This window comes from Coccinella septempunctata, chromosome 4, assembly GCF_907165205.1.
Source record: "Coccinella septempunctata chromosome 4, icCocSept1.1, whole genome shotgun sequence".
Classification (NCBI taxonomy): domain Eukaryota; kingdom Metazoa; phylum Arthropoda; class Insecta; order Coleoptera; family Coccinellidae; genus Coccinella; species Coccinella septempunctata.
The window spans coordinates 22,318,654-22,390,742 of NC_058192.1; the positions used below are offsets into that span (position 1 = coordinate 22,318,654).

Below are 72,089 nucleotides of genomic sequence, written 5' to 3' on the forward strand. Positions count from 1 at the left end.
ATAGCGGAACTCCAAAAACCTATATTTTTGCGATTTTGCTGTAGATATTTGGCATAGACCAATTAAATTCGCTATTAATAAAACTTAAACTACACAGAAGGGCTTATGTACTTTACAAGGGTTGTGATCACTACTAGGCTTCGCTCGTATTTTTGTTGGATGGGATTTTTTAGCAATCATTTTGAATGGAAAAAAGTGCATACAAATAAAAATTTGGACTGAAATTAGACATCACTCATGTATTTTGGTGATAGATTTCATATGAAAACAATAGAACGATAATGAATAGGTAGTAATGATATTCTTTGTCATAGAAAACTGGCCATCAATTAATGGACATAACAAGTGTTCGAAAATATTTATCGTCAAGTAGGTATTCATCTGAAAATTGAATATCTCAGTAAAGATGAGCCTAAACTACATTTCTACTCCTTTGTAGTTTGAATCATCAATAAATCAGTCCTCCTATCCATTCCATTAATAAGAAAGCAATAAGAAAATTGGTGATTTAGATTTTATCAAGGAAATTTCAATACTTTAGCCGACTTAGAGGAAACTTCATATTATTAGCTAATAACTGAACTCGAAATTAGAAGATCTTTCAAAGACACTCAAGCTTTCAAAAGAAATTCACCAGGAAACATTTACGAATAGTAAGCTATGAATCGGCATGACTCTATTTTCTTTTGTGAACTGGAATTATCATCTATTATCGGTTGTTCAGGAGAAAAGTGAAACTATCCATGTTCATTTTCGAACGAAATCACGAGAGCAGATTCATATTGATCACTCAGAAACGAATTCTGCACGAAATTCATTTCCTTCACAATCAAAGCGAGCCACAAAGAACTTTACCGACTTATTTCTATACCGGCGTTAACCCATAATGAATAATTACGACTCTTCAGCAAGAATGATAGGACGTCTTCAAACTCCTTACACCTCTAATACTTCGAATAAACTAAAATAAAAGTCAATAGGTCGCCAAATAACATTGCCCATTTCACAATTTGTTCTAAAGTTCATATACTCATATGCTGTATGTAATCAAGACTTGAAACCTCTCAACAATGGTAGGTACACAGATGATGGCAACAATAAAGAAGGCAGAGGGGAGAATCTTTTGGTATAAATGATGTTTGGTGATTTCTTAGGGTTAGTAAAGAGTTTGATTGTGATTAAACATGAAATCGGTAGGTAGCCAACAGTGCTTCATTACATGAATCGGTTTTTCTAGTGGAGGTGCGAAGTTTAATTGTGTGAATCTTCCGAAGTGAAATGTGATGTAACCCAATGACGAAATTTCTGCGTAAACAAAAAAAAAAGTCGTAATTTTCTTTGCGGTATGCGTTCTCGGTATTTAGCATGCGAATAAGCGTCCATGATTCGGGGAAAATATGCATTTCGAAGAGTTATTCCGGTGTTACGATGAGGAAAATTTCTCAGAAGAGTTTTCACTTTTCCCTTTTTGATTCTGGATTGATATTCCATTAACCTTCACTCAAATTGGTCGATTATAGAACATACAGCAAATATTTTATTCTTCAAAAGTGCAGTTTCACTTTCATACTCACGTACTTACAGTGTTATATCCAGCTGGGGTATCTCATTTGTACTTCGACGGATTGCCATTTAAGTGGGCATAGTTTGACTGTGGACTTCTAGATTGATCTCTTTTAAAAATGAATATATCATCTCGAAACTTATTATCTATAATTTCATCGGTGTAAAATTATGTTCGGAAGTAGCCTATTAGATTGTGGTATTTTCGATGATGAACATTTCTGATTTTCGTACGCGTCCAACGATTGGAGTTAATTTGAAGAGTTTGGTCCAGAAAATTCATTTCTCCTGTTATTAACTATTTCTTTTACAGATTTTCGTTATTGTTGCTGCACTTTGTGCCTCTTGTTATGCTCAGCAAGCTGCAACCAAAGAGCCTATCCCAATCGTCAGATACGATAATGAAGGTGTTGGTCCAGATGGATCCTACCAATGGAGGTGAGATTTCCGATGCACTTTTTATTTGGTTGTTTCGTATTTGTTACAGAAAGATTGACATATATCTAGTTTCATCCAAATTCATTATAGATTGTCCTCTATTTCTTTTTTATTAGCTACTGAGTTTCAAAAGGCACAAACTTCACAAAGTAGCAATAAACTGTATCTACTGATGTACTGATTTCATCTTAATTAAAACTATAAGAGCTCATTCGTGTGTCACGATAAACAGCTTAAATGTATCGAAATGATTTTGAAGATGAGATTCATTTGAGTTTTGCATTTTCTAAAGACATATGTGTAACTACTGTTTGACTAAATTGAATTGGCATGTTCAAGCCACTGTAATAAAATGGGAAATATTAGGTACATATACAGAGCTCCTTTTTGATAGTCAACCTGTTAGGAATAAATCAGATTTTAGTTCAAAAGATTATTGAATTTCACAGCGAGAAGTCTCTATCAATATCGATAATTTCCCTATCTGAAATAAGCTCTTCTGCGGTTTCCCCTGGAATCCTTTACATGTTTTCTGAATATTTCAGCTTCGAAACCGGAAACGGAATAGTGGCCGAAGAGCAAGGACAACTGAAAAACGCTGGTTCCGAAAACGAGGCCATCCAGGTCCAAGGTTCCGCAAAATGGACCTCAGATGATGGAACTCCAATCCAACTGACCTATATTGCTGACGAAAATGGATTCCAACCTCAAGGTGACCATCTCCCAACTCCCCCACCAATCCCACCAGCGATCCAGAAGGCTTTGGAATGGATTGCAGCCAACCCTGAGCCTGAAGAGAAACAGAGAGGTGCTGCCAGTAATCAAGAGCCTGTCTTCAAACAGAGCCCTCTTGGTAATTTCAGGCCTCTTCAGAGGAAATACTAAAGATAATCATGTCCTCTAGTGTTCTGATACTATTTCTTGTATATAATGTTATTTTGTATTTTAATAATAAATGTTTCCGCTGAAACTTTCAGTTTGTGTTTTATGAATAAAAATCAGAATAGGTACAGAGTCTTCATGAATGGTTGAAAATTTTCTATTAGCTTTGAATTACTCGGTGCTGTTGCCAATTGAAGCGTTTCGAACTGAAATTTATCCCTCTGCGATGATATAATAATATAATAAAGATCTGTAGAATTATGATCAAACGTTGCCAGAACAACTCAATGCATAAAAAAAGATTTTTTAAAGCGTTTTCAGGGGTCAATTCTTTCAAATCAGAGAGATGATGTCCAATCGATTTAATATTATATTATATCATGTAATATTAGATGTTGATGGTAAATTTCTATTGAGAATAATTTCGAAAATTTCAATATATTATTCATCTCTGGGAGTCTGTACGGAACGTAACTTTCTAAGGTGTGAATAAAGTATACGAAGACGAGACAGGAATGCTTAAATTTTTCTTCCTACGACGCCTCCATGCAAGTATAAATGATAGATTCATTCTTCTTTATGATATGAGCTGAATAGATTTGCAAGTAAGGAAATTCGATTTGTGCTTTTTTTCAATGCATAGCAATTCCTTACAAGGCCGCCGCCAGACGTTTTGCCGCCTTGGCAAAATAAAATTTCGTCGCCCCCGCGAAATGATATTTTGCCACCTATGACTATATTGAGTTTAAATACATCATTCTTCATGGAATAACTCACAACCTGTTTAGATATTTAGAGATACGTCTTCTTTATAAATTGAGTACCTAAATGTTGAATCTGAAAAAACGATAAAAAAAGGAATACAAAAGATTGGGTTATATATCTACTAACTACACCGGTGCCGATATCATACAGTAAAATACATACAGATATAGAACTGACATTCAATATGATTCCATTTGAAATTCTTAACTCTACAGATAAAGAGATATATGAAAATCTACAACAGTCTAAATTCGTATAAACACGATATACCTACTATTGTAAAGGGTTGATAGGTACTCTTGCTTCTCAATTATTTTAAATTCCTCCCAGAAATGAACATTTCGCATTCAGATTGGCGCACAGAATATAAAAATTATTTCTGAATTATCTTGGAAGCCGTCCCAAAAACTATACAGTCCGTGACGTTTATCAAAGAGACCGACTGGCTAGAGAGCATTAACTCAAAAAAAGGGACAGTGAGTGGCCGCTGCGGTGAAGATATTTACAGGCTGACTTTGATAGTTGATATGCGGCATCTTCGATCGTTTTCTATCTGGCGGTATTCTCCTCGTTTCTGGTTGAAATGCAGTTTTATTCGGTACTTTTGAGAACATATGTGAATTGTTTGGCGACCAAGCGCAAAAAGCCGCCTTTTCGATTTCACTCTAATAATTAATAATGTTCGTCCTTTCGATCTGCCCTGATTCCTTATGATGGAAGTGATATTTCAAAGGAGTTATATATTTTTTCTATTTTCTATAATAATGAATGTACAGGGTGGGCAAAATTCGATGGGATTGAATGACAGCTCTGTAACCGTAAGAGCTAGTGAAAAATGAATGGCACGCTTAGAACCTCGATTTTTAAAAAATTGTTAATGGCAAAAACATATTCTTTTGTACCAAAGTTATAAGTGAAAACTAATTTTTCTGCTCTTTGTACTGGTGCCTTTATTTCGTAAAGTATCAGTGATATCTAAAAACAAATGTAACATTCTACAGACACTTTTTCATGTAGAATGCAGTGGCGTAGTCAGAGATTTCTTTCAGTCCGCCCCTTCAGTGATATAGTGGACACTTTCATTTTCTTTCAAATATGAACCCTGTGTTATTCTTACATGTTCCATTCCTATTTTTTTCTGATTCCGAATATAATATACGTCGTGTCTCTAATTCTTCTTATCATAATATGATGATGAACTTTATGCTCCTAAATTGTGTCAGATTATTAAATGTTACAGGCTTTGCCTTTAGTGGCTTTCCTTGATTTATTATTCAGATATTAAAATTGTACCACAGCCTCTTCAAACACCTTCACAAATATAAAGTAGTCATGGAAATTCTCGTAATTTCCTCATTTCTCGATCATCTTCTCGAATATCCGGAATGGAAGTGATCTCCAAAATCTCTCATAACCTGACACAACATAAAATAATAAAGTTCATTATCATAGATATTATCAATGAAAATGACCTGCCAACTTGACAGGAATGGTTTTTGAGTTTTTCATTGGAAGAACAATTAGAGATATGACTTATATTATATATTCTGAATAATAAATAAATATGGGACTGGAATATGTAAAAATAACCTAAAATAAAAGTTACCACTATACCACTGGAGTGGCGGACTGAAAATAATCTCTGACATTCTGCGTTCAACATGAAAAAGTGTCTGTAGAATGAAATATTTGTTTTTCCATATCACTGATACTTTACCAAATAGAGGCACCAGTACGAAGAGCAGAAAAATGAGTTTTCACTTATTACTTGAAAACAAAAAGAGAGAGAAGGATGTGGCTTTGGCCATTAACAATCTTTTGGAAATCGAGATCGGAAACGTGGCATCCATGTTACAGGCTTTGCCTTTAGTGGCTTTCCTTGATTTATTATTCAGATATTAAAATTGTACCACAGCCTCTTCAAACACCTTCACAAATATAAAGTAGTCATGGAAATTCTCGTAATTTCCTCATTTCTCGATCATCTTCTCGAATATCCGGAATGGAAGTGATCTCCAAAATCTCTCATAACTTGACACAACATAAAATCATAAAGTTCATTATCATAGATATTATCAATGAAAATGACCTGCCAACTTGACAGGAATGGTTTTTGAGTTTTTTATTGGAAGAACAATTAGAGATTTGACTTATATTATATATTCTGAATAATAAATAAATATGGGACTGGAATATGTAAAAATGACCTAAAATAAAAGTTACCACTATACCACTGGAGTGGCGGACTGAAAATAATCTCTGACATTCTGCGTTCAACATGAAAAAGTGTCTGTAGAATGAAATATTTGTTTTTCCATATCACTGATACTTTACCAAATAGAGGCACCAGTACGAAGAGCAGAAAAATGAGTTTTCACTTATTACTTGAAAACAAAAAGAGAGAGAAGGATGTGGCTTTGGCCATTAACAATCTTTTGAAAATCGAGATCGGAAACGTGGCATCCATTTTTCCCTAGCTCTTACGGTTACAGAGCTGCCACTCAATCCCATCGAATTTTGCCCACCCTATTCTAAAATCCTATCCAAATTGTTCAGATTTCGGAATTTCATGTACTTTCTCATAAAGAACATTAATTTAATGCACATGTGCATAAGAACTTATACACCATGATTAGTTGTGAGTAGCATTTGAAAGTTCTAGATCATTGTTGATGAATATCGAACACTTGAATATAAAGAAAACATAGGCACCGTTGACGAGGGGAATGTCATCCGAAACATAGATCTAATAATGAATTTGAGTTGAAAACAATTTCATTGGAAATATAATATGATAAGCATAAAAATCGAGATAAAAATGAAATAAAGACAATAACAGATACGTGTATAAAACAAAGATTTGGGTTTCCCCTTATTCAATTCAGTATTCACAAACCACATGCTATTGTTTCACTTCATATCCCACCATTCTGTTTCCGTAGTGTACAAAACAAGTCCTCAATCTTTGTTGGATTTTAATCATATCAGGACATGGAGGTTTTAAGTTATCATAAAGAATTTTGAGTGCTTGTAAAAATAAACTGATCGCTTCCCTAAACTGACCGTTCAGATAAAATTCTTCAGCATTTGGTAGAATCTCTTCTAGGACCTATAAATAAAAAATCATCAATAAAAACAGTTGTATATTCATTGGGTGCTTAGTAATATTTCTGGACTCACCATCAAATTTTTGAGAATGGGAAAAAGGTTTTCTCTTTTTCCACACCAATCGCAGACTAAAAACGGTTCTATGGTCACTTTATTCATGACTATGACATTAAAACAGCTTTTGCATTCAATTCTCATGTCTTGTTCGTTCATTTCATCTAAACGAGGCCAGTATTCTACACAAGGCAAACATACACAATCAAACCAATATCGTTTCCTGAGAAACTGCTGACGAAATTCTCTTTTCATTGTCGTGTAAATGGGTCCATAATTTTCATAAATGATATCTCCCTTTTTTATAGGCTTTATAGTTCTCACAATCAGTTTGTTTTTCGAATTATACCTGAAATAACCAATGGAAGTTTACAGTACTTGAAGAAACGTGCACAGTGAAATTATAGTTTCCAATACACTATAATGGGGGATTTTCAGTTTCTTAGAACTGAGCATACCCAAGATATGCTGGTATATGCTTCTCAGTTTCATCAAGTGGAATATTTAAAATAATTTTATATAAAGATGTTCGGGAAAGTACACTGAGAAAAATCTTGAGGTTACAATGTGAAATTACCCACATATTAGCTGGACAGGTTACAGTTACACAGTTGGATTATTTTTTTCACAACTAATATCTGGATGTTTCTGCAAGGGTGTTGCGAAATTTCATGAAAATTGTAAAATTATCATGTATATTTACAGTGAATATGAAATTTACAGAAAATATGTGTTAATTCTCTGTGATATCACAAGGGTTGTAATATTCACCTGAAAAATTACAACTGCAATGCAATATCACAATAAATTTGCGAATTTCAACATGAAACGGTAATTTCACAACATTATTGTGATCAAAATTTTTTTTGAATCACAATAATTTTGTGAATTATCACATGAAAATGTGATTTCACAACGTTATTTCACAAAGTTATTGTGATTTGAGAATTTTTCTTGTGAATTTGCGAAGAAAAAAATGTTGTGTTGTAGAATTACAATGCAGAACCCTTTTAATTTCAAAATTCCTTCACAAATGTGCTTATACAATGTGTTATTAAGGCGGTTGTGAAGTTACCACGAAAAAATATAATTGTACAACATGATATCGCGGCACAATTTCCTTCAAGGATAGAACACTTTTTATTTACATGTCTACAGCAAGAGAAAAATATTACGCGAAATTGTTGAAATTTATTATGGCCAAAATATTTCTCCCGAATATGGAAACAGAATAAAAAAATAGATCAATCGGTTTCCATTAGAGCGTTCCAAAGATGCCGCTTGAAATTTAATAAACAACTGATGATCTTACGCAGGCCAAAATTGTGCTGTTTTTTTTTCGATCCACGTCTCATCTGAAGCTGACTTTTGAGAAGCTCATCCAGTGGCAACTCCAGGAGCTTTCGGGTGTAGATCGGTGAAGGAAAGACGAATTTTTTTGTTGTTATAACTATTCTGTGCATGTCTAGGAGTGTGTGTACAGGATTTTTTTTAATGGTTCCTCCCCTCCTCATTTTGGACTGCTGCCTTATATTGATCTGTGTCCACACAACCCAATGCCTGTACCTCTTTCTAATTTTTATCCACCAGTACAACATAGAGTCCATACAGATGACTTTTTGTCTAATTTATTCATCGTATTGAGACAGTCCACAATGACGTTTTTTGTAGAAATTTTTTTCTCGACTTGTTCTTTATATAAATACATTTCTGAAGATATAAATAAAATATATTTTATTCTATTCTTTGTATAATTCATATAGGAGATTATAGGTTCCTGCATTCTTCCTCAACCATAATCGAAAAACCAATTCTGTCACTTGGTCAGAAAATATTTTGAGTAGGTACCTACTGCTGAAAAAACTCGTAAGTCTGGGTATTTTTGTACAATATCTATTTCAAAAATGTGTTAAAAACATTCATAGCTTGAACGTAATATTACAATGTGATTGCAAATATCAAGTCATTTTCCACCTATGCGGTACGTGACGTCGCTCGGCTGGATCCGAATTCACAGCTTCAATGGAATTTCATAATGCAATTGTAAAATCACAACTTTTATCTGCTTCTAGATTCATTCTGTGGCCAATCAAAACCTTTCCTGCAACTGGCACCTGCTCGTTGCCCAATCCCATATCCTATCGTATGTACTCACTAACTTACCCCATAACCCAATTCATTCTGGAATGATCCACTGTGTCTTCAAGAACTCTGAAGTGCGAAGAGTTATACATGGTTCAGTTTTTTGTTTAATATGATTTAGTTCTTTCAAGTTCCAACTATTTCTGCCTTTCAAGTTCCTTGAAGGTTTCAAAGAAAGAAAAGAAATATATACTGGTAAGTAGATAGTTTACTTTTTTTGAAAGCGATGTATTTTTTTTCGATTTGTGGTTTTCCTTTGGCAGATACTAATGAAAAAAATTGAACACCGCATGCATACAACTTACTATTCAATTATGCTGTATCGAAATATTGCCTATTGGATTCCTACTTATTTCATTTTTTTTTCAGGAATAAACCACCGATACGAATTCTTTATGAAAAAACGATATGTGTTTACAACCTATGTATTCAGGGAGGCCCTCAATTTAATCTATGGAGATGTTCCGTAGAATGCATTTCAACATTCATCCGGATTCTGGAAGTAAGTCAAGCACGACAAAAGCAAGTTTTATAGAAAACAAATTCATAAATTTATCTATTCCAGAAGATTGTGTCTTTTTTGTTGGAAAAAGACTAGGTATACTTTGTTTTTGAATTTTAATTTTATACTATTATGATATGAACCGCTAAATAAGCGCATACTTATATCAATATTTTCAGAAGCTGATATTTCACAGTTGAATGCTTCACAATTAAGTTGTTTTTTTTTATATTTTGAAAAAAATGTTTGATCATTTCAGATGATATTTGTGGTTGTTGTTTTTGTTTGATGTAATGTTTCATATTGTTGTTTATATTGAAGATTATATTAATTTCATGTTGTGGTTGTTTTTTAACTGATGACTATATTTTATGTTGTAGTTGTTATTTTTGATTAATTTAATGTTTTCTTTCCATATTAATGTATATTTTAGGCAGTGATTGTGCCAAATTTAGTTCTGTATAACTACTTTGATCAATAACAAAATAAAGACAATTATCCAGTAATTTTCATGGTTATTTCACGAAGTAATTTTAAAAGGGTGTGGGGTATTTCTACAATGAATTCCGGAATTTTAACAAATACTTGAAATTCACAATTAAATTCTGTGAATCTGCTCTGTTTATTCACAACATTTAGTATTTTACGGTCTAATTGATGCTAAATTTCACGACGTATTTTCGCGAGAACAAGAGGTGATTCCACAATGAATCCTGTAATTTTCCAAAATTTTTTAATTTTACAATTCATTTCTGTAAAAATCCTTTGCGAATTCACAGAATAAATGTAATTTTACAGTTGATACCATCAAATTCCATTGTGATTTCACAATGAGTATTCACAGGTTTAGTTTCTAGAAAAATCATTAGAAAAAATTTCATGTGAAATCACAACCAACTTGTGATTTATATTTTCTGTGATTTTACAAGGTTTTCGTTTCAGAATATTCCTTGTGAAATTCCAGTGATTATCGTTGGTCACAAATAACCCAAGATTTTCACTGTAATTTCACTATTTCGTTCTCTCAGTGTATGCATTGAGGAGTTTGTGGACCTTGAGTAATGCCTACTATATTTTATTTTGGAAAACCCTTTGAACCGGTCATTGTAATGACCACCTTACGGACAGATTGATTATCAAACCTAAACTTTGGTACTTCTTAAAAGGACACTAAAGGAGTCATTCAAATTTGTTTCTAGTTTCTCGAGAATGGGGAATTCTCCTCAATTTGGGTTATCACTGCATATGCAAGTTTAAACTGAATAATTATGAGTTTCGTTCATGATTTTTTCAAATTCACAGCGGAAACTATTCAAAATCATCCTTCAAATATGGGTTTTTGAAATTTAAATCGCTTTGTGCGGAGATTGCGATTTGGCAACAGCGCATACAAGACAATGAAAAGAACAATGTCCGATCAGCTTGTTTATAAAATAACAGCTGTTGATCTACAGGCGACCTTCCTCGTTCGTCGCAGACTTCATAGACAGCCATCTTTGTCTATCTCATCAAGATAATGCATTTGTTGTCCTTTATTATCAAGGCATATTTCAGTCGATGTTGCTAGCTTGTACAATTCTCACAAAACGCTTTAAACTTTAAATACCCATTTTTATTTTTCATTTTTAAGTGTTTAAAAAATTTTTTTTGGGAAACGGTTGAAATGGTCATTTCAAAATGTGACGTTTCAAAGATATTTCATGAAAAATACATCATTATCGTCAGAAGGAGTATTCCCTATTGAAGATACGAATTTCATCGAAAATTTATCTTCAGTGATGAAGCTCATTTTTAGTGGCAATTGTCAATAAGTAAAATCTGCGCTACTGGTCTGCTGAATATCCAAATGTGATTCATGAGAAGTCATTAAATTCACTAAACCTGATTTTTTGATGTGGTTTTCATGCTGAAGGCGTCAAAGGCCATATTTCTTTGTTAATGATGGCAGCCATGTTACAGTCAATGGAGATTGCTGTAGACACATGTTGGAAGAGTTTTTGTTCACCCAGATGGATGCCCTCAGTACTGAGGAGATTTGATTCCAGCAGGATGGTGCCACCTTCTACAAAACGGTAATAGAATCGAATTATTAGAGAGAGTATTTGGTGACCAAATCATTTCAAGAAATGGTCCGCTGCTTCCCTCGTTCGTGTGATTCGATGACACTCCATTTTTTCATTTGGGGTTATTTCAGGTCATTGGTGTACCTACGCAATCAAGCCCGTGATATTGACAGAGCTCAGAGCAAACACTGAACGCGCTGGAATACCTATCGGTTGATTTGTGAAAAAACGTTATGGAGAATTTGATCTAACGAATGGACTCCTGTAAACGAGTACGTATGTAGTGGTAGTAGGCATGGAAAGCTGACGATGTTGAATTTCATTCATAATGGCAGATGCATTTTATTTTGAAACTCCTAACAACATAATTTTTATTGCATTTTTAAAATTGGCCGTTTTATCGAGAAACCCTCCATGAATACTCATGGACTTTTGCATTCATCTAACGATTTGAAATTTTATTTTGAAACTCCTAACAACATAATTTTTATTGCAATTTTAAAATAGTCCGTTTTATCGAAAAACCCTCCATGAATACTCATGGACTTTTGCATTCATCTAACGATTTGAAATTTTCAAAGTTGAATCAAAAATGGTGGATGAGAATACTCCCTATTTTCATAGCCTCACATATGGTTATGGAAAATCGAATATGGATAATATAATCGAAATATATTCAAAACTAAACTCAACAATTTCCAGACTTTCAAAGGCATAACAAAAAGAAAAAATATAAGTAGTGAAATTACGAGAGTAACCTGCATTTTAAAAATGTCATTGCAGTTTTAACTATGCCTAGCTGTGTTTATTGCTCACCTGATGATGCTGGGGTCACAAGAATGGTTGAAAAGGGCTGCAGTAGGGTAAAGACCCGCCCCAATACACTGCAATTCGTATGAATTTCCTACACCGTCCTCACCACCAATTGTATTTCTGAGCTCAGCAATTTCATGGCAATTGAATTGTAGCAATTCCAAGTGCCTAATCATAAGTGATACTATAAAAGTGTCATCTTCTGATAATGCGTCAGTATTTTCAATTATCTCACCAAAGAAGTCACTGCTGTGTAGTAATTTCAATAAATAAATTGACATTATTGTATAATGCAATAATTCCTTTTTAGTTCTTGAAGATTCGTTTCTACATAGAAAGAATGCTGTTTCGTAGTTTTCTGATTTGTAAGGGTCCACAAGGAATGTTTCAACACAATTATCTGTGAGGAATTTTTTCAATTTCAGTCTTGTTTCGGTGAAGAATTTCAAACTCTTTTGTGTTATGATTCTTACCGCCAATAAACAATTTATGGATGCCCCGGATTGAATTAGGGTATTTTGAAAGGCACATTCATATTTGTGATAAGTTTCGTTGGCTAAACGCTCACAATTACTACTGCAGAAAATCACAGACGGGCAATTTGGACATGCGTAAATTTGATCAGTAGAAATTAAGCAATGTTGACAGTTAGTTAGATAATTTTCTGGCGATAAAACGCTACCATGAGGATTTTCTTCAATTATAATCTGACCTGATGGTATATCTTTCGCTGCTCTTGCAAATTTCCCTTGTATATCATCCTGATCGAAACAGATTCCATTGTAAGCTGCAACATACGTTTCATTAGGAAAAAAAGGTTCGTCGCAAACAGCCACAATCTCTTTGGGGATTAATTTATATTCTGATTCTGTTCTACTCTTTTGTATTTCCTTGATCTTTAATGAAATTTTTTCCGAATCCAATTTACTGTATTTCAAACAATCCAACGCTTGCTGATAAACCTCGTTTGCTGATTTTTTATTCTGAAGGGCATCGTAACACTTAGCTTTTCTCAACCAGATTTTGTATAGAAGATGTTTGGGATATCTGTCAATTTCCAATATGTAGTCTATATCATTCAACACTTTCCTATACTCCTGCATCTCGAAGAAGGTAGCACTTCTGTTGGCCACGAGGATTGCTAGAAGTTCCTTCGATGAATCTACAAGTTTGATAGAAAAATGATATGATGATGTACCCACTTAGTATATCATATATAGGATATCCCAGACAAATGTTGGTAATTCCACATTTCAATTAAGTATAGCGATTATATTTATCAACCCAACAAACACAATATAGGTACAGCAACTGTACGGTGCATCCTATTTTGGGTGAGACAGATAGGTTTCTCGCTTGTTATTCAAGATAGAGCCTTGCGGTTTTCACGTTCCTATCCTACTTCTTTGTGAGACCCAAGTTGGCCTAATCAGATTTTGCATAACTGTTTCCGTTTATGAGATACAGGGCGATTTTGGAAATTGATACTTTTCGGACCCTTCCTTTATCTCCGAAGTTATTAGAAATAATGCTGAGCTAAAACTGCATCTGATACAGAATTCTTCGTAGAATCCAGGGGCGTACTCAATATTTCTTTTCGGAGTATGATTTTGAAGATACGACACAAACCTATATTTTTTTCAGCTAAAAAACACTAAAACATCTTATAATGATGATTTTTTGTTAGTGGGCCATGAATGTCCCAAGTTTCAAGAAGAGAATTATTACTTTTGATTATTGAAATTAATAGGTCATGTTGATGAAAACATCCTTGTTGTTATTATGGCTATTATGCATTTGGAAGCATTGTTTTATCAAGTAGGCATTTTGTAAAGAAAAAAACAAATCTGATATAGCTGTCATCGCTATGAATTATTATTGTCTTCCAGACACAACAGTCCCACAACAGAGGCAGCTTTCCAGAATTTACAAAACCGCCCTTTTTTAATATTAAATGCACTCAGCCGTAGATTGAAAAGGTTTGTCAATTATGTATTAGGGAAAATGGACAGCAATTTGAACAGTTTTATTAGTAAGATATTATGTAATGGTGGAAATTTGTATCAATGATAGAGTCATTCGGGGCAACTGTGCGCACTTTTGCCTTTCAAGCCATACCCTGTTTCAAATGTTGAAGCTAGGAAAATTAAAACATATTCATGAGATAGAGAATTTTCTAATCTATAAAAAAACATCAAAAAACAAACAAACAAAAACGTTTTCTTTCCGCAAAAAAGAATTTAGTAGAGAAAGTCGGAGTGCGTTCACTTGCCCCGTATTGCGGGTAAGTGTGCGCACCCTCACGGGGTAAGTGAACGCAGTGCTTTGTGAACCACACAATCAAAACAAATTACAAAATAATGTCATCAAAATGTTACAATATTAGAGAAATGCTGTTTATTGTCAATACAGGAGCGCCTTTTTACAAGCACTGCATTATTGTTCGTGCCACAATTCTTGGTGAACACAACACTTGATACATTCCCCTGTTGGTGGTTCTTCATATTTTTCTGAACAAATAGGACAATATTGATCGAGTCCTACCAAGAAAATCAACAATGTCATAATTAATTCCTCACTGAACTTATGCCCTTATAATGAATCTATGCGCACACTTACCCGCGTACACTTTCCCCAGTAAGCCAAAATTTGAATTGACGTTCTTTTAGAGTTAAGCAGCTAAGATAACCCAAATTTTTTTATTATATATTTAGATTAATATGAGCACGATAGAATAAAAAATTGTTTAACACTGAGGGACTCGGAACTTGGACCTGGCAGAATTTGTAGAGATGCTAAAAATTAACAAGAAAACTAGTGAATTTGATTGATTGCAAATAAAAAGTTAAAGAAACGTGGCACAGCGCACTCCTATGAAAAACTAATATGGCGATTCTGCGCCCTTGCTTCACCCAAATGAACCCCTCTTTCATACATTGCATAGTCGAGATATACGCACTGCGCACACTTACCCACTGCGCTCAGTTACCCCGAATGACTCTAAATATTTTATCGGGTATTTCTTCTGTATCTAATTTGTATTATGATTTCATCTAGATCGGTACCTACGTTTTGTTTTTCGTGTTAATGATGAGAGTATAGGTATTATTTTTGTTCGTTTACTATCCTATAAGTAAAAATCACAAATGAAAATTATCCAAATGATTCATCTTTTATATGGGAAATCCATGGCCCACCAACAAAAATCATCATTATGTGATGTTTTAGCGTTTTTTAGCATTTCTGAACATCCTACCTATATAATATTATGCGTCATTTTGAAGGAAAAAAAATAACAAATTCAACGAAGTAATAAAATACAGGCTGTTCCTTTGAAAAAAATATAGGTTTGTGTCGTATCTTCAAAATCATACCTCAAAAAAAATATTGAGTACTCCCCTGGATTCTACGCAGAATTCTGTATCAGACGTAGTTTTTAGCTCAGCATTATTTCTAATAACTTCGGAGATAAAGGAAGGGTCCCAAAATCGCCCTGTATCTCATGAACGGAAACAGTTATGCAAAATCTGATTAGGACAACTTAAGTTTCACAAAAAAGTAACGAACGTAAAAACCGCAAGGCTGTATCTTAAATAGCAAGCCAGAAACCTGGCTGTCTCACCCAAAATGGGATTCACTGTACGGATACTGCATTGCAAGTGCCAGAAGTGCATACAAGGTGCAGCTTGCTTCACAGTTTTTGCACAGTGACTACTGGATTCAGAGTACAGGGTGCTGTACAGGTCTGCACAGTGACTGCTGCATTCAAAGTGTAGCTTGCTGTACAATTTTTGCTTAGGGACTGCTGCATTCAAACTGCAGCTTGCTCTATAGATTTTGCACAGTGACTACTGCATTTAAAATACAGCTTGCTAAACAGTTTCTACATATTACCACTGCATTTGAAGTGCAGCTACGCTGTACTTGCATTTGACTGTATGTCAAATGCAGTTTGTACTCTACAGTAACTATACAGTTCAGCGGGACATATACGGTCCGTTTTGGTACAGTTTCTGCATTTTACCATCGCTGCAGTCAAGTGCAGCAAACGATGTACAGTTTTTGTACAGTGGCTGTGTTTCAGTGTTTGCTGGGAACAAATACTGGAATATCCACAATAGGTTCTACAATAACATTTTATCAAGTAAAAAGTTCATAGCTTACTTGAGCCTTTTTTTGATTTACATATTAGATTAGCAATGAAATGAATTGACGTCGATACTTGATGAAAATACCTAATTAAACTAAAATAGTGTTTCTTGTTTCGCTTTTTCTGTAGCATCTTCAGGAGGGTGAAGGTAAACTACCCTCTTTACGCCCACCTGAAGATGCTACTGTTAAAGCGAAACGCGTGTAGTGGTTGAATAACTCATATTAGTTAAAATCATGCAATTCGGTTAGAAATAAAACCTTTTGGTCACCTCAAAGTATTCTCAGGGATTTTTCGCCAATTCCGATATTTTTTGATATGTATGTTATATTATGTCTCAACAAATCGAAGTTTTTTTTTGTATTTCTTTAAAAAAATTGTCAAAAAAGGAGACTTTAGATATCAGAATATGGGCCAGAAGAATAATAAGTGATACTTGGGGTTAGTTCAGATTTGGGAAATGCCAAAATATCATTAGGTGGGATATAAAGAACACATTTAGCATTACAAAATGTCTCTTTCGGCAGAAACGCTTGAAATTAAAATTATTTTGTTCACTGTTCTTGATTGAAAATCATATACCTTTTGCAACAGGTTTGTGTATTGGTAACATCATAATATGGAAAAAAATTAACTCACCATCATTTTGCGGGCAACTGACGATACCTGCATTATATGACTTAATCGCACTTTTATAATCTTTCTTAGCAAAAAAACAATTTCCCTTAACTTTTTCTTTTTCTGCAACTTCTATATCTTTTCTTGGTTCCACTAATTTTACAGATAATGAATTGGCATATTTATTTATGACTTTAATTCGACATTCGTGATTGATAGCTGTGTTGAACTTTGAAACGTCTTCTTTCGATATTGAAGCGATAGCTTTTTCACATTCCCTTTGGAATTTATTCATTCTTCATGTGTAAAATACAATGGCCACCTTCGACGAAGTGAGAATAACAACTGGATCATGGATATGCGTACATCTACTCTCTAAAATTAGTTGAACTATTTTCGTACTTCGACAAGGAACGAAAGGAAATATATACCTTCATTTGACAATACCTACTCTCTCTTGTTTATAGAAATCGCAGAATTTTCATAAGCGGATAATGAAAATAAGTACTCCTCTCTAAGGATAACTTAACTTATTATAGAGTACCTCTAAATATTTATTTATATGTAATTGTACATTTATTTGTATAATCATTTTTATAATTATGATGATAACAGAAAAACATATCTTTCTTGATCAACTTCTTGTTGTTAAAAATGTCCGGTTATGCACATTTATACCCCGCTCAACTCGAAAAAAAAAACGGAAGGAAAATTCATTATCATCACTTGGTTTTTTTTTGCATGAATATTTGGAAACATACAATAACTGCATTGTAATCAGTCGTGTTCGACTTAGAGATTCTGAAATTGGGAAAGCATTGACGTGGACGTTCAACGAGATTATTGAAATTCATAACATGAGCGGTCACCCATCCAGGTATTGAACTGCTCACTGCTTGTGTCAAAATCATTGCAGAGTTCGATGTTTCCGATAACATTGAGAATTGAGGGAAAATTCTTGATTTTCAAATAAACCTGAATGGAATCATCCATTTGATATGATCTAGAGAGCTACACAGAAAACTTAAAAGCCAATACTGAACGTTTTGAAATCATTCAGTTGTCGTGTAAATAAAAGTTGGAAAATATTTATACCAAGCATTGATTATATTCAGCGTGAACTCTGTGGAGATTATACTTTGTTCTAGAAATCTCGAAATTTAATGTGTCATTTAAAAAAATCAATTTGAGAAAAAAATTGATTTTCCTCCTGAACAATTGCGAGGATATATTGAAAAATTCTTAGCCGACTATAAAACCAAACAAAATTTCAATGTCGAAATATTTTATTACTCAACATATTCTCCTCTTAATTCGATACATTTATTACAGCGAACTTGCAACGCCTCTAGACCTTTCAAAAAAAAAAATATTTCTTCTTGCTCTGCAAACCAGACCTCCACAGCTTTTATTATCTCTTCGTTGGAAGAAGCCAAATCTGGTGAAAAAGGGGTGTTCTAGTAATTCAAACCCTAAATCACGAATTGTTTGCATGGCAATATAAGATTTGTGTGCAGGGGCGTTGTCCTGCAAAAACAAAACACCTTTGGATAGCTTTCCGCGACTTTTCTCTTTAATTTTTTTCCGTAGAGTAGTCGGAAATGTCGAATAGTAATGTCCGGTTATTGTTCTAGCCTAATCCAAAAAATCAATCATAATTACACCATGGCAATCCCAAAAAACTACTTTTCCAGTAGATTTTTGGAAACGAAACTTCTTAGGTCTTGGAGAACCAGAGTGTCGCTATTCCATCGATTGTTGCTTTGTTTCTGGATCATAGAAATGTACCCTAGTCTCATTCATAGTAACAATTCGGTTTAAGAAGTCTACATCGTTTCGTTTTCAAATCGAGCACAGATCAAACGCGATGCTTCCACACTTGCACGCTTTTGGTCAACATTCAAACATTTGGGGATCCATTTTACAGCAATTTTTCTCATGTCCAAATTGACGTGAACTATATGATGAACGCGTTCGTATGAAATATTCAGTGCTTCAAATATCCATTTGAGTTTGAGCCCAATTCGACGGTCTGATAAAATCATGTCATGAACTGCATCGATATTTTCGGGGACTGACACAGAAACTGGCCTTCTCGATCGGTCATCATCTTCAATGGAAAATTTACCTCTTTTCAAGTTTGCGGTCCAATTATTCACGGTCGCATACGAAGGACATTGATCACCAAGTGTATTGAGCATATCTTCGTAAATCTGCTTATCTCTTAACCCTTTTAAATACCTGATGATGGCTCGGTACTCTATTTTCACAATTTCGGTGGACATCTTCTTTCTTTTAATTTATTGCGTAACTCTGGTTCATTTTTTTGACTTCAAACTTCACACTGACACTTCTAATGACTTATTGTTCGTTGCTATGGTAACGCAATATTTTTTGATGCATGGAACTGATCTAGGCTAACTAGATATCAATACATCCTCGTATTATGTTTTTCATGATTTTAGATATATACAACTTCCCATTCCATTTGTGACTTTCTAAGAGGATTTTTCATTTCGCCTCATGAAAGACACCTATTCACAAATAATATCGTGAATATTCATTCAAATAATGATAATTATTATAGAATAAAACATGTCAGCAATTATACGAAGTATTACACGAGTATAATTCTTGTTTTTGTCATAACGCGTAAGAATTGGGAATACAAATGAACAGAATTACATGAAAAAAAAAATATGTTTCTATAGAAACGTAAAACCCGTAGCTAGCAATAGAAGTGAGAAGACCATAGTAGGGTGTAGATTTTATCGTTTTTTTTTCGATTGTTCATAATTAAAATACATTACTCATTTTGTTTTAACATTTTTTCTTATAACCGATATGACTTGGCCTATCGGCCGGTTTAGGCTTGACGTCAACATCTGGGACAGCCTGTATGGCCACCCTCATGTACATGTATTCATTGTGATAGAGTTCAATTTAGTCCTCAGCGGTTTGACTTTTAATTAGTAGGGGTTGAGTATTCGTGAAAATACAGTCGAAGTACCTACTTGTTTACTGTTATAGCTAGGAAGCTCTGCTTAGAACAGAGTTGAATAAAAATACTACATTGTCTAGACGCGAGACACCCAAGGCGCTGTTATGTGATTTATCGAATAGGTAATGATGGATGAAGAATAAGATGGGTTTTATTTGGTGGCACGAAAGATGAATTAATGATGACGCTACGAATTCGGCAGTAGAATGGAATCATCGATTTAGGCGGGGGACATTCTTTCTAGTATAAATATTGTATACTGTATGGATAGGGTTAGTAAGAAGTTTGATAACTGATCAAGAATGAAATCGGTAGGTTGAAAACAGTGCTTTGATTTTCATTTCATCAGTGCAATTCCCACATTTTATTTTTCATGCATCATTTCAGGATTAGTGAATAGTTAATTTTCAATTATAGTAATAGCTTTGTAACGAAACATTGAGTAGGTATGGTTTCATGCATACTATAACTTTGGAATTTCGAATATTTCAGCAATAAATTGAAAGAACCGTTCGTCACTTTTCATAGGCATGATAATTTCTAAAATTGAACGTTCACACATCTATTCTCTATCAAGCGATTAGGGATGTTTTCGACGCAAAACTGGATCCATTCAAAAGTTTCTTTTCACAATGAAAATTTCATTATTATCATAAATTTTTTAGGATGTATACAAGTAATTATCTTCCAAATGAAAATACGATATTGATTAAATTTTACGAAAAAACGAAATGACTCAAAAAAAGCACCTGATGCCATATGTTTTGTCGCACCTGCACTTGTTCTTCTGGTTACCCTGAAAGTTTCTTATTTCCAATGGGACACACTATATTTTCTGATTTTAAAAGGACTCGTTATGTGAACCTATTGGAAGTGAATTGAGAGGACAAGAAACAATTGCTTCATATTTCTCCAGAAAACGTCTACTTATACGTTGTTTAGAAGTTTGACATGATTCCTCTAACATCCCATTTGAAAAGTTAAATAAACCCCCATTTCTCTTTTGTGGGACACCCGATATATTCGAAAATATTTTAAGGTTGTGTTATTCATGGAGTAGGTAATTCAAGTTTGCATCAAAAAATTCTGCTCAACTTTGACGGTTACACTTATATCTTCAGCTGCGGCACTAGTGTGACAACCTGTATATATGCAGTGATTTGTTATCTGCTAACTTTTTCAAAAGACGAGATATTTTTTGAAGGTGGAATTCGAAAATTGCCTTAGTGGTAGAAAAACGCCGAAGCCAGTTATGGAGAAAACTTCTTATAATCGGTTTGTCCATTTTGTCCTGAAATAAATTCATTTTCAACAATGAAAAAACTGATCGAACTAATTTGTACTAACAATAAATAGTTTCATATATATAATTAATATCACATTTTATACCTTGGGTTCATAAAACGAAATTCTTGGCACTTAATGAACTTCCTTCACTACATCCTATCAGATATTTTTAATATCCTTCATTCCAATATTATAGTCCTTGTTGAAAACTGTTAATGTCAATGGTGCATGAATATGTGTACATTTTTTCCAGATTTTCCTTATTGTAGCTGCACTTTGTGCCACTTGCTATGCACAACAGCTCTCCACGAAGGAACCTATTCCAATTGTCAAATATATCAATGAAGGTGTAGGACCTGAGGGGGCTTATCAATGGGGGTAAGTGAATGTTTTTACACGAGAAAAACAAATCGATTAAAAATCTTCAAAATCGCAGGTTTGAAGCGGCCAATGGTATTGCAGCTGAAGAACAAGGCTCTCTCAAGAATGCCGGCACAGAAAATGAATCTATTCAAGTCCAAGGATCTGCAAGATGGACTTCTGAAGATGGAACTCCAATCGAACTCACTTACGTTGCCGACGAAAATGGATTCCAACCAAGAGGGGCCCATCTTCCTACTCCTCCACCAATCCCAGTAGCAATTCAGAGGTCACTAGACTGGATCGCAGCACATCCTCAGCAAGAAGAGAATCAGAGGTTTGCCGCCAGTAATCAACAATCTGTCTTCAAACAGAGAAAATACTGAAAACTGTTAAATTTACGAGGATAATTATCTGTATATAATGTTGTTATGTTTTCTGAATAAATACTAGAGCTGTGGAGAATTCAATAGAAATACTTTTGGATGAATCATAGTCGCAAGTTGTATGAAGATTCAATGATTTAAATTTATAACATTTTTCGTTAAAAATGGCAGAATCTTTATCTGTTTTGTTTTCGCTTCATTCAGCAATATGTATGTATCAAGGGAAATTATTGATGAGTTGAGGTAAAACTCAGCAATTAGGTAAAAACAAATTTTCTATTGGCATATTAAACCAAAATTTCAAGGCTATTACTTTTGATTGGGTTTAATCGTTTTATATCATTTTCAACAGTTGTGCATGGCATGTATCGGAACATTTTATGGTTATTCTTCAGTTTATAGATAACTACCTAATTTACAATACGGATTTCATGAAAAACTAACTAGAAAATAATTGAAATGATTTGCTCTGTAAGAGTGTTGTCAAAACAGGGGACTCACAGTGAAAATTTGTAGCAGCTATCGTTCACAGAAATATAGTAAGAGGAGGAGGACATAATATGATTATTACCAGAGGTGGTTGGTCAGCAATGCTAAGGATGTCATAAAAATATAATCCACAGAACTTTGTCGGAAATTTATCTCAACTCAACAATCTCTGCTGGATCCGTAGCTTGTTGCAATATTACGAAAGAATTCATCGATTTTTATCGTTTAATTTACTATCAAGTTCTAGACGTTGGTTGACCACTTGTTGTACTAAACAGTGATTCAAAGGACGAAAATAATAACATTGGGTTTTGACTTTTTCTAATTTTGACATATTAAAAGACACTTTTTAAAACTCATTGACGTTTTGAAACGTTTTACTTTTCGGAACCATTTACGCAAAGAAAATATTTCGCAACTGATGATGAAACGATACTTGCTTCCATAGTAATGGAGTAAAAAATTGAATAATTTCCGTCACTAGACGATTTTAATGGAATCTCCGAGAACACCATGCGTGTTCCGCCATCACAATAGCATATTTTACCTTCACTCAACTGAAGATGCTATTGTGATAGCGAAACATGTGAGGTGGTTTGAAAACTCATTTTTGTGATAATGATATACCTTACGCTTACGCCTCTCTGAAAAAAAAATATTTCTTGTCAAGAATATACTATAATATCCAATCTTACATAAATTGATTATAAACATTACCCCACAAAGAAAAAATCAACACGTAGACTTATTAATTAATTCAAAAACATGACCTTGACATTTTTCATCAAATTTAAAAATCACCATTAATTGGTAAGTATGGAAAGAACTGAACCATAAGAATATCGACCTTCATAATTCCAGAGACTACCTGAACCATTTTTTTAAAGCATATTATCTTGAAATATCAGGAAATAAAGACATTTTCTCATATTCTTGATATATGATGGCATATATTATATCAAATGGAAATATATCAAATATTCAGAGCCTAGATAGACAAATCAGGTCAACAAAGAGCCGTGCTTCCTAAATATTGCTAACAGGCTTGAAAAGGTTTCACAAGACACTGAAATATGGGAAAAGTGAAGTTTGCGATAATTTTCTGCCAGGGCTTAGCTTTAGGGGACCAAGAATTATCTGAATTTTCGCACATTTTTTGTTTTCCGCAATTATTACTGGAAGGACTGCAAGACAAAAAATTTGTTCCTACTTCTTTTTCAAATCACATTAAATTCGTTTGAATGGTAAAAGTGGATCAGCCACAATTGATCGCCAGAATCTGGTCATTTTTTTCTACTCAGTTTGATAGATCCAGAAATCTAGGGCTGTTATAAAATCGAATCTGGTCACAATTCTGTTTCCAGTGAATCATCGAAGATCCACTGAGCAACATCATCTGCACCTGCATGAAGGGTTGCTAAGCAGCATGCTTCTGCAAAAAATCTGTTATTAATTACTCAGCGATTTGTTCATATTGTCTAAAACCAAAAGGTTTCAGGAAACGAGGAATATTCTGGAAGAGAATTTGTTATACAAATCTGACGAGCTCAACGACACAAAAATTGAGATGACGTAAAATCTTCTTGTCTCTGCACATCTGAGAGCTCTCTGCTCAGAAACGTTCAAGAATGCACCTATGAATAATATTTGTATTATTGTAAGTAGGTTTATTATATTTAAATGAGATTACGATTTCTTCATTTTCAATATTCCCCTGAAGGCCTAACCTTCAATGTGAAATCCATTAGAGAGAATGATTAATTTTGAACTGAGGCATCTGAATAGCCGACATACTCCTAAAATCGCTTAATGAGTAGAAAAAAACGAATACGCAAGTCGCAAGTAAATGTTTCCTTCTTTTAAGCTGAATTCGGAAAAATAACCTAATTTTGGCGAAAAGAAGTCAGAAACAAATTTTTGTCAGATGCTCTCTTCTGGGTGAAAATTGCAAAAAACAAAAAAAAGGCCAACAATTTCGAAGTTTCTTGGTCCTCAAAAGATAAGCCTTGTCACAAAATTGTCGCAATCTCCACTTTACAGATATTTAAGCTGCCCTCCGCCGTTTGAAACCATTTACAGCTTGTTATCCATTTTTAGGAAGCAAAACCTAAATTCTTCATAGGGAATAGAGGATGAGTTAAACCTCAATTGAAAGACAATATATCCCTCTACATAATTCTATTGTCTTCCAATTGAGATATAGCTTACCCCCTATTCCCTAGTAAGAATTTAGGGGTGATAACCCCTACACCTAGATTTGAGTAGATTTCGGCTTACAATTTTGCTCAAAATATGCCCCCCTCCGAATAAAAATTGACCTATTCCGAGATTTTCTCTGAAAACATTCTTGTCAAGACATAATTGGCCTGGCAAGTTTTCAAATTGTCAGCGCCTATAACTACTTCAAGGATTTGCAAACCATATTATTCATGTAGAGGGTCAAGTAACTTTCAATTGGTATAGCTCACCCCCTATTGCCTATTGAGAATTTAGGGGTGATAGCTCCTACACCTAGGGTTGAGGAAATTTCGGCTTACAATTCTTCTCAAAATATGTCCCCCTACGAATAGAAATTTACCTGTTCCGGCATTTTCTCTGAAATTATCCTTGTCTTGACATAATTGGACTGGCAAGTATTCAAGTTGTCACCCTATATAGTTATAGTTATATAGCTACACTAGTGTGTAGCTGAAATATTTGAGTTTGAGATTGAATTATATAGAAAGGTTTGAAATAGGCAAAACCATTTAGTATATTTTCAAAATTTCGGAAATGTGCAACGTAATGTGCATAGTAATTGTTAATAAATAAAACTTTACCATCATCCTCGTGAATGTGAGACGTTCTCGATTCTCGGCATTTTCGATTTCAAGTAATAGCTCTCAGTCTTTGATTATTACGTACATAAGTATGATGAAAGTGAAATCACAGTACATACCTCAACCTTGTTCGGCATCAAAGATATTGAATAATTCGATATTTTTTCTACAAAAAACATACACGGAAAACTTCTATTACCTTTTACGAAACGCTAAAGGGCAAGCACCCCCTAATTTATGGAGATAAAGTATTGAAAACTCATGGAATTTGCGAATTCTTCAAGTCGGTGTACCATGCATGAATCTCCGTTGAATAAAACCAAAACCAATAACTTAATTCTAACCAAAACTTACTCATGGAAGTGTGAGAAGTGAATGATCGAAAAATTAGGTGGGATGTATGTGCGAATGCAGACAAGCAAATTATTATGTCATGTAAGATGAATGAACGATGACGATAATAATTATTGTGTCTGGTTATACTACCATCGATTGATGATGGCAACAACAAAAATTTCGTCGGAGGGGATCTTATTTTCGGTATAAATTCTCTTTGACGAATCCATAGGGTTATTAGTAAAAAGTTTGATTACTGATTAAACATGAAATCGGTAGGTAGCACACAACTTTTATAATAGTTCAAACAAATCATTTTGTGTATAAGCGAATAGTACATATAGAAACATGAAAATTATGTTAGGGGTCATGAAGGGACTGCCATTAAATTCAATAAAAAAAATTCAATATAGTACAAACAAATCCGGTTTTTTTTTACTTTCAAAAGAGCGTTAAGACTCATAATGCGTATGAACGTACAGATTGGACACATGTTGAGCTTTCATCAATTTAACATTTATAGCCGAGACTTTAAATTGAAGTGGTTTTTATTTAATCAACCAATAATATGTCTTCCTTCTTGAGTATGATAATTTAAATTTATTTTGGTATGAGGTAACTATGCATGAGATTTTGATTGAAATATTCGAAATGAGTTTAAAGTTTTATATGCTTTGTTTATTTTTTTTTCTTCTCCATAGAACATTCAAATGTCGAGTTGTTACATTTAAGAATCATATCACAACGTTTCCGAATCACCACTTATGCCTGTTTACTCATGGTTCTTGGAGTAGAACGAATGTATTTACTATTATTTCCCTAAAAATGGACTCGTGTTGTGCAATATATGTATATAATTGAATTAAATTACACTGACTTTTGTCCCCATTAGTGGATAGTTTTTAGTGAAACTCCGATTATTTTTGAGAGTTCTATGATATTAGTTTCCTGGCGAATGTTGTTTTTGAGTATCCTTCATTCGTTTTCAGGCCTTCTTAATTGTTGCTGCACTTTGTGCCACCTGCTATGCCCAGCAACTCGCTTCAAAGGAACCTATTCAGATTGTTAAATATGTCAACGAAGGGGTAGGACCTGAAGGAGCTTACCAGTGGGGGTAAGTGAATTTTTTGACACAAGAAAAACAAGTTTCTTATCAACACATTCGAAAGGAATCGATTGAAAACTTTGAAATTTCAGATTCGAAACTGCCAATGGTATAGCTGCCGAAGAACAAGGTTCTCTTAAGAATGCCGGTACAGAAAATGAATCTATTCAGGTGCAAGGATCTGCAAGATGGACTTCTGAAGATGGAACTCCAATCGAACTCACTTATGTTGCTGACGAAAATGGATTCCAACCAAGAGGGGCTCATCTTCCAACTCCTCCACCAATCCCGGAAGCCATCCAAAGGTCTTTGGAGTATATCGCAGCCCATCCTCAACAGGAAGAAAATGCCTTAAAGCAAAAGAAATACTGATGATGTCTTTCGGCTTTGTATATTGATGAATCTTTTGTAAATAATTGTTGTTGTGTTTTATTAATTAAATGCTGCAGCTACAAATCAACTTCTCTTGCTTCATTTTTAATACCAGTTATATGCAATTCCTTTCATTTTCATCTCCATTACATTCCAATCTTCAATTCAATCAAAAATCTTGATGCCTCGTACTCTACATCGTTTCCTCAAACTCATCACATGTGCTTTAGGTTCACATGTACCGACATCATAAGAAACTATTTCTCGTAATTTTAATTCCTTATTATCATTTATTCTATTACATTGGGACTAAGCATTCCAGAACTGTTTTGCAACCCTACTTATTTCATATACACCGTCAAGGCTATTCGACATAATCCAACAGCCTCCCTATTATTTTTACCTAGTGAACATCCAAGACTGACTTCCGCATACACAGGGTGAGTCTTTGACTGGTACATATATTTCAACAGAAGATTCCTGCGGCCAAAACAAGAATCTACTGTTGAAATATTTGTACGAGTCAAAGACTCGCCGTTTGTACTGATGTGTAGTGCCATAGATTTATTTGTGTTTTTCTGAAGGGAATTTTGTTGTCATTATAGGGGTCTGTCTTTGGCAACGTTGGATCTTCCAGAGAAAATATCATTTATATGAAAATTACTGGGTTATGTTTGAATCTGGTTATAACTTGTGTACGAAATTAAATGAAAATGATAACAAATGATTACATGTTGGAGATGAATATCAGAACTAATTAATATTGTTGGTTGCAAGCTGAAGTATCTAATCATTATGGAAATTAATCAAGAAAGAATTTTATAAGTTGGACTAGTATTAACACTGATATTATTCTGGTGATTTTTGATTTTCACCCCGAGATGCCAAGCATTATCCTTGGCCTGTATATGCGACAGGCGCAGAGTAATATTTTTTATTCCTTTTCGTTGACCACAAGTTGTAAATGTGAGACAGCCAAACATTGCAGTTTTTGGCGAAAAATTTGGGAAAGATAAAAAGTTTTTCTTTGATGCAGAGTGGATTGATAGGTCAACACATCGTGATGTCTTTTTCATTTTTCTTATACATTACGTTGGTATATAGCCATTTCATGAAATCATTTTTTTTCTCAGTCTTGCTTTAACTTCGACGTTTCTTCTCCCATGTTGTATATTTCTCCACTGCTGTGAAGCGACATCCTTGTCTAAAAGTAAAAGTTGATATGTGATATGATAATGCAGAAATTTTTTCTTAAATTTTACTCGGTTTTGTTAAGCGTTATACTTTGAAAGAATCTACAGATGTAATGAATTCATTTCAAAGACAAATTGAAAAGTTTCCAAAGTTTACATGAATCAAGTATTCTCAGTAAAGTGTCCATCTCCTCGAAAGCTTCTTCCTGGCTGATGATCTTTTTATGTCTGATGGTCTAGGAGGAAATTCACTACGGTTATAAGATTCTGCTCTTGACAATAGCATACACTAATTATGCACATTAGTTGAGCATTATCGCCCACAAAAACAGAATTCGCAATCCATGTCACATTTCAAAAATTAATTGTGAACAAATCCGTAAAAATTCCACCAAAATTGATTCAATTTACCTTTTAAACGTATGTCCCCTGATGCACGTCAATGTTGTGCATTTTAATTACGAGGTTATATTGAAAAATTCTTAGCCTTCTATAGAACCAAACAAACTTTCAATGTCAAAATATTTAATTACTCAACATATTCTCCTCTTAATTGGATACATTTATTACAGCGAACCTGCAACGTCTCTAGACCTTAAAAAAAAAATGTTTCTTCGTGCTCTTCAAACTAGACCTCCACAGCTTTTATTACCTCCTCGTTGGAAGAAAATTTACGACCTTTTAATCCTTTTTTTTAGTTGAGGAAAGATATGATAGCCAAATCTGGTGAATAAGGGGGGTATTCTAGTAATTTAATCCCTAAATTACGAATTTCTTGCAACATGAGATTTGTATGCAGGGGCGTTGTCCTCCAAAAACAAAACATCTTTGGATAGCTTTCCGCATATTTTCTCTTTAATTTTTTCCCGTAGAGTGATCAGTAATGTCGAATAGTAATCTCCGGTTATTGATCTACCCGAGGGGTGAACCGGTCGTGAGTTGTGGTGTACAAATTTTAGGAATTGTTTTGAATTGTCATGAATTGTCATGAATTGAATTGAATTGCCAGGAATTGTCATGAATTGTCGTGAATTGCTAGGAATTGTTGAGAATTACCGTGAATTGTCATGAATTTTCGCGAATTGTTTGGAATTGTTATGAATTGCAAAGCATTTTTTTAAAATATTATGGATCCGCTGACATGTAATTTTTAGTTGTACAACTTTCTCGTCTTAGAAATGAGTAGCATCTATTCATTTATATGGGTATACGGTATACCTAGTATACAGGGTCATTCTTTCTTAATCCCACCCAAAATCATATGAAAAACTACAGATAGATATTTTCACGCAATTCATTTTCAGTGGGTTATCCGAGATGTCGTTGAAATCTGGAATATGTGAAATATACAGGCTCGTATGAAATTAAGATGGGTCTTTCCTGTAACAAAATTTCCTCAGCCCACCCCTTCGCGAAATATCTCTCCTAAAAGGTGGTGACTAAAATTAAGTTTTAATTTTTTTTCTGAAATTCCAGTAAAGCTAGAAACTTGGAATTCTGTATTTTTCGTGCACTCGCCTATGACGAACCACGGGTATTTTTTCAATATTTCTGGTTCATTATACGGGTGTGAAATTAGCAACCCTACTAAATTTCATATCAAAACTTTTTTCCCAAAAACAAAAGCTGAATGGAAAAACCATATTTTAAAATTTTTCCAATAAATTGAGTGGAAAACAGTAAAGAAGCAAAATGTGGAAGGTTTATAATAAATGCTGGAAACGATCGCCTCCCGCCAAAATACACGAACGTAGTCTACGTGTTATGGAATACTGATAATTTGGAAGAAAAATAAAAACTGAATTTTAGTCACCACCTTTTGAGGGTGATATCTCGGAAAGGGGTCGGCTGAGGAAATTTCATACGAGCATTGACCTTCTGAATTTTGTCGCATGAATTTTTAACACCCTGTATGTATTGTATGCCCAATAAATTTCACATTTTTGGATCCGGCATCGAATTTTGATGGGATTACGATCATCACCGGAAAAATTCTACAGGATATCCACAAAAACAGGCCAAATTTTGAATAAAAACGTCGTTGAAAACTTAAAATGGGAACCCAAATTCGATTACGATTTTTACAATAAATAAAGAAGTTTACGGCAAGCAGACAATTATTGAATTCTGAAAAAGTACACCTCCGGACAGGATTCGAACCCGCGACCCTATTGATTACCGGTCAAGTGCTCTAACCAACCGAGCTACCAGAGTTCACGACCCTCTACTGCGTTGACGGACCTATACTGAACCAGAATACATTTGTTAGTAGGTGTCTCCTTGCGAACATTGAAACGTTCACAAGGGTGAGAGATTGTTAGGTGGTAAGGGAACAACATTCACTTGCAGTGATCATCAAGATCCTTTTTACCCATTACCCATGGCATCGTCGACATTTAGCGACATCTGCAGGGAATCAAGAGGGCCGCTAGTTCGAATCCTGCCCGGAGGTGTATTTTTTCAGAATTCAATAATTGTCTGCATGCCGTTGACTTCTTTATTTATTATAACTCACAGTCATCAATTCCACTTCTTAATTGGAATTTCGTCATATAATTTTTACTTCTGAAAAATATCAAAAAATGTCACATCAACTATATGCCTGTAATTCATCATTTTCGAGATCGTTTTTGACATATTCAACCATTAATAGGTAGGGGAGACCGGGGTTGGTTGTGCCAATTTTAAAGTATAATTATTTGTACATATCGATAATAAAACTCAAGGCTCCCAAACGCATATTTATTTAATTTAAACATATATCTGTAAAAAAAAATAGAAACGAACTAATTGCATGCAGTACAAACACGGCTACTGAGAATTAAAAAAAAAAATTCTAAATGTCACAACCTGCCCCGACATGGGGCTGGTTGTGACGCTTATGGGGTTGGTTGTGACGCCTCTACATATCGTCGTCGGAATTGCAGTGAATGCATACAAAATATGGACTTTTATCCGGGCATTCTTCATGAGCTCATCTTGAGCAACTGGTGCACTGCAGCCATTTTTCTTTAGGTCGAGAGATGGAAAAAGGTTCGTGGTTCGTGACAAATTAAAGAGAAAGTTTCCTCTTCATCTTCCGAACTGCTATTAGCTTAAATGGTCTTAGCTTTAGCTTTACCCTTGCATATATTTCTCTTGACACCGGTTTCCTTTGTTTTTTCTCTTGTTCTTTCAAATTCATCTTTTGTTTTTCTTCTAATTCCTTCTTATTTGGAGTATCTGTCCATATGGCTGATCTACCAGGTTTTCGCCCTTTTCTTTTAGCTAGACGTTTTCCAGCCTTTGGTGTTGGTCTCAAATCTTCTGGAGAAAAATATGTTGTGATGCCAGAAGGTCCTGGTGAATTTTCAAGTTCTAAGTCTGGAAAGGAAAGGGAATATGTCTTAGATGGTGAATTTTGGGGGTGCCTGGGGCCTCAATGTGGTTGGTTTTACTATTGGGCTGTGTTTCTGGAATGTCACAACCAACCCCAAAGCACATTTCTGCTTTGTTCTCTTATTTCTAACTACATTTTAATGAATGGCCAAATAATTTTATATATATGAGAAAGAGCATACCTGAATTAGTATTTTAACGCCACAATACTAGTTTCAGCTGTTACATTAGTCACTTCACACAACAATATTTGACGTCACTTTTATTTCCTAGGGCACCTCGAAAATATATAAATCATCCAAACACACGCGGTACGTTAGCGATCAAAGCCACCGTCAGGCGCAATACCTAATAGCTATAGCTGGCTCTATTGGAATAATCGCGAAGCGACTAATATCTATCAATTGAGCGCAAAAGCCTCTGTCACAACCAGCCCCCGTCACAACCAACCCCGGTCTCCCCTATATCTAGTAGTAACTTTCAGTTCTAATTATTTATCTAATATTCAAATAATTAAATAATGAATAATAGTAAAAGTCCGTAATGCTCATCTACACATCTCATTTTTTTCCACTGATTACTAAAGTAAAAACAAAATTTCTGGTTCCACGGCCACCACGTCAATCCGATCTAATGCACTTAGATTACCATGTTTGGGGAAGGATAAAAAATATGCATACACCTAATGGACATGCATCCAGTATATGGTTCGTGCATACTACTTATTTCTGCGACTAGAAAATTGCAGAACTAAAGCTTTCGTGTCAGCGTATGACCTAATAATAAAAAAAATCTTTGGAATTCATAACAATTTCAAAAAACTCATAAGAATTTTCAAACAATTCGTGAATTGATTGACAATTTATAGCAATTCACGGCGATCCACAAAATTTCCTGACAACTAACGACAATAATAGCTATTTATGTAACAAGTACATAAATTAGGTCTTTATGGACGAGTCCAAAAGTTTATGGCAGAGCGAGCAAAGCGAGCGAGGCCAATAACTTGGGCAAGTCCATGAAGCCTAATTATGTACGAGTTGCATACAAAGCTTTATGTTGGACTGCAATGTAGAAATTTTATTTTCTGAAATGGCTTATTACTGAAAAACATTAACCCCGGGTTTCATAAAGCTTGATCGGGTAATCAACGCTTGATTGACGAATTGACGTCAATTTGTTTTCAATCGATAATTCAGTCATGCTCATTGAGAATATCATTCTCGCATGAAATTATGATGTTTATACGTCCATTCTATTATACTCAATTGCTTCTCCTTCATTATATTCAGAAATGAAGAGGTTTCAGTGATTTCGTTTCAGAAATCGAGTTACCGTCAATCGTTGATCGGACAATCAAAGTTTTATGAAACCCGATGTGAGTGTGCTTTTGATTTTCTTACCTTAGTAACCAGTGACCTTAGCAACCTTAGTAAACACAGTTGTTTACTTCCCTAATTTTGTGACAAACGTCATAATAATCCAAAAAAATAGATAGTACTGGAGAAGAAAGCGTAGAAAATTCAGCCGTAAGCGCCAAAGAATCTCTCTCACCCACTAAATCTAAAAGTGTTTATGAAAATACGTATGCGGCCTATAACAAGTGGTGTAAAACGAAGAAAATTGTAAAATCGACAGAAGATAGTATTCTGGCTTACTTCAATAGTGAATTGCTCACAAAAGTTCTTCGCTATGGACTACATAGATGAATCGAAAAGTACTAAAATAAGTGTTGCCGTCATAATATTGGGCCAGGAAGTAGTTGATTCAAGCATCAAGAGTATTGCAGATCGAAAACTGTGCTTCCACTTCGAGCTCGACTTCCTCAGGCATGCATTTTTATAATGACAAAGAATGTGTTTTAAATATTCACTACCACACTAATGTTTAGAATAGTAATTCATGATTTTGTTTTTAGGTCGAAGTTCAATTCTTCTTCCTTGAATAAAGTGTTGTTTGCATCTTTCATATTTACTTGACAGAATGATAGTGACAGTTGAGTCCAATAAAGTGGTGTCCAATAAAGTAGTCAATTATGGACTCTAAACGAATTCATAAATGAAGTGTTTATGATGCAGTCGAACATAAACAGCATTTCCTGTCAATTCACGACCATTCTCAACAATTCCTGGCAGTCCACTTCTCCAGTTTCATATTGTTGAAATCGATTGCAAACATGTCAATTTTGTTTCATTATATTCGTCAATCAAGCGTTGATTCTCCGATCTATCTTCATGAAACCGGACCTTAGTCTGTAGTATAGTATGATGTTTAAAAACTTCGATATTGCATATTTGAGACTTACTCTGAAATATGAATTGTATTGAATTGTGTTGAATTGCCATGAATTGTATTGAATTGTTATGAATTGTATTGAATTGTTTTGAATTTTCATGAATTGTCCGTGAATTGTCAGGAATTGCCATGAATTTTCTCGAATTGTGTGAATTGTTGGAATTGTCTGAATTGTTTCACATGGTATCATAGGAATTGCGTGAATTGTCTGAATTGTGGTGTACAACATTTTCATGACCGGTTCACCCCTCGGATCTACCCTTATCCCAAAAAATCACTCATGACGATTCTATGGCAATACCAAAAAACAGAAGCAAGAACTTTTCCAGCATATTTTCGGACACGAAACTTCTTAGGTCTTGGAGAACCAGAGTGTCGCCATTCCATCGATTGTTGCTTTGTTTCTGGATCGTAGAAATGTACCCAAGTCTCATCCATAGTAACAATTCGGTTTAAGAAGCGAGCAATTTTGGTCAACATTCAAACATTTGGGGATCCATTTTGCAACAATTTTTCTCATGTCCAAATTCACGTGAACTATATGATGAACGCTTTCGTATGAAATATTCAGTGCTTGAGATATCCGTTTTAGCCCAATTCGACTGTCTGATAAAATTATGTCATGATCTGCATCGATATTTTCGGGGACTGACATAGAAACTGGCCTTCCCGATCAGTCATCATCTTCAATGAAAAATTTACCTCTTTTGAAGCTTGCAGTCCGATTTTTCACGGTCGCATACGAAGGACATTGATCACCAAGGGTATTAAGCATATATCTTCGTAAATCTGCTCACGTCTTAACCCTTTTAAATACAGGTACTTGATGATGGCCCGATACTCCAATTTTTCGATTTTCACAATTATTGTGTAATTGTAATTGCGTAACTCTGGTTTTCTTTTTTGACCTCAAACTTCACACTGACACTTTTAATGAGTTACTGTTCGTTGCTATGGTAACGCAATATTTTTTTATGCATGGAACTGGTCTAGGCTAACTAGATAGACTTTCATGAGAAATTTAGATAGTGTGTAATGCCACCCCTGGAAACCTGACACTGAAGTTTTCCAAGCATCAGATATATCCTTTTTACCCTCCACTGCAAAGTTAATACCGCCTGTCTTGGAAATACTGGACTGTCTGTGCGGAGAAAAAGGGAATTCCTTTAATATATAGGGTACTAGCACCAAAGATAAGGTATCTTTGCTCTTTGCTGTGACGCTTGGTCATGGTCATCAGGACAAGCTTCAAGCAGGCGTTTTCAATACAGGGTATGGCCTATGCCGATAGAGTAGTGGTTAATGTAAGAGGTAATAAGCATTAGGGCTTACTGAGTTCACGAATGCAAATTGCGCTCTGTAGTACTGAGAAGTGGTGTGAGAAAGAATGAATAACCGTCGATACCCAAAGACAATACCAGTTTTCTTGACCAGAAGGAGGGATCTTTTTCTTTTGAACTCCGATCCAAAATGACGTGACTCCTAATTTTTCCAGTGAATGCAGTGGTCATTCTGGATAGCAAACCCAACTGGAAAAAGACATGACCTTGAAGGGTCGCACATCTATATCACATTGAATTGAGAATTGATTGAGCCTTCAGAAAATATGTGGAATATTGTACAAGAAAATTTTTTATGTTCGACTGCATCATAAACACTTTATTTATGAATTCGTTTAGAGTCCATAATTGACTACTTTATTGGACACCACTTTATTGGACTCAACTGTCACTATCATTCTGTCAAGTAAACATACTAAATGCAAACAACACTTTATTCAAGGAAGAAGAATTGAACTTCGACCTAAAAACAAAATCATGAAATACTATTCTAAACATTAGTGTGGTAGTGATTATTAAAAACACATTCTTTGTCATTATGAAAATGCATGCCTGAGGAAGTCGAGCTCGAAGTGGAAGCACAGTTTTCGATCTGCAATACTCTTGATGCTTGAATCAACTACTTCCTGGCCCAATATTATGATGGCAACACTTATTTTGGTACTTTTCGATTCATCTATGTAGTCCATAGCGAAGAACTTTTGTGAGCTTTCAATTCACTCTTGAAGTAAGCCAGAATACTGTCTTCTGTCGATTTTACAATTTTCTTTGTTTCACACCACTTGTTATAGGCGCCGCATACATATTTTCATGAGCACTTTTAGATTTAGTGGGTAAGAGAGATTCTTTGGCGCTTACGGCTGAATTTTCTACGCTTTCTTCTCCAGTACTATCTATTTTTTGGATTATTATGACGTTTGTCACAAAATTAGAGAAGTAAACAACTGTGTTTACTAAGGTTGCTAAGGTCGCTGGTTACTAAGGTAAGAAAATCAAAAGCACACTTACCCCGGGTTTCATAAAGCTTGATCGCGGAATAAGCTCTTGATTGACAAATAGACGTCAAATTGTTTTCAATCGATAATTCAGTCATGATCATTCAGAATATCATTCTCGCATCAAATTATGATTTTTAGACGTCCATTCAATTATTCTCAATTGCTTATTCTGCAATATATTCAGAAATAAAAAAGTTTCTGTGATTTCGTTTTACATATCGAGTAACTGTCAAATCGTTGATCGGACAATTAAAGTTTTATGAAACCCGCTGTTAATGTTTTTCAGTAATAAGCCATTTCAGAAAATAAAATTTCTGCATTGCAGTCCAACATAAAGCTTTGTATGCAACTCGTACATAATTAGGCTTTATGGACTTGCCCAAGTTATTGGCCTCGCTCGCTTTGCTCGCTCTGCCATAAACTTTTGGACTCGTCCATAAAGACCTAATTTATGTACTTGTTACATAAATAGCTATTTTGGAAAAAGTTTAAATGAAATTGGTCAGGAATTGTCTTTATACTATTCAGTACCGAATGGTATAGAAAACAGAATTTTTTCAAGGAAGGATTTTTCGTAATATCTTCCCATGCTCGTTTGGTCCATAGTTTTTCGATAACATATTTCAATACCACGTAAGAAATCTCAACAAACTGGTGGTGCACCTTTTAGTTTTGCTCTATAAAAGGTGAAATACCGAAGAAATGAAAATACCATTGTTTGATCTTATACGAGTTATTTATTTTATTGGTGTGGGATCAATGGTATTTTCTTTCCTGCAAAGCGCATCCACCATCGTCCATCAAATTGTTCTTATGATTGATTACACACCATTTCTGATATTCATGAGCGTTTCACAGAATTATACCATTATTATATGGAAATATTCTTGGATTCATTTTATTTTTGAGGTATTCTTTAGTGTGACTCATGTTTAACAATCTAGTCATTCTCCAAGAAGAGAATAGTCTTACCTATAGTGTGTTTGTTGTATTTTTGATTCTTTGTGTTATGATTTTCAAGAGTTCTTCGAGTTTTTTCACACCAATTCTTCTGATCATATTTTGTTAAGTTTTCCATTCTTCTTTGCAGCATGAGGAATGCGAAATATAACGCCGAAACGTCGCTCTAGAATCCAAAGTGTTTTTATTCAGTTCCTTAAACCGATCTCTATTCTGAATTTCTGAAAGGAACGAGAATAGTTCGTATAAGTATATTAAAATGAATTTCTTGTTTCGAAATAAAAAACGAAAGGTAATGAATCAAATGTAACTACCTATATTATTTTAATGACAATAATATTCATTAATAATCAAAAAACAGTATTACAACATTGGTTTTTTCACGAAATATGCTGAAAATGCTTTTATTGCTTTTTTCCTTCTGCGAAGCAACTCTCTAACAACAACCTGCAAAACCAGACCTCCACGGCTTTTATTACCTCCTCGTTGGAAGAAAATTTACGACCTTTTAAACTTTTTTTCAGTTGAGGAAAGAGATGTAGCCAAATCTGGTGAATAAGAGGGGTGTTTTAGTAATTGAAACCCTAAATCACGAATTTCTTCAACATGAGATTTGTGTGCAGGGGCGTTGTCCTGCAAAAACAAAACATCTTTGGATAGCTTTCCGCATCTTTTCTCTTTAATTTTTTCCCGTAGAGTGTTTAGTAATATTGAATAGTAACCTCCGGTTATTGTTCTACCCTTATCCAAAAAAATCAATCATGATTACTCCATGGCAATCCCATAAACTGAAGCAAGAACTTTTCCAGCATAGTTTTGGACACAAAACTTCTTAGGTCTTGGAGAACCAGAGTGTCGCCATTCCATCGATTGTTGCTTTGTTTCTGGATCATAGAAAGGTACCCAAGTCTCATCCATAGTAACAATTCGGTTTAAGAATCTAAATCGTTTTCAAATTGAGCACGGATCAAACGCGATGATTCTACCCTTGCACGCTTTTGGTCAACCATTTGGGGATCCATTTTGCACCAATTTTTCTCATGTCCCAATTGATGTGAACTATATGATGAACGCGTTCGTATGAAATATTCAGTGCCTCAGATATCCGTTTAAGCCCAGTTCGACGATCTGATAAAATCATGTCATGAACTGCATCGATATTTTCGGGGATTGACACAGAAACTGGCCTTCCTGATCGGTCATCATCTTCAATGGAAAATGTACCTCTTTTGAAGCTTGCAGTCCAATTTTTCACGGTCACATACGAAGGACATTGATCACCAAGGGTATTAAGCATTTCTTCGTAAATCTGCTTGCCTCTTAACCCTTTTAAATACAGGTACTTGATGATGGCTCGATACTCAAATTTTTCGATTTTCACGATTTCGGTGGATATCTTCTTTCTTTTAATTTGTTGTGTAGCTCTTGTTTACTTTTTGACCTCAAACTGACACTGAGTTATTGTTCGTTGCTATGTTGATGCAAAAAAATTTTATGCATGGAACTGATCTAGGCTAACTAGATATCAATACATTCTCGTATTACCGAGAACTTAAGGAAATAGAACCAAATAGCCTATGTAGTCTGCGTTCCCGCTCATTCGGGGATCAAAGGAAAAATGGAGGACCATCAACATACTTGCCAGGAAAGAAGCAATAACTCTTTTCATCGACTCGAAATCCTTCCGTTGTTTAGGAAAATGTACCGTCAAAAAAGAGTTTCACGAGAAGAAAAATCTAAAGAGAAAAATCGTTCGCACAGTATAGAACTGCGAGATCTAAGACATAGATTACAGTATATATTATTACAGTATATACAGAGCAGTGTAGTCTCGGCAGCATCTAATCAGAAGGGGTGTCTCAGAAAATGAAGAGTGAGCAACTCGAGAAAAAACTTACTTGAAGCTGGCAAGGACAGCTCTGATAGGAGGCAGAACATCATATCTTATGGTCGGAATGCAATGCATGTACATCTACATCAACTGTACGAGTATGAGTACAGTTCATTTATTCCCATTGAATTGTGGGATTCTAATAATGTGCGTTCAAAACATTTCGTCGTCAAGTAGGCTATGGAATTTTAAACGTCGATATTCGGTGTAGGAACGTAGGACTTTTCTTGAATCACTTCATCTTCCCAAAATGAAAACAATGATAACATTACTTCATAAACTTTTTAGGGTTTTCACTCCCAATCTCTGAAACAAAATCAATTAAAAATGAAATCAACAACTCAGAAGATTTTCTAAAAAATAGATTTTTCGTCTGATGAAGGAGTCTGATATAGACTCCGAAACGTTACAGAATTATAATTTCAACGTTATTTATTTTGAGTTCATTGTCAGGCAACAATTTTTTCTAGTTAATTTGCTCCTGACAAATTAGTGCAAGAATTTACGCAGGAGCAAATCGTTGATTTTGTTTCAGAGATTGGGAGTGAAAACCCTAAAAAGTTTATGAAGAGATGCAGAATCCTCGCAGAATAAATTTCAATCGATAAATGATAACATTAACCTACACATCGTAATTTTGTATGGAAAGTGGAAAGGCACTTTTATGCAAGTGTTAATTTCGCCCAAAGTGCCAAAAGCATTTTTCCATTGATTCACAGATTACAGAAATCCGAACAATCTGAGGCGGTTAGAAAAATTTTTGGTAAAAATTTTAACCGATGCCCACTATTTTCATACGTAAGAGACATGAATCTTGAACGGATCGTGGTATTATGTTTTTTTTTGTAAGAAGGTTTCGATTCGTGCAGACTTATAGATATATAAAATTCAATTTTTGCCTCCTTCTAATTGATATGAAATATCTCCTACCCATTTCAGTATAACATTCAAAAACTACAATAACTTTTCCGTTTTTCCAACCATTGAAATTCGTATATATCACAGTTCGCATTGTCCGACTTGTTCCACATTCCGTTGATGAGTAAAACAGTCGTAATTTCAAGGACAAGTAGTACCTTTTTTGTTCATCTTCATTTGTTCGATCATTACTAGGACTTCAGATTTCACGCAGCTATTGACGCCTAAAGACCAGAAAACATATAATTAAGCGAATTCGCTAGTTAAACACATTTCAACCTTTTAAATTCCTGGTATAATTACCCAGAAAAATTCGTGAACGAATTATGGTGCTTCGGCTTCATTGCAAGATAACATGGTGAAGACGGTAAATCATCCCGATTTTTTTGATCATGATCAAATTCAATACAGTCCGTAATATTCTCCCGTCAGTTAACTGCTGCATATATTATAAGAGAGCGCATCGCAATAATTAGTGTAACCATCAATATGTCAAGGTTTGGTAGATTTCCTTACCTACACCAATGACTCGGATCGTCACTATCATTGATGTAGATTATCTTGGCTCATGAATTTCCAATTAACATAAGCCGTCATGTGGAATTCTCGCTATGCGTCCACGAGATCATTTCCATTTCTTGGAACAGAATTGGTTGAAATTTATGGTTATTTCAGATAATGGGGAGAGGTGAAGGATTTTTCAATCCTTTGTGTTCTGCTTCATTTCATCCGAATGAAAGTTGCCAAAAATCTAGTAAGATGTCTACGAGATGCATCTTTGATGGAATTATGAATAATATCATTGAGTATTATGAGGTTTGAATACTCAAAGAAAATATGCACTTTCTTCAATGAAATCTTTGAATAGGAAAAGCTGAAAGAATGAACGCTTCCACTAGAGTTTCCAAAAGGCTACTTTACTATTTGCTACACGCACAATAATAATAATTATTTTCCTCACAAGTGTGAAAACTAGCTAGCGTCGCTAAGATTAGTAAACTATAGTGTACTCTGTACTCTGTTGCCGAGTCACACTTTCCAGCACTAGGAACGAGAAAGTAAATTTCTCCCCTACTGGCGGTAAATGAATTTTTTCTGCACTATAGTGCGGGGAAGTGTAGAAACTGAAATGAGTTAAGGAAAATGGCAATAAAAGACATTGAAAAACTAATGTTCACAGCTCATTGCATGAAGTGTGTGAAAGTATCCCTTTCAGCATTTCTTAGTAAAATTTTCGACTACTTAAAGTTTTTCGCACTAATATTCTTGGGTATATAGAGAAAATTCATATTCATTTTAGTAGGTGTAGACGATCTTGTGCAATATGAGAAATTGTTGCTAATCGTAATTTCGATTTCGTATTTCAGCTTGAAAAAAAAACTCTTCAAGTAGGTACCTTGTTTTTAATTCCTAGGTTTTGTTTTTAATTCCTAGGTTTGTATTTCCGCTCGAAAAAAACTGATATTTTTTGTACACCTTTATTAATCATGATTAAAATATTGTCAAGGGTGCGTTTGTCGACTTTGTCAGTAAAATTCTTCAAATACAAACACAAGTATGGAGGGTAGAGAATACATTATTGATTTGACCATTGCGGAGAAAAATGATAGACATTCATTAGATTTCCAGGATGCAATCACTCAAACTTTCTTATTCCTGAATACATTGAAGAAAGAAATATTATGGAATATCCTTAAAAAAGGGTACCTACATACAGGGTGTCCCGTAAAGACCACGTCAAACGAAAACGGAAAGTAGACCAGAATGTGCTCTACCTGATATGAAAAAATCGTTCATATGAAAGTCTCACAGTTTTCGAGATATTTGATGTTTTATGAAAATTGTGAATTTTTTCACTTAAAATGCTTTCTCTCTTGCAGAAGCTACAATCAAATACTTTTCGTATCAGTTTTTTTCCGTAAATTTTGTTGAATGATTACTCCAATTCATGCAATGAAAAATACCACAAAATATTATACAGGGATTCTGAAAAAAAAAATTGAAATTCATGTTCTGAAGGAAGTGTTTTTTTGTGCTGAATTCTATCTGACGTGGTATAAAAAAAAGACACTAGACCTTTTCTGCATATTACGTTGAAAAGTTGCCCATTTTGTGAGGATTCCGAAAAGGTAAAATACAGGTGAAAACCTTCTTCACGAAAAAAGATATTTGAATGTTTATCGAAAATGGAGCATTTCTATGAAAAATTGATTTTTTCACCTTTTCCATAAATACTTTCATTTTGCACTTCCTGCTGAAAATAATCAATCAACCAATCAATAAAATGTTATTATGATGCTAATTCACTGACTGAGTTTTTTTATTTCTTTGCCTAAAGAACTCTCGAACATCGATATGATGTGATGCGATTCAATGCTTCACCAGGCTTGAATCCTCTAGATTTTTTTACTGGGGCTTTTAAAAAATGAAATTTATTCGAATCCTATAAGAGATGAAGCACAACTTAGGGACCGCATTCGTATTTCAGCAGCCAAAATAGCGGGGAGAAGTTTGTATGATTTGAAAAGGTAATTTCTCAATAGATGCAGGGCATTTATTAGCGAAGGGGGTGGTCATTTTGAGCATTTGCTCTAATAAGAATCCTGAATTTTTATTATTGATATTTTTATAAAGTTTCTTCACAATAGATTTGTTAATGTTGAAGGTCCTGTGCGTTATTACATTATATCATTGCAATGAATGAATAATTTCATTTTATAAGTAATTTCAGGACTAACTGACATTTTTCAAGAGAATTATTCAATATGTTACAGCAGAATCTGCAAAATGAAAGAATTTGTGGAAAAGGTGACAAAATCAGTTTTTCACAGAAATGCTCCATTCTCGATAAACATTCAAATATCTTTTTTCGTGAAGATGGTTATCACCTGTATTTTACCTTTTCGGAATCCTCACAAAATGGGCAACTTTTCAACGTAATATGCAGAAAAGGTCTAGTGCCTTTTTTTACACCACGTCAGATAGAATTCAGCACAAAAAAACACTTCCTTCAGAACATGAATTTTGATTTTTATTTTCAGAATCCCTGTATAATATTTTGTCGTATTTTTCATTGCATGAATTGAAGTAATCATTCCATAAAATTTACGAAAAAAAAAGTGATTCGAAAAGAATTCAATTGTAGCTTCCGCAAGAGAGAAAGCATTTTAAGTTAAAAAATTCAACATTTTCATAAAACATCAAATATCTCGAAAACTGTGAGATTTTCATATGAACGATTTTTTCATATCAGGTAGAGCACATTCTGATCTACATTCCGTTTTCGTTTGACGTGGTCTTTACGGGACACCCTGTATATAGATCATAATTGCATGGGAGAATGATATTTGAATACTCCTTACATTGAACAAATCGATATTGATAGGTCCATCAAGCATAATTTCTGTTCTTGAAAATAAACTCTATTTTGGCTACAATCGCACATAATGATATTTGGTCTTTTTTGCCTGCTTTTTTTGCTGAGCTCAATGGTTCAATTGCTCAGCATTCCACCATATTCATTGCCATTTACATATTGAGAAAGCTATGAATTTTGTAGGTTAAGTGGGTCTCATTTATTATTATTTATTATTTAGCATCCGTGGTGTGGGGATGTGAATCTGCAAATGGGCCAGTTCTTCAATGGGCAATATGGGATGAATTGTTTGGATGTGATAGTCAATTGAAGTATTTTTTCCGCCGAACTCTTAATAATAGCACTGTTTAACTTACACGAAATTATCTGTTAATGAACACTTTTATTGGTAAATTTCCTATTAATACATTATTGTCATGGGTAATCGAACATAGAAGTATTCAGCAGCTTCCCAAATAATTATTTTATTTGTATGTCGCATTGATTTTCGTATCACCTAGCGGGTGAATTGAGAAGAAATGGAATTGTGGAGGTTGCAGAAAAATTATGATGGTTAGAGTAACCAATATATCTATGTAGGTACTACAACTCCAGCTTCCACCAGCTCCACACATTCTTTAACAGATATTATAGGGAATGATATCAATGTGATTTACTCAAAATGTCACAACTCATAGAAAATTTATAAGGTGTCAAATTTGACTAGGTATCGATAGAAAATGTTTGCAATCAAGAATTCACATTCAATTCAAAATGTGGTCGACGGAAAAATCTTGTAATCAACTCGTTTATTAATTGAGCGATTAATGATCTCGAAAATTAACTCGAATATGCTCTCTATGGACTTCACGAATTGTTCAATCGGCCGAATTTCAACATTCCGATATGAACATAGAAAATTTATATTATCTAATTTATATTAAAATATCTGAATCATTAATCGCTTTCATTAATAACCTAGTTGATTAAATAACTATTTCTGATTGATAATTGGTAATTTCTATGTTTTTATACCTACTGGAGGAAAATCTTAGGAAAGAGTTGTACAATTTTTTTGAATTTTTTTCATTTTATTGCCAACTTGTCCAATTTTTTGTAATTCTTTCTCAAGGCCGACAACCAATATATCCATAAAACCAAAAATCATTGAGAGACTTGAATATGAACATCTAGAAAATTCAATGAAGCATGTCATAATTCGTGGATGAGTGACTTTTCTGGTCATGAATATAAGCAAGCTAGCAAGAGATTATTGAATTTCTTACGAACGGTGAATTAATTCTAAGGTGGGAAGCACTATACACTATACAGGGTGTAAATGAATAATTGCGATAAAATTCAATTGCTGATTGCTTGTCAAAAAATATGTGGTACCGAAAAACCGTGGATTCATTCATAGTTTTTTTTTGTAATTTCACATATTGCAGAGTACACGCGGTAAATTCCTCACTCACCAAAAACTCGGCCATTAAGAAGATATATTGATATTCTAGGAGTAGACAGGATAACGTCTAGGAACTCAATTATGTAACAGTACTTGGAATTAGTGAACGAGATGATCCCAGAAACTTACTTTCGGTCTTCCCACAAGGTCGAATTACATTCGAAGGTCGTTACTCTTTGCGATTTAACTGACTCTCATCAGGAAGTGGTGAAGATGAAAATTCATACGGATAAGTTCAGAATTCTTCGGCTTGGAATGTTCTGATTCTAGATGAAAAATTATACAGGGTGTTTCATTGGGAAACGGATAGGTGGCATCGAGATGGTTCTGGAGATACCACATTTATTGGCTCTTATTAACCGTCTTCGTAACCAAGATACAGGATGTTTTATGAATTTTGCTCGTTTCTTCCTGAGGCCATATGAGACGTACCACCCTTTATATTTTCTTCATATTTGCCAAACGTGTTTCTTATTCAAAGCTCAAATGTGTCATTCAATAACTGCAAGGAAAATCCAGTTCCTGGCTAATAAGAAATTATGAATCGTTTGAATCCTCAAACAACAACCTATAAATCGAAATTTTGAAAATTTGTTTGAATATTTGAAAAGGCCATGAAAAACTAAACTGAGAAGTGTGCTTCAAAAAGTGAAGTTTTCAACTTTTTGCTGTCTGTTCACAAATAAAGCCCAATTTACGCGTGATGGTGTCTTTAAATTCAAGAAATCATCATACCTGGACAACAGAGAATCCCTTTCTTACAAAACTAATGCACAACGTACATTTTCCGTAAACGCATGGTGCCTAGGACAATAAATTGATAGAACCCTTTATTTTACCTGCACGATTAACTGGCGAAGCGTACCAGGAATTTTTCGGTAAATTTATATGCTAAAAGTTTGACATGATGAGAATGTCATGAAAACTGCTGGCATGTGCTTTGAGCACGATGGTGCATCACCTGATTATAGGCTTATCTTTAGAGACTTTTCGAATAACAATTTTGGTTATTCATGTATTGGTCGGGGAGGCCCTCATAACTAGCCTTCAAGGCCCCCCTGATTTCAATCCCGTAGATTATTAGGTCTGGGGTTATATTCCCCTGAGATTTATACTCGGGATCAGCTTATTATAAAAATAGAAAAGGCTAGCCAGAAAATGAAGAACAATCCGAATTTAGTTCGAAAAGCAGTAATGAAATCTTTATACCAAAGTGGAGAAATTTCGAGGAGTTTATGTGGTTTTTTTCTTTCAATTTTGTATTTATCTTCGTTTTGTTCATTTTTTCACTTTGAAAACATGCACATCATTGTTCAATAATGGGATTGACCTAGTTCATCTCATTTCTTTCAATGAAACATTCGATAACAATATCCAAGCAATATCAATTTCGATTATAATCAACTATGACAGGCCTTAAATTTTTCTGGAAATGAAGAGAGAGTAACAAAATACAAACTGAAATGGTACGCAGCCTTAAAAAGGAAAAATAATATAATTATTAGTAATAACTAAGGCCCAGTTGCAGGAAAGTCCATTAAGATTTGATGTCCTATCAAAATTTAAAACTGTCATTTTTGAAGGGGAAAATGGAGGATTAAGATTTTAATGAAGTATTAAATTTTAATGGACTTTCCTGCAACTGGACGTAAGTGACGTTGAAATGATTATGGATTCAATAGTTTTGACAAGTTCTCAAAAACTTTCGTTTTCACTTTCACGTTGAAAATTTGTGCAGTTGAACAGTCTGTGCGAAAATCTGAAGCAAATGCCTCCGTTTAGTTTCTTGTGGTCTTTTCAAATATTGAAACAGATTTTCAACATTTTCAACATTTCGATTTACAGGGTGTTGTTTCTAGAACTCATAATTTTTTGTTAACCCGGACCTTGCGGTTATTGAATAGTACATTTGAGCTTTCAATAAAAAACACGTTTTCCAAATATGAAGAAAATTCACCGGGTGGTTCGTCTGATATGGCCCCAGAAAAAAATGAGCAAAATTTATAAAACATCCTGTACGTATCTCCGTTACGAAGACAGTAAGAACCAATAAATGTGGTATCTCCAGAACCACCTCAGTGCCACCTATCGGTCTATTCAGTATTTCCCAATAAAACAACCTGTATAAGGCTTCAGATAAAAAAAAAGAACTAACAAAAAAGTTACCGCTTTTATTCAACAGCTTGAATAAATCGGGAATGCAAGAAAATGGCAAATTAATTTGATGGTAGGTTAGTTGTTTCAGAAAAATAACTTCTCGAAAATTAAAGAGGGTTATAAAGGAACATGATTCAAGAAACAAGAACACAAATAAATGCATTAGTTAAGGGTTATGATTTCTTGATCTTCACTTGATTGATTTTTGAGTGTTCTCATGAAAGATTGGGAACATAAACATATCATAAAAATACTTATATGATAATGATAAATTCAGAGCCATATTGAAAACGTAAACCAGATCTTCAGAAAAACATCTGTTATAGGATAACATTGCGAATTACCTACGTCGAGAATACTAGATGGTTCAAGTTATCTTGTCTTCCTATTCCATCAATGTCTATATGTCTATTGATGGATAATTAGCATTCTTGTCAATAAAAACACATTTTTTCAATTCGTCTCTTCATTTGATATACATCTTGTATGCGGAATGAATTTCACTTCGCGTTTATATTCTACTCTTCCGCAAAAAGTGTATGAGAGAATTCAAAGAATGTCACCCAGACATAATAGCATTTGATCTGATCAATATCTCTCTGGCGGCCAGAGGAACAGATCATCTTTGAAAAACTTCATATTTGAAAAGACAAGTTAAACTAATTTTCCAAATGATTACATGAGGATATATTCACTTCAGTAATAATTATGTACAGGGTGACCGCCAGAAAGGCACTCTATACCCTATATGCTAAACTATATTTTGGAATAAATATATCTACCCAAAAAATTTTCAAGTGGAATTTGTTCTGGATAAGTTATTAAGTTTTCAATAATTCAATACTAAGTCATTTGTGTTCAGAGTTGCAATACAAAGTTACCTTTCTTCAAATAGAAAGCCCATATTTCATTTGAATAGAGCTTAAGAACACTAAATCAAATATATAGGGTGTCTGTAAACAAATGCGAAGGACTTAGAGAGATGATTCCTCGATGAAAATAAGGGTAGTTCCTATAATTTTTTTTCGAAATCGGCCTCCCTTCCAAGATACAACCTAAGGAAGGCGATAACGAGTTTATTTATTTATTTATTTATTTATTTATTTATTTAATGCTTACAAGGAATACAAACAGGCTTAGCCCACAGAACAGTATTCACCTATTAAAAACTACAAATACATCGCTTCAAACTATCACAAGTAAAAGGAACAATAGAGTTGTTTTTGCTTTATGAAAGAGTATTCCTGAGACTTCGCTTCAGATTTTTAAGTGTTATATTGAAGATGTCCAAGTCAATGCAAATGTTATTATATGCAGTGATCATCCTAAAAATTGGAGCAACACTGCTTTTGAGCTTTCAGAAATGATCTGTACATAAAAATGTAGCAAAGTCAGATATTCCTAATTTTTCTTGGCAAAAAGTCGAATTCCATAGCTATAAAGATTACTTTCTTACAGTGTCTCGAATATTGCACCATTTTGGCTAAAAATTATCAAAAGTCCGAAACGAGCAATACGACACTCATAAAACTGATTTGATATTGTCTTCTTAAGCTCTATACAAATTTCGAATGAAATAATGGGTGTTCCATTAAAAAAAAGGTAACTTTGTATTACCGCTCTTCACACAAATGATTTAGTCGTTTTGTATTAGCGAATTATTATTGAAACAATTTTTCGGCCGCTCCTATAGATTCCCATAATATATAGGTAAGGTATAGGATCTTTTTCTGGCGGACACCCTAAACAACCGGATAACGAGTCCTACACAAGTCTCTCGCACGAATTAGACTCTAGAAGATATGAAATTATGAAAAATAAATAATCCCTACACATGGTGTGAAAAAACTGCTTTTGAAAAAATGCTCAAAATATGAGGCAAAAACAATATACTATCTACTATAACAATTTTAGTATAATTAAGAGGAGTTTAAAATTTGTAACTTATACATTGAAAGCTGTTAATTATGTTTAAATTTATTATCTATTATTCTCCTTTTGTTTTCAGATATTGTGATAGAAAATAGAAAACCCCTGAAACGATTCAGGAATGTTGCCGGAATCTCCTGCAATAGAAAAAAATTATTATGTCATTTTGAAATGATGAAAATTTAAAAGTAACGTGCGTTCAGAAGAATTCATCGTCAATTAGACTATGGAATTTTTAAGGCGATATTCTGTGTTTGGTACGTAATTCTGAGCTTCTGCTGTACCGCCTTTCTGGAAAACTGTGAAGTGAGCGTTGTGGATTACTGTATTGAAAGTTCATAAAAAAAATCAAGTGATAATAATACTCTACATCACATAACAGGGGAAAACAAACACCAACACATATACAAGAAATTGAATCATTACAGAACCACGATCTGCACCAAACCCACTTACCAAAGCCAAAATATGGTTCAAAAATTGTTTAAAAAGTAAGAACTGCATACAGAGAAACGTAGAAAAATATCATTTCATATGCGAAAAAAGGTATAACTACAAAATACAAGTAAAAAATTAAAATTGGTTTCATACCAGGAAACTTGAATTAAAATAAATGCTCCAATTAAAAAATTAAATGCGCAAACTCTGTTTGCAGGTGACATTTTATTTCCCATATAACATTTTTATTACAACAGTAATAAAATTTTGACTCACTCCTTTCGCAGTGTGATTTTACTCAGAAAATCAATTTATGTTGCAGTCATAATCTGGACCTGCGATATTTTCAGAGTATGTATTGTGAAATATTCGAATATGCGTTGGCGATTCGTATATGTTAATGAGAACGAAACCTATAATACTTATTAAATTATTCTACCTCCTCGCAAGCCGATCTGAAGAGGATCCTAATTATAAGCTCATGATAATAAATTGAATTTCGAATGGCCACTCGTTTCGCATCTTCAATAGCCAACATTAAGATTCTCAAGGTTTTGGGTGTGAGCACAGCCAAATTATGCAAATCTGCAATTTCGGAGACGACGAGTTTAATCTTTTAATCCCTATTCTGCAAGGATCGAATATCATTTTATTCCATATATTGGAATAATTTTGTAATTAATCAGTGAAGCTCTTTCTGGTACCTGGGTATTTGATAAATTTATTATTTTCTCTAGTCGGAACCTTGAAACTAGGAAGGTAAATTATATGTCCTTCACGCAACTTCTTGCCGAGATAGATTTTTCACGACCAGCTTACAAGAAAATAATTCAAGACAGCCTTTTGGTCTTTGAAGATTTGAAAAAAAAAATATGAAGTGTGTATTGGAAGTTACGGTTTTCTGCTGATACAAACTTCAACCCTCGAATTCACATGTTTCGTTGTTGAGTTTTTGGTTGGTTTACCGACATGGAATAGGAAATGTTCGCCTGCATTTATACATTAAAATGTATTATAAATTTACCTTTATTCTCACGAGAAGTCATTATATTAATAATTACAATTGTAATTTTGTATGGGGAGTCTATGGGATCTCGCAACAAATCCACTCCATCAAAAGCACATGGGAATGAGTATCTTCAGAATTCACCTTTTTGTGAGAAAATGCTCGAACAAGTTCATTTTCATTTAAAAAGCGCCACTTTTATGTTCAATTGTTGTTATGTTTGTGATGTAAGAAAGGAAGCTTTTTTTGAATGGCAATCCTATTTTTTTTAACCAGAAATGAAAAGACCTTGAATCTGAGGACAATTTCTTCATTGATGGAACCAATTCTCAACCCTCTTCTCATTATAAAGGTGAAATTTTTTTTTTTTTTTTCTCGTTGTTCCGGATACAGCTCTCTTATGTTTATTTTTTCTTTGTAAATTCTGCTCATTGAAATTGTATTGTTGTTTAACTTTTTTTTTCTCTCTCTTCAATGCTTATTCCAAATTGTATCTCATAACAAGGGTTAAGTGGTAGAGCACCTACTAGGTGAACTTCCCCTTGAGGTTTGAATTGGGAAAATAAAGACATTATTATTATTATTATTATTATTATTATTAAATGGATAAACTTATTGAATTTTACTTTTTTTATATATTTCATATATTCAATGAGATTGAATGACAGCTCTGTAACGGTAAAAGCTAAGGAAAAATGGATGGCACGACCTCGATTTTCAAAAGAAGGTTAATGGCCAAAACCGCATTACACTGCGTTACAAGTTATACAAAAAAACTAATTTTTCTGCTCTTTGAATTGGCGCCTTTATTTCGTATAAAGTTACAGTAATATCGTAAAACAAATGCAATATTCTTCACTTTTTTATGTAGAATTCAGTAGAGTATTCTTAGACTTTTTTCAATCAGCCCTTCCACTGAAAACACTCAAATCTAGTTCGGTCAAGTTTGCCAATTTCAAGAGCCAAAAAATGAGTTTTCACTTATAACTTATAAACAAAACGAGATAGAGGTATACAGTTTTGGCCATTATCTTTTAAAAATAGGGATCAGAAACGTTCCATCCATTTTTCCGCAGCTCTTACGGTTACAGAGCTGCCATTCAAACCTATCGAATTTTGCCCACCCTGTAAACTTTGGGAGAGTGATGAATATTTTTATCGAAAATATGCTTCTTCCGTACGGTAGGTTGTTACTGATGAGGGATAAAAGAAGGTGTTATTTGAAATTTCACTTTTGAAATGTGATTTTTATTTCAGACAATTCATCAAAAAGCCTACGAAAGAAGCACGTTTTCCATTACACTTCATCAACATCAATCACCTGATTGACGATAATTCATTATCACCTGATAATGAATAATTTTGTTAAGTTTACAATATTGGAAATTAACAATTCAAACGTGGCATGGTTTAAAAACTCATTTTGTGAAAATTGTATACTTAATCTGTCTAAGTTCTATTATCTACTCCTTCAAAATTGCACCGCGAAAAAAGATATTTAAGTATATCAGCAGATGTTGCCTGAATCAATTTCGATTGAAACATATACCTTCATCAAATGAAAATTGAAATGTACATAATGTCAAAACAAAATTCAAAGCTTGGCTGATTTATTTCACCATGAATAAATAGGTAACCTGAAGTCTATATGAAAATGAATACCAATCTCATTACTACTAATTACTACTACTGTATAATTGTGTAGGATGATTTTGAATACTTTCTTAATTTCATTCAATTCTAATTGGTATATGTAAATATACCTTCGAAAATATATGATTGTGTTTCCAGTCATAATCAGGATTCAATCAGATGTGTTAGGTTAAGACTGTCGTTTGATTCGGAACTCTTCATTAGTCCATTTAGTCTCATGCCATACTGATCAAATAGATTTGAGAATCCTGTCCTATGTCACCTAGATGAAAACCTTTTTCAGAAAACAGTAGTTCCTTGAAAACGACGATTATGCTCCAGATTTTTCAGTATTAAAGTAGCAGCAATTCTGATAGACAGTGAAAGAACCAAAAGAAGAAAATCAATTTTCTTCATCAGATACAGATTTTGAAATTCTTTATGGCCCTTTTGTGAAATTGTAAAAGGTTTATCATTACTTTGAATCTCAATGAATTAGGAATACCTACAACGTTTTCTTAATATTCATGGAGTAAAAAATAATACTTAGTTCAAATAACATATATTTTGGTCGAATTATATCTAATTCTCAGTTTTCAACTTTTCCTGTTTTTATTTAGTGCGCTTTAATAAACATCGCACGAAAATTATTATTTCGATCAAATGCTTTATTATGATACCTCGAAATTATGAGAGAGCATATTCTGATCAGTTCAAAACTGTCCATCGTCAAAAAAATTTCGAGAAAGCCATTATGACCACACGAAGCAAGAAAATTGTTGGACCAATCTTTAGAGAAATTTATTGAGGTTGAAGTCATACATGACAAGAAGCACTAAAATTGAAAATGTTTGATGTTTCGTTCCATGATTATCTTGTAAGAAGCGGTGATATATTTTCCAAGATAGAAGGCGAAAAACTATGTGAATAATTCAGATTCAGATTGTCCATACAGTTTTAAAATCGAAGTGAACCTGGAAGAATATCCGACATCCCAATTTTTTGCAATTTCGAGAAACAGGATATAGTAATGAAATACAAAAGGATACAAACAGGTGATAATATTTGTTCAAACAATAATAAAGTTATGAGATCTAAAAAAATTGTGTGAGTAACATCTACTTAGTGCTTCATATTATGTATAGATTTATGAATCTGTGTTTTTTAGGATCCGTAAAAAAATTGAAAACTGTCAACTTGTCATCGCCTTCCAAAGGCTCTATCTTGGAAGGGAGGTCGATTTCGAAAAAAATTTATAGGAACTACCCCTGCTTGTTTTCATGGAGGAATCATCTCCCCAAGTCCTTCGCATTTGTTTACAGACAACCTGTATATTTCACTCTTCTATAATTATGAATTCGCTATGAGAAATTGTATCGGAAACAAAATGATCAAATTAAAAAATCGATAGGATTCGAAGAATCAGAAGGGAATCAACTCATTTGGCACTGTGACGCTAATTGTGTTAACGACTTCATCATACGAGAATACGAATCGAACCCTTCCTGCTTTCATAACCATCTCATGTAATCGACGTAATTCAATAGAACCTCATTAGCCAATACGCAAATTTTCAAATGCCTCATCTCAAGTTCAAACCCACAGACATTCCCAGACAATAGCGAAATGCATTCTCCTATTACGCAATGACCGACTCATCCACCAAATCTCACTTCTATTGCACCAAATGCAAACAAATGAAAGTGAATCTGGTGAGGTGTTGCCCTATTTCACAATGGTATTCTAACTTTGATCCTCTCATAAATAAAATTCATATATGTAATCGGCATCTTCTGAAGATGGGCACCTTGAAATTTTTTGTACCCGAAAAAGTAGGGAAGTGTCGCGACTATATATACCAATATGACCACTTTTCTGATCAGTGTATCTCAATTCGTGAACCGTATCAAGATGAAACTTGTAAGTAAAGTTCACGAGTTCAATTCAATAGTTCAATCTTTCGAAGTTGATGGTTTTACAATAGCTATCGGGTTCGTTTCGAAACGCATGTGTTAAGTTACATGATCGGTTAAGAAAAACGATTTTTCGGCAATTCGAAACGACAGTTGACTAAATTTTATATTGAATTCGATAATGAGGAACGTTATTAATTTTATCATTATCCTGTGTTGTCCAATTTGAATAATAATTCAACTACAAAGACATTCATTTGCTCTGTTAATTCTCGTAATTGTCTAATCATTAATCGCAGAATTTTGTAGGTTTTCGAAAAGAAAGCATTGTTAGTAAACTAGTTTCAAGTCCAAAAAATATTTGCTGTTATCATTATTTGTCACTCCTTAGTTTAACCAACTATTAGTTGGTCCTCACTTTCTTCTGCAATGTGGAAATATTGTCTCCTTTGTCGAAAGAAGTTTTTTTATTTACTTAGCCCACACAACGATTACAATCTATACAGTAGCAAATAAACACTATTTAACTTCTTTAAAAGTAGTATTCTGCTAGATTTTTTCACTTCGCATGGAGAAATCTCATTAATACAACTTATAACACACTTATTGATACCCTTTTGGCTTGCAAGCACAATTAGTAAAACAACCGTATTTTCTCCAGTTGGTAGCCGCTGCTTTCCTCGCTGTAGCCTCTGCTCTGCCAGCAGGCCCTGTTCAATACAAACAGGATGAACCTATTCCAATCCTAAGGCTCGACAATGAAGGAGTACAAGCCGATGGTTCCTACAAATTTGGGTAAGTCCCAAGTTTCTTCAGCTTTAATTAAATAATTAAACTGATCAATATTTGAGACTGCTCTTCACTGAATCTTCTTCGCAGATTCGAAACCGCAAATGGAATTGCCCAAGAAGAAGTTGGTCACTTGAAACAAGTCGGTCAAGACGTAGTCAACGAAGTCCAAGGCCAAGTTAGGTACACCCTGCCCGATGGAACTCCCATCAACTTGAGCTACATCGCCAACGAAGATGGATTCCAGGTTCAAGGCGACCATCTCCCCACCGCTCCACCAATCCCAGAAGCCATTCTGAGGTCTTTGGAATACAATGCTGCTCACCCAGAAGAAAACGACGATGGATTGATCAAGAAACCACAAAGATACTGAGGATTGAAGTACCACGGAAAAGTCTCTGTAAATAGCAATATTGTAATGCTGTGATTCTGTAATTTTGTCGGTCTTAAAGCCGAGGAAGTTTTATAATAAACACATAATCTTGAACTATTTGGTTTCAATTATAAATTGGTCATTCTCCTAGCAAGTGCTGCAATTGATAATTTCCCGTACGAGACTGCTGTTGACCAAACGTGTGAGAGCAGTTACGAGAGGGAAAGACCCTTTGCAAATGAGATGGTAAGATTGTTTCTTTTCCGACCATTTTCCCTCACTTTACTGCCCTCATTTTACTTGCGGAAGTATCTATAACTTTTCGGCACTAGGGAAAGGAAGAGAATAGGTTTTTATAATATGAACTCATCACCTATCCTTTTCGTATATAGTATACAGGGTGTTTCCTATTTGAATGTCAATATTTATGGGGGTGATTTTTGGGCCCATTTTAAGAAAAAAACTTCATATGAACATATGTCCTAAACGTCTTACCTTTTGAGATACAAGGTGGTATTATTTAGTCAGTGGCCACTGCCACTGATAGTATTCAACTATGACCAAATTTGATCCCTTGAATTTTTTTAGTCCGACGCACGGGTTTCATTTTAAAAAATAAAATCTACGTATGTCTCTGCATGGTGATATTGTCATAGGTATGTATGTATTAAGGATATTGTTATGATCATGCAGAGAAATGGTTTTTTTTAAAGCGGAAACCATGAATAGGATTGAAAAAACTCAAGTGATCAACTTTGGTAAGAAATGATTTGAAATCTCAAATATAATATTTATTTCAGGAAAAATCTGTGGCGTACCTTCAATGTCTGCCAAATAGCTAGGTCAAATTACGTACGAACGCCACTGGTGGAAAATAAGAAAAAAGTTATACATTAAAAAATGCCTCTTGATTCATAGTATACATGTGTGACAAATTTCATTAAAATATTTGAAGTGGTATTGTAGATATTGATAATAAATGATTTATTTTTGAAAATTTTACCACCCTGTACCTCAAAAGGTAAGACGTTTAGGACATATGTTCATATGAAATTTTTTTCTTGAAGTGGGCCCAAAAATCACCTCCATAAATATTTACACTCAATTAGAAAACATCCTGTATAGTAAGGGTGCTACAACCCTACAGCGATAATCGTGTTTTCCTACATAGGGGTACCATAATGCAATCATATGTTGGGTGTTATAATTGATGGGATTGTCGGTTAAGGAAATCTTCAGAATACTAATTTTCAACTCACGTTTCGTTTATTTAATGCATAAACTTCATCAGGACCTGCAAATATACAAATCTATCACACAAGTCAGAGAGGTCAAGAATTGAAAACCTAAAAAAAAAAACAAAAGGGCAGGTATAAGTGTATCTAGGTCACAGACGAGATGTTTAAAATCAACAAACCTCACTTGGAGTAGTAAAAGTATATGGCACAAAGAAAAGAACAAACTCATATACATGGTTGGGTATTATTTGAGAATACCAATAGCCCATAGACGATGTTTGTCCAAGCTTCTTTGACTTTTCGGATTCACTATATAATAAGGGTTGTCGATGGGTGCATTAATTTTTGTGTACAAAGTACAACCCTTCGAGAAAGGTGTTATCTTGAAAAACTGTTTGACTTATTCTGTCTTATTGTCCAATGCTGGAAATAATGGTCCTAAAAATTTGGCATCCTCAATGAAGACATCATCCAATTTTTCGTCCAGAATTCTAAAAGAGATTATATAGGATATTTGTAAGGAAGTAACGAAATGAATTTTTATTACATCTGTTTCGAAGCCAGCTGAAGTTAATAATGATTGAAACAGGTTTTCATTTCCTGCGAGTGAAATCAACCTCAACCATAAAAGTAGAAGCGCAATTTAGTCACTATTCAAGACCTACAGACACACTGAGAATATCATCAGTATGTACGGAATCGATTTCTATTTGAATATATTGCATATTTTTGCAATTTGATATTCTGAAACACCAGAATCCTATCTAGTACACATGAAGTGGTTTCATAAATAAGGAAACTGATACCACTAGGATTGCATGTATCGAAATAGCACTCGGGACGAATATTTCTTCAATACAGTTCAAAAGAAGCATTCTTCATTTTTCAGTTTACTTTTCCCAAAAGTCTGATTGGGAAACAAGAATAAACCCCGTATTGTGTTGCATTGTGGAAGTCAAATTTTTTACGATGGGATTTGTATATTATTTGGTCTACCTTCTTGGTTTTCCTATTTTAGTTTCAATTCCACCTTCAAGGTGTCTTCAAGGATAAGTTTCAAATGGTTATGTTGAAACTCATTGTGAGTTTCGAAGTATCTGTATGCCAAAATAGTGGGTATCACTTTCAGTTTTCAGTTGTGCTGAATGAAATTACTCTGAAACTCAAAATGCATAAGCAGGGTGTAAAACATTCTGGCTGCTTAAATTTAAATAAGAACCCGATTGAAAAATTTGAGTCGTATGTGGGGACTCTGGTGTTGAAAACATTTGTTGAAACCCAAGATTATGTTGCTAATTTTCACATTGTGATTTCTTGCTTTTATCAATCTTATCATTTAATACAGAAAAACTTTGTTTCCTGATTCCCCTTCAGTATGTTTTATCTTTAATCTTTGCTAATATTGAATGTATAAGTGGGCACCTAGGCGAAAGGAATTGATCAATTTGTACTACTCGAATTGAAAAAGGATGCTGCAAGAATTTTCAACCAGAATCATCCAGACGATTTTGTACGCTACAAATAATAGTTTGTGGAAGAATCATTTTTGGTGAATTTTAAGGCTTTATCTGACGTATTTTGGATTGTTCGACTTAGATCAATTATTCGCCGTTTTTTTCTATATTAAATTCATTTTTTGTCGACCTTAACAACAAATGACATATTACTTAATAATTTCCGAACGGAAAGTCGACTGTTTTCGAAGGCAAGTATTTTCGTCAGCATTCACTTTTCTTCCTTACAATTTGCGTCTGATCTGTTTCTTGCTCAGTTACAGATGCGAGAGTGGATTTTTAATCAATTTTGAAAGCCAGGATTGAGTAGATGAAAACATAATTGCCCGTTACTATAACTGTCATTTGCACTTGTCAAATTAATTATTTACAAAATCCGCTACACCTTACGAGTGTATTAGGAACTTGGTTCGAATATAAATATTCATGATAATCAAGAACGGATAGTGATAGTGATAAAATGTACAGGATGTACCAAGATCCAGAGCCTATTAGGCGTTTCTGGAGAGCTGGACATATTTGAAATATGAAAATTAGGAAAATGATATTGTTCCACATTATCTACTTAATTAAAGTATTCTAGAAACCTGAGCACTTTCGAAGAGGAAATGAAAATAATTTTTCGAATTTATTTTTTTTATTTTTTCGTTTCTGCTATTATAGAGTATTCAATTCCCGATATATTTCTGTTCAAATCGTTGCTTTTGTCTAAATTATTTTCAAAATATTGGGAAAAAACTGAAAAAAGGAGGATACATATGTGTGTTTTCTATTATATTCATTATTCCTATTCTAAATATCTTAGGCACATTTTTGAAGTCGAAGAATGTGGGAATATTGTACATTTCTTGAATTTTGAAAACTTGCCACAGGAAGTTCCAAATGTTGTTATGGGCAAATCTTGATCCCAATTTTCACACAACATTCGAAACACCCTGTGGCAAATTCAGGAAATGTACAATATTCCCATGACTTCAAAAATGTGAAAACGGTTGGTGTTTAAGAAATTCAGAAAAGGAATATCGAACATACTAGAAAACACACATATTTCATCTCCCTTTTTTTCATTTTTTTCTCGATATTTTGAAGGCAATTTGGATGAATGAAACGATTTGAACAGAAATATATCGAGAAATAAATACTTTATAATATCAGAAACGAAAAGAAAAAAGTTTTATTTTCATTATTTTTATTCCCTGTATAAACTGAAAGTGTTCATGCTTCGAGAATATCTTAGTTCAGTAGATGATGTCGATCTATATCATTATCCCAATTGTCATTTTCAAATAGGTCCAGTTCTCCAGAAACGTCTAAAAGGCCCACAAACCTGGTACACCCTGTAAATTAGTAACAATCTTCCGGAGATGGGGGATTTGGCTACTATGGTCAGGTTGGATTTACAGCACACAGTACACACTCACAGGTATGTGAGGTCGACGAAAAAATGTAAGATGCAGCTCGGGAAAAACTGTCTATGTTGTCTCGCCTGCTTGCTAGCCTCGGCTATCAATTTGCAGGCTCGACTGTAATAAACAGTTTTTCGTTCTTGGTACATAAATAACTATTTATTCTCAAGGTAGCCTTATAAAGTTTCTCTCATAGAAGCCTTGGTCCTAATTACTGAGTCTTTATCGTTGTATTGTATCGTATTGGTGTCCTATTTTTCATTCTAGAAAAGTTGAATGGTGAAGCTCATCTGGATATGCTACAAAATTTGATATACCTATACCCTCGAATTCAGGATGTACTTCAAAATGATGGGAACCTGTATTAGAAAATTTCTTTTTTCGAAGATGGAGAACCTCCTCATTGTGTGCATCTGCAATGAAGGAAATTATAAGTTTCACGAGGAGCAATTGAGTTTTCCTCCTTCGAATAAAGAACAAAGAACAGTGCTCCTAGTGGATGGTTTCATGCGATGATCTAGGATCTCATCAGATACTGTACAAAACGATTTAATATTCCAAATCGCCTGATGAATATGATAATTGGTCTAATTTAATTGGTCCGAATAATTACCTAAAACTTATTGTTCAAAAAATTTCTCTTGACTACACCCAATTCCCTTCTAAATATTCATCGATGAAAGGAAATATACCGGATTACTCTCAAAATTAATTAATTTTTAAGCTGAATTGGTTCATAATTAGAGGAAGAGAAAAGCATGCCCGACCGGTGAATCTTATGGTAACTAACCATATGGTTCATTGTTAAAAATGCGAGAAACTACACACGGTATCTTTCTTCTCTCTGTATAAAAGGAGAAAAATTTTCTATAGTCGATCATACTGAGTTCAAGTTTTGTGCAAATAACATTCAGAATGGATTTGTCGAAATTTTATGTAAGTTGAAAAATTTCTACCTATAGTAGCTACTTTTCGCGAAATCGTTATAAAATTGTGTCATCGTGGAAAAGTGAAGTGCATTGAAGTGAATATTCAGAAATGTGATTTGATTCGTCATTTAGGAAGATCGATCAATGGAAAACAGCCCAAGAAAACTATTTTGTTTTCGTTAGTCGCGTTAACTGACGAGGGTTAACTGATGAGGCTTTCAGACTCATCATAATATCTCTTATTGAGTGAAATTATAAGACATCCAGCAAATTGCATAGTATTTAGGATGTAGGTATCAAGTATACTGACCCTGTATAGTGATGATGGACACGAATATGATATTATTGCTTAGGATGCATTATCTCCATTGAAAAAAAAAATGGTTCAGAATACGAATCATAAGGATAATCCCTATAATCAAGACAAAAATAAACAACTCATCTACTTAGTACCTACACGTCATTCAATGCAGGATTTTTCGATATTTATACTTGTGTGCTCAAATTAACGAAATTCCATTGCTGTGTTTCACAAAATTTGAACTTGATTCAGTTTGAATTTTATCGTATTATTATACAGACCTATTATATTTTATGCAGAGATAAACTTTTAGAGAATTTTCAATCCCCTGACTCATCATCATCAAATCGTTATTTCCAGAGCCATCAGTATAATTATTTTTATGACATTATTTCATGATAGACCATCCGTTTATACCAGAAATGGACGCCATTTTTGGTTTTGGTTGACAATACTGATTTTCGATGATCTTTATCCAACTTCAGGTTCCAAGTAAAATGATTCCATCCAGTGGAATCAAGAGAAAATTTTCATTTTAGGTTTTTCATTTTCGGATATTGGTTATTTGCATTGTGGATTAGAAAAAAATTATTATACTTAGAAGGTTCGGATATTCTCGAGTACGAATTTTGACCATCGGTCTATTAGGTACCAAATATCAAAATTGAGAGTTTTTCGCATGACTTCGAAAAAATTTGAAGGCACCGATTCATAAATTACTATCTGTGGAGATACTGTTGAAACTGACAGTGGTACTGCTTTTCTCAAATATGATTATTTGCATATAACTTTCTTATGATTCACAAAAGAATAATTTTTTCATTAGTTAGAAAAAATTCACAATATTGTACTTTGTCGATTGTCACGATATCTACAAATTTTTTAGATGAGTTTATTCCAAAATAGCCCCTTAACTATATTTTTGTTTATTTTCCTTATAGAAAAATAGAAGGAATAACTCGAATACTAATACATTCATATAGTAATTTTTCACCACAACATAGCTTAATTTTGTTGAAAATGCCTACTTCGTAAATGCAAACTGAAAAATTTAGAATATAGTATTATTTCTTACTCGATTTCAAAGTTTCAGATGTATTACGATAGGAATCGGTTGTCCTTTTATTCATAGCATGGAGATTTCATTGAAAAAAATATATGAATTGAGCTCCAAAATTTTATATTTGAAGTAAATGAAGAATCTGGTACTGCTAGAAACATGATTGGTAGGTAATTATTCATTTTTGGAATAAGGATGTTGAATAATTTGAACCTTATCGAAAACAATATTGACACGAATATATCTCAATGTCATGCCAAAAGGCTATATAATTTTTTTTTTAATTATATAGTCATTAACATTTTGTAACAATGATGCTATTTATCACGTGTTGTAACAAATTACGCTATGTCTTACATGCACGATTGTGCATATAGAATTATACCCATTTAGAATGGATGTTTCAACTGTGATCGAATTAATTTTGATATCAGTTTTCAATACCTATCATTTCATCATACTTTCGTTTGGCAATGCGATGCATTCTCGGAATATCCTCGTTATTAGGGTAGGTTTTCTGGGAAAAATACATTAATTTCAATTATAAAAAACCATTTACTTTGGGTCTATCATATTGAAATAACATCAACTGATCTTTTCGATTATGAGAACGCCAGTAAAAAAATCACCACTTTGTATGAAGATTTGTAGAGAGCTAGATTTCACTGAAATAATGTTTTATAATATGCTGCTACTACACCCACAAACCGAAACCACAAAATTTCCTCATTTTAATTCAAGCTCAAAAATCGATGCATAGAATTTTCCCCCTATAATAATATCTTTTTAAGATCTTGGGAAATTTATGAAGGTTAATAAAAATATCAATTATGTTATAGTGCCATTGACGAGTAGTAACTTCTGAATTCTCTGAACACAATTCCAAGTTATGATATTTAAGTGGAGTGAAGATAAAATGAGCCTATCTTTAATTATTTGAACTTAAATATGATTACAGGAGATCTGAAAGTACAGAAAACTTGAGTAGATATTACAAAACTGTCAACATCCCTATATCCTTATATTGATTATGAACTTGTTTCTTTCCAGGTGTGCGTTTGCTTAGTCGTAGCAATTGAAGCTATATCCATTCCTCAATATGCTTACAGAGAAGTGGAGGACAAGGCAGTGGCACTACAGAAGAAGGCACCAATTCCTATTTTGAAACAAAGCTTTGAACAAAGCAAAGAGGGCTATCAATACAGGTATCTATGAATACAAATCTGTCAAATAATCATTAAATATAAGGTCATCCACGAATATAATGCCAAATTTTATGAGCCATAAAATTTTGTTTTATAATTTTTTTTCGGATACTCCTCATCTGTTGATATTATATGAACTCGCTTCAAAAGTAGAGAGAATTTGACAGTTGAAAATAATTTCACTGATAAAAAATTTACCAGAGATGTCATTGTTGAAATTTATGCAATATTTATTTGATATGCCTTTTCATTGTTTTCTCACTTCAAGTTAATGTTGAGAATCGTTGAAAATTTTAAGGAGGTTGTGTTTCAAACACTATTTATTTGGAAACAAGAAGGTTCAACTAGATATAATCTCGTACCTATTGCTACTATAGTAGCTATTTGGAAAAAAATTGGTTGTGTTTCAAGGTTGTTTGACAAACTCATGTTCTCTGTTTTTATTCTTTCATGGAAAAAGTTGGAAAGTGTTGATATATACCACCCTTGAAGAGGTTTATATCTCAACAGATAATGAGTGTTCGGAAATTTGACCTTATTTGACCCTAAAGATATTACTAAAATCTTAAGTACTTGAGCGCCATTTAGTGAGCAAGGAGATCCAATACCTTGAAAATCTCCCCCTAAACAGTACTGCTGTTACACAGATTGTTTTCTAAAAATCCCTTTTTCTAACATGTCAAAAATTTCCATTTTCATCGTGATTTTGGTGAATCATATTGCTCTTTTCACCATTTACGGCAATTTTTTGAAAATATACCTAACATTTGAGGTGCTCCAACCTCTTATAGCTTATTATGTACCACTCTTCCCTTTTTACAAGATGCTTATGATTCTACGAATTCATCTTTGAACGAACACCTTTTCTATCGAAATTCATGTTATGTCATGATGTCAGTTAGGATTTCAATATATAGAAAAATACTTGCATTACCTACTCATTACTCGAATTCTAGTCATGCAGAAAAACCTAATCTTTCGAGAATCAATACATGAATCCTAGACTCCTGTTCAAATAGTTTATTTGTCCTCAAATTTTCAGCATCAGAATTAATCTGGAACTAGTTCCCCTGTTTTTCATTTTTGTAATCTGCAAGTCCCAAAACGCTTAATACAGTAATGAAGTTTTGTCTGATACCATAGTTAGGTATATTTTTTAAAGGAAAAAAAAAGGTTCAAAATCAAACTTTCATCGCAGAATAAATCATCCCTCTTGCACTTCTGTAAAAAATCAACGAAGGTGGGATCGTTGAATATTCATTTTCTCCAGGAATCGAATGGTTTTTGTGATGATTAAATTTACGTTGAGGATTACCTAATTTTTACGGGAAATTGATGAAGGTTTCCAATATACTTTCTGTGGCATTTGAATGGTGCTAATTTCAATGAATCGCCACTCGACAGATGTTGCTGTGAAAGCAACCCATTATTTGTAATGAAATTACCGGACTTGAGTTGATCTGTGTTTCTGTCGCTTTCTTTAAATTGAATAGACAAATATGTATAATCGTCATCAATTCATGTCGATTAGAAATATTCAATTGGATAGCCTATTCTGAACGAATTACATATGTTATTTCCAGTAGTGAGTAGGTGAAATTTATCTGCCCAAGTGATCTTTTTGGAATTTGAATTGTTAAAGTATGCAGTGTTTCATCTCAAGAATTTTGTTGCCCTTGACAATGATCTTCAGTTTTTCCCTATATGAGGTGCCGTTTCCATACAAAAATACCTTTGGTTTGGATTATTCTATCGGATATGAAAAAAAAAACTATACCTCCGAATATACCTACCTACTGATAACGGTTTCCTGAAATTCGAAGTATGTATTGCTACTATAGCGGACACCCTATCAGATCAGCCCAATTAGTTTCTTGAATACTGAATGAAATTTTGATATGTTTAGCTATGTAACAATGTTTTGCTTTATCTACGTAAAACTGCTCGTGTGGCTCCGAGGTAAATATCCAATACTACAAAAGGTCAATTAAGGGACAATATTTAGTGGTAATTTGTTTTTATATTCTGATATGGAAATAGTAGTGGAAGTTGCATGGCTTAAGCCTTGCGGCTTTCACACTCCTCTCTAGAGAAACATTCACTTATCCCAGATATCTCAGATATCGAAAGGATTAAGCTCTGTTGGAGCCTTTTCCAGGTTTTCGCGCTCGTGATGGTGGTCGGGTTCGGGCCGCTCCTCGGCTTCTTGCTGTCGGTTGGATTCCTGATCCACCCGCACTTCCTGTCGAAGCAGACGGTGTTACTCTACATTCCCCATGTACTTCCCAGCAGTACTGCCTTCTGCATGACTCTATAGATATTTTCGTCCAACTGAAGTTTCGTCAAGTTCTCTGGTAGTTTCTTCGGTATCAGGCCTGTAGATGAAATGACAATAGGGACGGTCTTTATATCTTTCAGCTTTCATTCGTCCTCTAGATCTCTGTATTTTGAATTTTTATCGGTGTGTCTATCTAGAAGATTCTAATTATTTGGAATCGTCACGTCGATGACTAGTGCTTTGTCTTCATCCTTATTGAGCAATATGAGATCTGGTCTATTGTGAGTTATTTTCCGGTCTGTGAGAACCGTGAGATCCAAGTAGAGCTTGTGATGTTCATTTTCCAATACAATATGCGGATGGTAATTGTAATAAGGAAGCTGAACTGCTGAACTGCAACAGCATCATGTCTACTCTTGTACTCCATGCCCGCGAACTTCTGACATCCCCCGGTGATGTGCTGGATAGTTTCATATGTCGTACAGCAATAACCTGCTGTCCAGCAGGATCGCCAAGGATCCTTGGCGAAGATGAAGCCCTATGTCTCGGGAAACAACCTCCCGGAAGTCAACAAGCAGTTCGACGCAGATATGTCGACGTGATCATAATTGACCTCATTCTGGTGCCTTCCATGCAAAGGTTCGCCAATTAGTTTCTGCATTTTGCTTTCTGCAGATTGTTCGACAGTTTCCAAGTGGTCCTGTTGTAGCTTCAACGGAGTAGAACTATCAGCAACACAAAATACTCGATGGAGTTCTGACGAAGCATCCTTGTTCAGGAAATATTTTCGAAGTCCTTCAATTTCCTGGGACATGCGGTTGGACAAGTCAACAATTCCTCTACCCCCGAGGTGTAGTGGCATCTCGGTCTGTTCTATTGAGCTTTTGGGTTGATATTTATTATGTTTTGTCAGCATCGTCCTTATTTTTCTCTGTAGGGCTGCTAAATCCGTGGTGGTCCAAGCGATGATACCAAATGAGTAGCGCAGCGCCGAGCAAGCGTAGGTATTAATCGCTTTTATCAGATTCGTGCTATTAAGACCAGTTCTCATTATCCTTCTCAATCTTCGTTTGAACTCCTCCGTTAATTCTTTCTTCATCTGGCTCTGATTGATTTTTCTTGCCTGTTTGATGCCTAGATAATTGTATGTGTCTCCTTCCTTTAATGCTTCAATTTGCACCTTCCTTGAGTTTGAACGTGCCATCTTACATGTTCCCTCTCGTTATGTTCACCAATCGAAATTTTTTTAGTCCAAACTTCATTTTGATGTTTTCCGAGAATCCTTCCACCATATTCAGCATCTGTTGCATTTTTTTTTTTTGGTAGATGCGAAGAGTTTCAAATCGTCCATGTAAAGGAGATGATTCAGTTTCATCTTAGTTCTACTGCCGCTCTTGATGGCAAATCCGTAGTCCTTAGAATTCAATCTATGAGACAAAGGATTCAGGGCCATACAGAACCACAGAGGGCTCAGCGAATCTCCTTGGAATATTCCGCCTCTTATTGGAATAGGTCCTGTTGTAATGAAGCTATCTGCTGCTTTCATTTGAAAACTAGTACGCCAGGTTGACATGGCGTTTTTCAGAAACTTACAATATTGGGATCCACCTTCTGAATCTTCAAGATCGTCAAGAGCCATTCGTGAGATACTATTATTAAAATAATGTTATCTTACATATGAGTTCTACCGTGCCTTGGCACACGCAGGGGGATGAAGCACCCCACACATCGAGAAGCTATAACTGAAATTGCCATACTAAGACCTTAAAAAAATTCACCGATGCTACTTTCAGCAAGCATGCGGCCATCTATTATATACGAGTGCCTCCCCCCTATAATAAAATTCTGGGTGCGCCACTGCTATCGTTCTATGTAGACAAAGAACAAGAATTTTTGTGATACTTAGGATGCATTTATGTTCCTGATGTTTGAATTTGAATTTGAATTTGAATGGCCTATCCATTTCTTCCGAATAGGTAAATATTTTTCGCTGATCTCTCTAAATACGTCTCCTCAATATTATGCAGCTATCTTATGAATGCTATAAGGGGAATGTTATGGGGAATGTTATGAGCCCTTCAATTTTTTTCAGTTTTTTACCCAAAAGGATAACTTTTCTCGCAACAAGATCATTTGTAGATCCAATTTTATTTTATATTATTTATTTTCTCATCCACAGCTATGAAACTGGCAACGGAATTCACGCTGAAGAATCAGGTTACCTCAAAAACAAGGGCGATGAAAAACACGAAGTTATGGTTCAACAAGGAACCATCACATACCACGATGAGCATGGCAAACCAATTTCTCTCACCTACATTGCCGACGAAAAAGGTTTCCGCGCCAGTGGTGAGCACCTTCCAACTCCTCCACCAATTCCCGAAGCAATCCTGAAGTCACTCGAACAAAATGCCCGTGAGGAACAACAAGAACAGCACCTAGAGCAAGTTCATCAAGCTCAAATCTCTCAATCAGCACAGAAAGAGACGCCAGAATATCAATATCAGCAACCAGAGCAAGTCGTGGAATATGAAGCCCCTCAATATCAAATTTCTCAGAAGGATTATCAGAATCAAATACAGGAGCAGATCCAGAAGCAACTGAGAGATCAACAGTACCATCAACCTCAGCAAGAATATCAAATTCAACAATATCATCAAGCTGGATACTGAATAGATATTATACCTACCAATTTTCCTATGAGGGCACCTACCCTCCTTGAAGATGAAAATAACTAACACTATTTGTATATATATTCTGATTTATTGTTGGAAGCAGTATTCTTAATTAATAAGCGTTTTGTTGATCATGCTCGTTGACTGATGAATTTATTATTATAATTTTATACAAACTATGATTTCATTGTACCTTATACATTACACCTACTTCCTAAGATACCCTTTGATAAAAAACCAATATTTCCCAATTTTACGTCCGTGGCTTGGTGGTTAAAGCGCCTCGGCATAGCACAGATGACACAGCGATCTACTCCCACTCTTTTTACGCACAAGTCTCAAACACGTTATTCAGAAACCATCTACTGAAGAGCTGTCCCGAGCACTGACAAAAAGTGCTCCCGATTCTCGAGCACTAAGCACCGTTTTTTCAGAAAAGGCTCGCGATTAATAAGTACTTTGTGGAAGTAATGCGAGCAATAAGCACTAGCACTTTTCTGAAAAACTGTTGGAAATAAGATTTTTTGTTATAAAATCTCTGTTCGATCGAAAAAACTTCTATTTCTTCGAAAAGATAGGTTTTTCTTTCTACTCTACGATTTCATAAGTAGGTTTAGGATAATAATTGTTTCGCAGGTGGTCATCTGAAGATATTCAAATGCGCTATTCTTGCCATCCATACAATATTTGGATATTGAAAGAAGGCAATTCGGTTTTCACAAAATGCGAATTTGTTTCATGCTATTTCATATACACCTGTAAGCAAACATATTGTAAGCAGAATCTAATTATAATCACATTTCATGTAGAATAGGTGCATGAAACAATATTGTCTTCATAAACAGCTTGAGTTTGATCGAAATATTCATATTCTTGGGTTTATATTAAGTTTGTATCACCGCGATGCTTAATTAAATGTTTTCGGAGTAGTTATCAAAATTTTATGCTGAAAATTTTCATTGTTCTCGACTATGAACTTTCTCCCTTAAATATTTTCAGACCTTATGATAAAACGTTTGAAAACGCGAAAGGTCACAATTTTTGAATATTCCTTTCAAAAAAGTCAAGAAGACCAGCGAATTCATCAAAATTCAATATTTTCAATTCAATACCTATTTATTGTAATTATGTATTTGAGTGTATTTTAGGTAAATCATCAAGTAAGAATTTTGAAATCCGAGAAAAGAGCTATTTCGAACTGCTTGATTAGTCTTTGACTTGATTGTTTGTTGGTATTGTTGGGAATCCATGAAAAATTCAAATCCTTTATTAAAACATCGAATTCAAGTCGAATCAATTCAGAAACATAACATGGGTTTATTGATTTGATTTTGACAGTTTTTTCAGAATTTGGCCTCACCTGCCAAACGGCTCCTGAGGATTTTCTCATATTTTCTAATTAAACGATTGTCATGAAATTTTACCCAAGTAGGTATTTTAAAACTAGATATTTTGTTTCAATTCATTTGTGTCGGTATTTTTAAAATACCAAAAAAAATTCAGATGCCTTCAACTCTACTGAAATCATATGGGCAAAATGCAAAATGAACCCTCAACTTACGTCTACCCTATCTCTTTTTCTTTTTAATGGATGTAATTGATTTTTATCAAATAGTCTGACCTTGTATCTGTGGTATCCTACATGCTCGTAAAGTGACAAACACTTGTTCGTGTTTCGACAAGATTTCCAAAGGGCTTTGTGCTTAGTAATCCCCAAAAGTAAGCGCGAGCTCTTTAGGGATTACTAAGCACTAAGCCTTTTGATAAAGTGCTCGAATTACTAAGCACTAGCTGGAGAGCACAATGCTCCGGGAGCACAAAAAGGCTTCAAGTGCTTTCACAAGCACTAAGCACAATACTTATGCTCTGCTGAAGATCCAGGAATTCTACAAAATATAATATAAGAGATAACTTGAATGAAAACAAAACAGAACAAATTGTTTTCAGTCGAAAATTCACCAATAACAAGTAAAAAGAATAGGACAAACAAGAATTCCTAAAAATTCGGTAAAATACTTGGGCGTTGAGTTAGATATTAGACTCAATTCTCACCAACACATTAAAAACTCCGTCAATTGTAAAGGTAACTTGCGTATGTAAACCTCCTTTGTACACAATTTTGTAAATAAATATTTTTGGCTTAGTATACTGCAAGGTACTGAGTTCGATCCCGGCTAAAGAGGAAATTTTCTAGTCGATACGGGTACGGGCCTCCATTCACTGTTTGGTTAAAATTAACAATGTTGTGCCTAAGGTGGCGCAAGGACACAGTAACAAAGTCTACACAGACTCTGTACTTGTACAAGCTCACAGAGCTTTTGCTGGGTGCTTCGGTACCTACGCAGATTCAGGATAATATAATATATTGGGCTCAAAACGAGAAATACTATATGGCTTTATTCAACAATTAGTTTAGAAAATGACTAAAACTGAAACCAATCTTGACTTGCTCGAGAGAACATTGAAAATCAATCATACAGCCGTTGGCCATAGACTAATAGTCAATGAGGGTAATATAGGCCTTTCAAAAAACTTGCTACTTTTGTACCTCAAGGCCATTAGATTCGGAGATACACAGTGATTTATGGATATCGGCTCAAATTTCCGATATCTATAACGTTAGCACGAGAAGTCCGATTTTAATGAAAATTTGTGGCTAACAATGAACAGTTCTAGCAACAGTTACATATACAGAGGGTTAGTTTTCGACTCGTTAGAATATTTTAAAAGTAGATTCTTGAGGTCAAAAGAAACACTTTCTTCCTATACCATATTTTCCGATTCGACCCTGTTAAAAGTTAAGTTTTCATAATAAGCTGTGGCACCCCTGGAAAAAGTAAATTACCTTCAGAATAACTAGCTCAATCTGTGACACTAGACATCTGTGGATATTTTGAAAAGAGTAATTCACTCATTTGACTGAATTACTCTTTTCCAATTTTTCGAATTTCACAGATATTTTTCTTTTCAGAACTACAAATTAGGTACTTGAAAACAGCAGATTAGAGAGAAAATATGAAGGATATTTTTATTTTACAAAACGTTCAAATATTCATCAGATAGATTCCAACTTAGTTTCCAGAGTTGGTTTCTTTGAAGTTTTGGAATTTTTATGGTACGTTATAGTCATAATGAGGAAACTGGAAGACGTGGGTGATATCTTGTGTTCGAAAACGACTCAAGAAAAAAAAAGAAAGGTTTACAATTTTTTTTTATCAAATATGTTAATAATGTTGTTGTCCACCGTGGTTATCTATACACTCCCCAATACGCCTGCTTGGCATTGAGGCAATAAGATGGTCTACTTCTTCTTGAGGGATACTATCCCAAGCTACCTGTACTTCATGTCACATAGCCGGCAAAGTCCGTGGGGGCTGGGGTAAATTTCCAAGCCTTCTACTTATGATGTCCCAAACATGCTCTATGGGCGAAAGATCGGGGGATCTGGTCGGCCATGGCAAAAGATTCACATGGGTCGCTTCAAAAAAGTTTAAACTAACTCTGGCAACATGAGGTCGAGCATTATCTTGCTGAAATATTGGATTCTCGAGCCGGTTAAGGTAAGGGAGAACATATGGCTCCACTATTTCTTGAAGGTAACGCAGCGCTGTCATGTTACCTCGAATAAAGACTAAAGATGACCTACTTGCATTTGCAATAGCACCTCATACCATAACGCCTACTGTCCGGTATAGTGACATGACGTTCAACATCAAAATGAGGCTCAGGTCTTTCTTCCCGACATCGTCTAACCCTTCTTCGGCCTTCATGTGCACCCAAGAAGAATCGAGATTCATCAGAAAAGACGACCTGATGCCATTCCACATTCCAATGTTGTCGTTCTCTGCACTACTGTATTCGTTGCCGGCGATGTTCAACCATAAGAGGTAACACAAGATGGGGTCGATAATGCTGCAGTCCAAAAGACCTAATACGGCGGTAAACCGTTCGGACAGTTACAGGACGCTTTGTTCTCCTAACCACTCATCAGCCAAAGATCGAGTTGTCGCAAATCGGTCTCTAATGGCCATAAGTCTTAGATATTCCGGTGCCTACTCTTCTTTGATTTTGCCAATAACAAACTACGCTTGACAACATCTCATAACGGTAGTTGGATTTCTGTTACGTACAGTTAGCGATGTCTCGAAATGACAACCCCGTCTCCCGTAGACTAATAAATTCAAATTCACTTAACTGGCG

General features: G+C 34.4%; 6 protein-coding genes across 6 annotated transcripts; 5 read left to right on the forward strand and 1 right to left on the reverse strand.

The window, feature by feature from the left end:
* Positions 1 to 1,144: 1,144 nt before the first annotated feature.
* Positions 1,145 to 2,977, forward strand: LOC123311152 (endocuticle structural glycoprotein SgAbd-8-like). Its single transcript, XM_044894950.1, has 3 exons — positions 1,145 to 1,193; positions 1,877 to 2,001; positions 2,547 to 2,977. The coding sequence occupies exons 1-3, from the start codon at positions 1,185 to 1,187 to the stop codon at positions 2,884 to 2,886; spliced, it is 474 nt and encodes a 157-aa protein (XP_044750885.1). The 5' UTR covers positions 1,145 to 1,184; the 3' UTR covers positions 2,887 to 2,977.
* Positions 2,978 to 6,476: 3,499 nt separating this feature from the next.
* LOC123312103 (SET and MYND domain-containing protein 4-like) lies at positions 6,477 to 17,450 on the reverse strand. Its single transcript, XM_044896333.1, has 4 exons — positions 17,120 to 17,450; positions 12,334 to 13,492; positions 6,829 to 7,159; positions 6,477 to 6,757 (listed from the first exon to the last, which is right to left on the reverse strand). The coding sequence occupies exons 1-4, from the start codon at positions 17,391 to 17,393 to the stop codon at positions 6,551 to 6,553; spliced, it is 1,971 nt and encodes a 656-aa protein (XP_044752268.1). The 5' UTR covers positions 17,394 to 17,450; the 3' UTR covers positions 6,477 to 6,550.
* A 2,911-nt stretch (positions 17,451 to 20,361) lies between these two features.
* LOC123312105 (endocuticle structural glycoprotein SgAbd-8-like) lies at positions 20,362 to 22,218 on the forward strand. Its single transcript, XM_044896334.1, has 3 exons — positions 20,362 to 20,410; positions 21,640 to 21,764; positions 21,823 to 22,218. Exons 1-3 carry the CDS (start codon positions 20,402 to 20,404, stop codon positions 22,130 to 22,132), a joined length of 444 nt encoding a protein of 147 aa, XP_044752269.1. The 5' UTR covers positions 20,362 to 20,401; the 3' UTR covers positions 22,133 to 22,218.
* Positions 22,219 to 25,948: 3,730 nt separating this feature from the next.
* On the forward strand, positions 25,949 to 27,341 carry LOC123311523 (endocuticle structural glycoprotein SgAbd-8-like). The gene is made up of 3 exons (XM_044895552.1): positions 25,949 to 26,051; positions 26,766 to 26,890; positions 26,974 to 27,341. The coding sequence occupies exons 1-3, from the start codon at positions 26,043 to 26,045 to the stop codon at positions 27,251 to 27,253; spliced, it is 414 nt and encodes a 137-aa protein (XP_044751487.1). The 5' UTR covers positions 25,949 to 26,042; the 3' UTR covers positions 27,254 to 27,341.
* A 26,652-nt stretch (positions 27,342 to 53,993) lies between these two features.
* Positions 53,994 to 55,397, forward strand: LOC123311448 (endocuticle structural glycoprotein SgAbd-2-like). Its single transcript, XM_044895433.1, has 3 exons — positions 53,994 to 54,128; positions 54,783 to 54,916; positions 55,001 to 55,397. The coding sequence occupies exons 1-3, from the start codon at positions 54,072 to 54,074 to the stop codon at positions 55,281 to 55,283; spliced, it is 474 nt and encodes a 157-aa protein (XP_044751368.1). The 5' UTR covers positions 53,994 to 54,071; the 3' UTR covers positions 55,284 to 55,397.
* Positions 55,398 to 60,326: 4,929 nt separating this feature from the next.
* Positions 60,327 to 68,050, forward strand: LOC123311765 (larval cuticle protein LCP-17-like). The gene is made up of 3 exons (XM_044895851.1): positions 60,327 to 60,377; positions 62,782 to 62,936; positions 67,394 to 68,050. Exons 1-3 carry the CDS (start codon positions 60,357 to 60,359, stop codon positions 67,884 to 67,886), a joined length of 669 nt encoding a protein of 222 aa, XP_044751786.1. The 5' UTR covers positions 60,327 to 60,356; the 3' UTR covers positions 67,887 to 68,050.
* The last annotated feature ends 4,039 nt before the right edge of the window (positions 68,051 to 72,089 follow it).

Excerpts from the sequence above, each read along its gene's own strand:
- LOC123311765 (XM_044895851.1), top strand. The coding sequence starts at position 60,357 with ATGGATTTGTCGAAATTTTAT. Across the intron at positions 60,378-62,781 it reads TGGATTTGTCGAAATTTTAT|GTGTGCGTTTGCTTAGTCGT; the intron begins GTAAGTTGAAAA and ends GTTTCTTTCCAG. Across the intron at positions 62,937-67,393 it reads AAAGAGGGCTATCAATACAG|CTATGAAACTGGCAACGGAA; the intron begins GTATCTATGAAT and ends TCTCATCCACAG.
- LOC123311152 (XM_044894950.1), top strand. Across the intron at positions 2,002-2,546 it reads GATGGATCCTACCAATGGAG|CTTCGAAACCGGAAACGGAA; the intron begins GTGAGATTTCCG and ends TGAATATTTCAG.
- LOC123311523 (XM_044895552.1), top strand. Across the intron at positions 26,891-26,973 it reads GAAGGAGCTTACCAGTGGGG|ATTCGAAACTGCCAATGGTA; the intron begins GTAAGTGAATTT and ends TTGAAATTTCAG.
- LOC123312105 (XM_044896334.1), top strand. Across the intron at positions 21,765-21,822 it reads GAGGGGGCTTATCAATGGGG|GTTTGAAGCGGCCAATGGTA; the intron begins GTAAGTGAATGT and ends TCAAAATCGCAG.
- LOC123312103 (XM_044896333.1), bottom strand. The coding sequence starts at position 17,393 with ATGAATAAATTCCAAAGGGAATGTGAAAAAGCTATCGCTTCAATATCG. Across the intron at positions 13,493-17,119 it reads CAGTTGCCCGCAAAATGATG|ATTCATCGAAGGAACTTCTA; the intron begins GTGAGTTAATTT and ends TCAAACTTGTAG. Across the intron at positions 7,160-12,333 it reads TGTGACCCCAGCATCATCAG|GTATAATTCGAAAAACAAAC; the intron begins GTGAGCAATAAA and ends TGGTTATTTCAG.
- LOC123311448 (XM_044895433.1), top strand. The coding sequence starts at position 54,072 with ATGACCACTTTTCTGATCAGTGTATCTCAATTCGTGAACCGTATCAAG. Across the intron at positions 54,129-54,782 it reads ACCGTATCAAGATGAAACTT|TTGGTAGCCGCTGCTTTCCT; the intron begins GTAAGTAAAGTT and ends TATTTTCTCCAG. Across the intron at positions 54,917-55,000 it reads GATGGTTCCTACAAATTTGG|ATTCGAAACCGCAAATGGAA; the intron begins GTAAGTCCCAAG and ends TCTTCTTCGCAG.